Genomic DNA, 72089 nt, shown 5'->3' with positions numbered 1-72089 from the left:
GATGACACCAATTGGCAAGCTAAGCAATAGTGGAGAGACCACCTCGAATGCCCATTCCTGATAATGAACTTGATGTCTGTAACCATCCTGGAGCCTTCATCCAGTGGCTGATGGAAGCAGAGGCAAATACCCACAGTTAAACACTGAGCTGAACCCAAGGAACCCTGCGACAGAGAGAGAGGAGCAATAAGCAAAATGGCAAAGAATGGGCTTGCAAAACCAGCAGAGACAGCTGATCTGAACAGGGGAGAGCTCTTGGACCCCAGACGGACAACCGGGAGGCCAGCATGGGACTGATCCAGACCCCCTGAATGTGAGAGTCAGTGAGGAGGCCTGGGCAACCTATGGGGCCCTGAGCAGTGGATCAGTGTTTATCCCTCCAATACAAACAGACATCGTGTGTCCATAACACAAAGAGGGATGCTCTCTCAGCCTGGACTCTTACGGGAGTGCCTGGACCCTACCCTGAGTGAAATGACAGACTCTAGATATCCCCTATGTGGAAGAAATTGGCAATAGGGTGGGAGGATGGGGGGATGGGAGGAGGGGAGGGAGAGGGAACTGGGATTGACATGTAAACAAGCTATTTAAAATTAAAATAATAAAAAACTTCTAAAAAAAAGATCAGAGTATAGGCAAACCATTGGAGCATTTTGTTAGTGATTGATTGGGAGAGCCCAGCCCATTGTGGGTGGTGCCATGACTTGGCTGATGGTCCTGGGCTCTATAAGAAAGCAGGCTGAAGAAGCCATGAGAGCAAGGCAGTAAGCAGCATCCTCCATGGCTTCTCTTCTGCATCGGCTCCCGCCTCCAGATTCCTACTCTGCCCAAGTTCCTGTCCTGACTTCCTTCAGTGATGCGCAATGATGTGGAAGTGTAAGCCAAATAAAGTTATTTCCGCCCCAAGTAGCTTTTGATCTTGGTATTTGATCATAGCAATGGCTATGTACTAGCTGAGTACTAGCCAGCTTTCTCCTTTTTGCTGCTTCCTCACTGTGGATACAATGTGACCAGCTGCTTCCAACTCCTGCCATCCTGACTCGCCTACTGTGCTGCTGGACTATCCAGCAAACTGCCCGAAACAGCCTTCCTCCCTTTATGTCACTTTGTCAAGGTATTTAATCACAGCAACAGGAAAAGAAACTAACTCACAGTGCCTTAATGAGCAAGCACCAAGCCTTCCTTTTTTGGGGGAAGAAAAAGAGCATAGAATGAAACAACGCCCCCGGGGGGGGGGGAGGGGTGAGCAGGGAGTTGCAGTGCTTGAATAGGATATCACAGCCCTGCTAGTCATCACGATGCCCTTCATTTCTGCAGATTATAAGAGAGAAATCAGAACATCTCCAAAGCAAACCGCCCTTTCAGCCTGGCCCTTGGGGAAGATCTCTGATGTGTTCTCACTTCCGTGATGTGCTGTGCTTCGTTGCAATAGCCTTTCATGGAGCTTACAAGAAGGAACAGGAGCTCAGACTTAAGTCAGCAGTAAGCTGGCTGAGTAAGCCTGGGAGAGGCAGCTGCCTGGGCTCAGACAGGCCAGGGGGACAAGTGTGGTCTCGGAATCGAGAGGAGAGTCTTCTTCAGCCCTCCATCATGGTTTTGTTCCTCAGAGGGACAAGGGTCAGACCCACACTCGTCCACATTTTGCTCACATCACCCTCTGCCCCCTCTAAAATACACAAGGTTCCAACTGACTCGCTGCCATGTTTCTTTACCCTCGGGCAAGTCGTGTCACCTGTAAGAGCTGCTGTTTATTAGGGGAAAATGACAGTCACGGCTGCTCTCTGAAGCGCTCATTTGTGACACATGAGAGTCAAAGCTCAGCATCACTGCCAGGTTTCGGCCGGATGTGAACTCACGTGTGACTCACCGCACTCTCACAGCTGAAAGGGCCCCTTCTTTACAAAGATGGGTGAGGCCAGCCTCCCCAGTGCATGGCATGTACAGAATTACTTATCTAGGACATGGGGATTTATTTGCTGATTTTATTTCTATGAATTTGTGTTCACTTGCAGGAAGTTATGTGTGGGCAGAGCCTGCAGAGGCCAGAGGAGGGTATAAGATCCCCTGGAACTGGAGCTCTGGGAAATTGAGTCACCATGTGAGTCTTCTCCAAGAGCGGTCAATTTCTCCAAGACAGCTCTTCAGAAGCTCCATATTTTCTTTATGTGAAGATTTTATTTGCATGAGTTAGCATATATTTATGAGGGTGAAAGCAGCCACTCTGATTAGATTTCATGCCTTCTCCATAGAAGGGAATCCATGCCCGATACTTAGGCCCTACGGGAGAACTTACTACAGTTGTTTAGCTAAACGAATATGGTGACAAATCGCTTGCTAATTACTTACATTTATAACCACGGGAGAACCCTACCCTTAATCTGAGAAGCTTCTTTGCAATAAATGTCAGTAGATGGAGAGGCTCATGGCTGCTCAATGTGCTGAGAATAAAGAGACCATTGAGTGCTTAGCTCTAAACAAGGCATTTATGCTCCTCTGGCCCCAAACTAGGGAAACACTGTTGAAGAGGGGACAGAAAGAATGTAAGTCAGAAGGTGGGAGAGAGGACTGCAAAATACTATCTGCTGGGCATTACACAGCCATTGCAAACCAGAACTCACAACAGCAAGGGTTGCCTGCACCAGGCCTGTACAAGCCCGGGCTTGTCAGTAGGCAGTCATGGATCTTAGATAAGCTTATAGGATCCTACCTCTCCTTCATGAACTATTGGCTACTTACGGATCCTGGGGCCGTGAGTCGTTGATTACAGTTGTGTATCCACTGGAAACCTATCAGTTCTGTTTGTGTGACCATGGATTTAGAATTATCTAACAGAACTGGTGGGCTCCCAGTGGATACCCAATGAAAAGGGCATGAGCATAGGAGGAGGGGCATTGGTAGGGTTGGGAGGGGGATCTGAGAGATAGGGCGTGAGAGCAATCAGAATGCATCTGACACATGTTTGCAATTGTCAGTGAACAAATTTAGTTTTAGTAGTAATAAAATGCAATCCTAGCCTTGGATACAGCCCTTGGTTGTATAACTGAGAGGAGATTAAGTGTCTAGTCCCTACATTATAAAAGATAAGTCTTTGTTCACTTGGCTCCCATGCTTGCTTTTTTCTCCCTGACTATTCAGAATAATTAGGGAAAAGGTTATCACACGACTGACAGATATATGATATAGATTAGATGATGATTAACAATAACAAGATAGAATTACCTAGCTTGCTTAATAGTTTTAGTTCTTGATTCCTAGCTGTGATCAGTAGATAAATGTTAATTTAATTACAAAGTGAGAATGAAAGAAGATAATTATTATAATGAATGTTTTAAATTCTAAAATAAAATGTGAAAAGAAAAAGAATTTCCATACTTACTAATGTTTGTATTAGTATGTATAAGCATATGTTAGTTATACATAATGGGTTTCGTAATGACATTTTCATACATATGTATACTGTGTTTTGGTCATGCCCCTCAGTACCCTCTCTTGTTCCCCTCCTGCTGATCCTTTTCATCTTCCTACTTCCTAGTCAGTGCCCCTTCTATCTTCACATCTTTTTCAGCAGGGTTTTGTGCACTAGCATAGATGAGAAGTTATTTGCATGACACTTCACCAATGATGACTTGTGCTGTGTAGCAGTTTCCTCCAACTTTAAAGCCTTCTACTTTGTATGTTTATCATGAGGTGAAATAGCAACGAGCCATCTTACTGGCCTTCCAATGTTGTCATCCTCCCCTCTCTCCACCCTTCTTTTCCTCCTCTTCCTCTTCTGGGCAGCGCTTCCATGTGTAACTCTGGATGACTTGGAAGTCTCTGTTCACCAAGCCGTCCTCAAACTCAAAGAGATCCATCTGCCTCTGTCTGCAAAGTGATGGGATCAAAGGCATGTGCCACTTTTGATCCCATCACTAGGTGATTTTTAAAAAGCACTTTCTCTGCTAAAGTCATGGTTGTTGCCTCTTAATACTATTTACAAATATTTGCTGAGATTCCCCAAAAATTCAGGATTAGTGATTAAAAAATGCCATACTAGTGATTAAAATTATACACGAGAGAGAGAGAGAGAGAGAGAGAGAGAGAGAGAGAGAGAGAGAGAGAGAGAGAGAGAGAGAGAGAGAGAGAGAGAGAGCTCTGAGTCTGGGGTTTTATGCAAGGATTGAGTTGAAACTCTTATATGTGATAGATACCAAATTTTGATTTTTGTTTTCACTTTGTTTTTGAAACAGGATCTCACTGTGTATCCCTTGCAACTCACAGAGATCCTCCTGCCTCTGATTCCTCAATACTAGGATTAAAGTCATATGTCACCATGTGACTGCAAAATTATTCTTAGTAATAATATCTAACAGATTTCATCTGGCAAACTTAGCATAACTCATCAACAGATGTTTATGATTATTCAACTAAAGACACACACAAGTAAATACTTAAACCTAGACACCAAAAAGAAGTCTTAGCACAAGTCTAGATAGAAAAACAATGAGTTGGAATAAGGATGACTTTGGCTGCATGTGCTTCTGTTATCTGGCAAGTTACCAACAGTATTATCTACTATGAAAATATGTCTAGAGAGAATGAAGAATCTCCATATTGTAGGTAGATGCATGACAAGAGGCCAACCAGATTCAGGGAATTAGTTCTGCTTATGTTCACGCTTGCTAGAAGTTAGATTTTGTGGAATCCAGGAGTTTGAAGTTGAGGAGTCATTCTTTGGAGTTGGCAGAATCAATCATACTCAGGTTTTAGGTTGTCAAGGACTTGCAATACACACACACACACACACACACACACACACACACACACACACACACATTTTCCTTGCGAATTCTTCTCATCGGTTTCTGTATTTTCCCTCCTCTAGCAATCTACTGGCATCCAAACCACAAACTCTCAGTTGCTCATCCTGTGGAACCAAATGAGATCACCACAAAGTGGCTCCATGGATGAAAGCCCTCTTTCCTCAGAAACTCACTGGAGCACCAGCCAAAGGCACTGTCCAAGGTTTTTCTTAAGAAATACACCCTCTAAAACAGCAATCCAGCCATGTCAAAAGATCACCCAGCTTAGTGAGAATTCTCTGCAAGAAGTATTTTTGGTAGTGTTTTGGCTTTATATATAAAAATAAATTAAAAGACTTTGTGAAAGTTGCCACAGTGTATAGAGAAACTTAAACTGGATCCTGCCTTCAAATACAGATTGAGGTCTTCTGTGAAAATCTCATCTTCATTTTACATTCTGGGAAGCTCTCCAGACTTTGATAAATTGTTGTTAATAATTATTATTATGATTATTATTTTTACATCAGTTCCTTTATTGTTCTTATAAAGAAAATTGAGCTGGAAATTAGAGACAGGAATGCAACAATTTTGAAGCTTTTATGGACCAGGATAGGCGCTTCATTCTCTCTATTGCTTATCTCAAATTTATTGATTCTCCTGAACCGTTGCAACTCTGAGAATATGTTTCTTTGATAGGTCAACCAGAAGGTAACCATGTGGAGATACTAGTGGGTCTCTCACCCTTACCAATGTGAACTACTTCAAGGGACATGGATTGGGGGATAGTGTTTTTCTTTATTTCTTTATTTCTGGCATGAACTCCAATGATGCCTTAATTTGCACAAGGGCAAAGACTTTGGTCCTTAGATTTTAAGTAACAATTACTGCCATTGTTTTCATTACTCCACAAAATCTAATTAGAGTAACAGCATTATAGCTCTGACCTGATAGAATTGTAGCCAAAAGTAAGAGAACTGCTGTTTGAATGGGTCTCTATAGCCTGAGAACAGGTTGTGCAACCAAACATTTGGCATTTCAGGGCTGAAAATAGCTGAAGGCTCCACTGTTCCCATTTGTAGGCTTTAAGCATGTAGAAGAATCATTCCATAGCATGAGTGTTTGCATGTGTGCTCTCTCTCTCTCTCTCTCTCTCTCTCTCTCTCTCTCACACACACACACACACACACACACACACACACACAGAGAGAGAGACAGAGACAGAGACAGAGAGACAGAGAGAGAGAAATTTGAGGTTCAAGCCCCATGGGGCTTGTTAACTGAGAGAGACAGGAAAGCTCTCAGTAGGACTGGAAGCATATAACCTGAATACAGTGCTCATCTCAAATGGCTGTTATGGCATTAAATAAAACAACTGACACACAGGAAAGAAAGTTTTGGAAAAGTGGAGCTTTCTTTGCGACCAATGTGACCACGGAAATCAACTTGTAAAAAATCTTGTAGAGAGCCAAAGATGGTCAATCATTTCCCAGCATGTCAGAGCCCTTGTCACCACACTCACTAAGTGACAATAAATGAAAACTTCCGTTTCCTCTGTATTACATTAAAATTAACCAAATAAGCAAACAGAGGAGTGTGACAAAGGTCAGAATGAATATCTGTCACAGCTTCTCAAAGGGATCACAATACGATCTGTAGGCATTGTTGTTTGTTTTATGGCATTTGCCTAGGAGGGAGGGCTCTTTACCTCTACATGGTCAAAAATATTTGATGGAGGATAGAGAAGGGGAACAAATATCATCTCTGAGGAGCCAAGTAAATGCTTTTGAAAAGGACGCTTCACGCCTTTACGCTGGCGATGGGCAGAGCATAGCTCCTATTGTGCGGTGGCACAGAATACAGACTTTCAGACCAGATACATCCTGACTCAAAGGATACCTTATGCTTATGAATCTGTGATTTGGGCAAGTTATATAGGTTTGTTTTATTTACTAAACAAGGTTAGTAAATGGCATCTTATCATTTCTTCATCTAGCGTGTAGCACAGGTTGACAATTTTTCTGAGACATTGTCCTCCTACTTCAGCTTTCTCTGATTCCTCTGATGTTTTAGGTAAGAATGACAGCACAGGAGCTAAGGTTCATGTGGGCCCAACTGACTAAGGAGGTGGCCATGGTGATTCACATACAAATCGTTACCTGTAAGGCCTTTGTTGCCATATTCTTGAGCTGTGCATGGGCAGGGCAGCGAAAAGAAGAAACCCTTTGTTCAACAGTGTTTAACTGACCACACTTCATGATGACTTGTCTTTATATTAATTGTGTAAACACTGGGAATTGTGGTTGCCTTGGAATTTGTGCCAGACAGGTAACCACATTTTTTAAGATAAATGTGAGGTTAACAGAACCTGGGATTGGAGGGCAAAAGAAGACTTGTTGCTGTACTCAATTATTTCTTAAACAATAAGCCACTCAGACCCCAAGCCCACGTGGGTCTGTGTAGTTGTAGATATTGGAGTCCTGATAGAATGGGTTGCTAATGGTTCCTGCCTAAAGCCTCACTCTACTAAATTCCTTGGATTTAGGTGAGTGGGCATTAGCTGGGATGCATAAGCTGGTAAACTCTTGAGTTTCCAGAGATATGGTGACATCATTTCATCTTCTGGTGTTACATTTACATTAGGGACAAGGGGTTTGAATGGCATGAAATGAAAGGGGCTGAGTCCTAACCTCAGGATGAACCGAGTTCACTAGACCATACTTCCTTTTTCTCCCTGCCTGTTTCTTCCTTTACCTGCCATAAAAAAGTGTGTAGTCCACTGCTTGTGCCTTTTGGTTGTAGTGGCACCCAACTGATCTCAGGAAGGGTACAACCAGGGACCAGTGCAGAATCTGTGTTGGTGAGCATTGTTTACCATGCTGGCTTGACACTCTAGATTATGCTACTCTGTGTGCTCAACTCTATGACTCATCAGAAAGACAACATACTGAGAACAAGGCAGACATGAGTCCAGTTCTGGCTCCATCTCTGACCACAGAATTACCATGGAAAAAATTAATTAACTTCCATGGTTTTAACTTCCTAATGTGTGAAAAGAATGGCAGTGCCTATCCTACGTCACTCGCTCTCAACAATAATCTCCTCCTTGCTAATATCCAGTATACACAAAATCCAGATCAGCCTCACTGACCTTCCAGTATGAGCTTGATGTTACACAGAAAGGACACGGGAGACCTGGAAGGCAGCCTACAGCACCATGGATGAATCTAGCCAGTATATTTGAATGCCCTGAAACCTATTCCTTCTTCAAACCTGCCTCTGTCACATGTGCTATTTATAGACACATTCAAGGTTGTAGCTAGAGATGCAGTTAACATTTTGCAGGGCATCATCACAGAATTCAGTTCATCATTATCCAAGATGTCCCTGAGAGGTAGCTCAAGCTTCCTCCAAATCCCAAGTTGGGTTTAATGTCTGCAGTGGTCTCAATTCCTGCATCTAATTAACCATCAAGGCCACTAAAAATTCAAGTCACAAACTTCACCTGAGGGGATTCACATTGTAGCCGTAAATGATTGACCAAATGAGTATCACACATTACTTTGTTTAGTGTATGGCCCAATCTGCTCCCTAAGTGGAGTTCAGAAGAATCAGGCCTCCCTGCCACTAACCACCTGACTAATAATTGTCAGAGGTGGAAATCATTACAGGTCTATGCAGCAGTGACATGCCACTTCTGCAACTAGTGGAGTTACAATCAGACTAAAGAAGACTGGGCTATATTTGTTAAAAACAGAGTTTCTGGAATGTGTACAATTGAGGGAGTCTCTACCCCATCTTCTTTATTTCTATAAGATATTGTTCTCTTCCAAGAAACAGTTAATATCTTGTTGGATCAGTAGACTATCTTTCCTGGGTAGTAACAAATGAGGCTCTTTGCAAAGCCACAACCTCCTACGCTTGAGGTGAAACTAGGCATCAGGTCTGTGTGTGAGTCTTGATCGAGTTAATGAATCACTGGGCTGATAGGGGCCTTGGGGTGTTTACCACTCCGGAAAGAATCAAGTATTTTAGGTGTTAAAAAGGCCTATGGGCTCTGGTGTCAGACCATACCGTCTATACAACCATGCATGTGTTCTATGGGGTAGGCACTCTGTTAGGCAAGGACTTTGGTGGTCTCGTTTAAGGGTAGGAGACAGCACTGAGTCAGTAAATGATTGACAAGCTGCCCTGGTGACAAGCTTAGGTAAACACACTTGATTCTGCTCCAGGAATTTTCGGCCTTTTTAACCACTTAGGATCCAAAGCAGGATAACACATGTGATTTCCTGAGAAATTCTGTCACTTGGAGATAAAAGCCCTCTGAATGAACAGTATGTCTCTCAGAATTACATGCACCTTCCCTCTGGTATATCTGCAAGTAGAACGAAGCATGGAAGTAAAGTTCTGGAGCAAAGAGCTATGTAGGTGGAACTATCATCAACGAAAACGTGTCAATAATCACAAATACCATATCCTATGATGAAAGACAAAAAACACGTCTCAGCGAAACGTGAAACATGCAATGATCGACAGCTTACAGAGGAGAGAAGAGGGAAGGACATACAGTCGGCTTTACAGAATACGTTAATGGACAAGTAACTGAATTATGCTGTCCCACACTGATATCTATCACCTCTCCTTCAACAGGCCATTGTCCAAGACATCCTAGTCATGAGGTGAGGCAAGCTGTTTGTTCTGTGACCTTGAGACAAGCTGGGTAGTTACCTACCTCCACTGTTGCTTTCCTGTCCAAAGTCTTTCCTGGCTTCTTCACTCAGTTGCAGTCCGGGGCTGGGGCAAGAAGCATCGACACAGGCTTCCACTCTTCCCCAGGCAAGAAAGCGATGCGGCCCTGTTTTCTCCTTCCTTGCTGGTCACAGGTAGCAACTTGCTTACGGTCAGGAGTGTGAACAGATGTGAAGGAAGGAGTCTGTTGGTCTTGGCTGCAGACCTAACCAATCAATACACACCAGACCTACTCAAATTCAACCATAGAGCTGGGTGAGACAGAACCAGAGAGCAGGACCAGGAAGGAGGTGGTGGCAGAAAGCAGACCCTACTAGCTGTTGACTATCCAAGTAATTACCTTGTCACAGAGTCTGTGGACAAGAGGCCTCAAGAAAAATCTCCATGAGAAAGGAAAGCTTCAGGAAGGAATCTGGAGGATCTTTTATTAAACTTCCAAGTTAGTAATAGGATTTCTTCTTTGATTTTTTTTAGAATCATCTTACAGTTCTGTGAAGAAATAGGGCTGTATGTGTTGAAAATGTGGTATATGTTACATATATTACCATATATTTTACCACCATTTTATGGTGAAGGAGCAGAGGCTCAATGGAGCAATGGGCACACAACCAGCAGGCAGTGCTAAAACTGGGATTAGAACCAGATCTGCTCTGAAAGCAAGGCCAGCAGCAATCTTCCCTGAAACCGTCTGAAATAGACTGCTTAATATCTCCTGAGGGTATCCAGGCCTGGTCCCCAGAACCTGTGACTATGTTACCATACATGGTAAAACATAGGCTTTGCCAACTTGATCTTGTTGAGTGTGTTAGGTGTGTGTGTATGTGTGTTGCATGTGTCAATCAATTTAGTTAGAGTTACTTATAGGAACATGGACAACTCACCAGTAGCTGCACCATTGAAGAAAATGTCTTTCATCTCTCAGCAGTCATCAACTGTTTATAGGTCCTTAGTAAAAGGTATGGCCTCATAGATTAAGGATCTTGAGATGGAAGATTATTGTAGTTTATTTAAGTGGAATCTTGTATAATTATAAGAAGTTAAATAAGAGGCTATGTGATGCCAGAGGTAGAGTCAAATACTAAACATGAAATGTTACTAGCTTGGAAGATGGACAAATAGATACTGAATCAAGGAATGTAGACATCTTCTAACTGCTGGAAAGACAACGAAATGGGTCCTCCTTAAGGACCGTGAGAGAGAACATGGTCTCAGTGACTCATTTTAAACCTTTGACTTGAGACCTGCAAGATAACGAATTTGTATTGTTTTGAGTTACCAAGTTAGGTGTAACTTGTGTGGCAAGAGACAATTCAGCGGATGATACACGCCTTGTTTAGTGATAGTCTCTTACAATCCTCTCACCAGGGAATGCTCTTATTCAGCCAGTCTCCATTTTTTTTAAATGGTAAAGCCTGCCCTGGTTAATCCCTGCACCCATGGTGCCAGAGGAGGTAGCTGGCATGGTGAGAAACTACACCAGAAAAAGACACAGAGCCTGGGCTTCAGCTAATCAGGTTTTGCTTGTTTTGTTTTTTTGTGAGAGTCTCGCCTGGCATGAGTGTTCTTTCACCCTCTCTACATCTAAAATCTTAAAACTCTTAAATTTGAAAGTGAAATCTGGGCCAGAGAGATGGCTCAGCAGTTAAGAGAACTGGACTTTCGGAGGATCCAGGTTTGATCCCTAGCATACACAGCTGCTAACAGCCATCTGTAACTCCTGTTTCAGGGGGATTTGCTGCCCTCTTCTGACCTCTACAGGCTCTGTGCATGCACATTTTGTGTAGACATACAGGCAAAAACACCCATACACATAAAATAATTTAAAAAACAACAATCTTAATTCTAAGTCATGTAATAACTTCAGAACATTAGAGATATCCACATCAAGTTTCTATTTTATAGTTCCTTTCCACACTACCCATCTTCTACAACTTCTGGATCCTTCCTTCTAGCTATGCTTCATGGAGAGTTCTGATTTACTCACCTCCTGCGAGGTGATGTCCAAACTGTACAAGGCATCCAAACCTTGCCATATCCTCCAGTGAGCCTGCTTCCTCTCTTGCTACAGTCCATCTAACTATTCCATAAGATCCTTTCAGACTCAGTGTGGTCTTTTTATCTGATTTTTTTTCTGACTTTACCTCCCAAAACAGAATTCCTATACTGAACGACTTAACATGAGTCTTAATTCTTTTCAATAGGGCAGACCAAGCTTTTCTAGTAGTAGTCTGAATTAGCCATACTGATTTGCTTAGCAGAGTATGAGTGGTACTTCATTTGATAGCGACCGAAAGTCAGTGGTTTGTAACTTCTTAGGGTCATATAGATCCTTGTTTTTAAAAGATGTGCTTTGTTGTTTAAGTGCTAGCATATGTGTGTCTGTGTGGAGGTCTGTGCATGTGAGTAGTGGTGCCCACAGAGGCCAGAAGAAGTCAAATTCCCAGGATATGGAGTTACAGGTGCCTCTGAGTCACCCAACATGGATGCTGGAAAGCAAACGTGGATCCTCTGCAAGAGCAGTTACAGGCCCTTAACCACTGAGCCATCTCTCTTGTCCTAGGAATAGATAGTCTTTTGAGAAACTAGTGAAAGCTATGGACACATTTAGCTGAGATTCTTGTACATTATTTTGCCATTTTGCAGCATTTCAGCTCTCCTGAACTAATCTCTATGTGCGGTAGGTCCACATGGCTGGTGACTTTAGCATAAGTTTTCTAACATCTTCTCCCTCTTATGCTTCGCAGAGGGATAAAATAAGGTCTCCTGGGCCTAGACTGAGTGAACACCCAATGAAGATGAAGCAAGAAAGTCTTCAGGGCCCCCAGCATCTGAGTCCCCCGGTTAGAGAAAGATTAGGTTTCAGTGGTCTCCTTATGCAGTAAGAACTTCGCGTCTCAGTACCTTTCTCTCCAGGATAAATCCCACTCTTTGGATGCTTGGTCCTTAAGGCAAAGCCACCTGACTGCCTAAGCCTTCTATCACATGATGCTTGAGGACAGAAGCTCACACTTCTACGTTCCTCCAGGCTCCATGCTACCCCCAAACGTTGGCCAGCTGTGAAAACACTTGTTCGGGCCATCCTGGGTGAGGTCTGAGGCACACAGCCACTGTCGCTAGATTGCAACATCTCACCCTCTGTGAGACTGAAAGTCTTCAAAATAATAACATACCTTTGGTCACAGGGAATAGATTTGCAGAGGGGAAAACAAAAACATGCTGCTGGTTGGAAGAATTCCTTTTGGTGAAACAAATGTTACCCTTGCACTAAAATATCTAGGACTTCCAGGCATCTTAACCTTGGGAATTCACAGGAAGGAAATCATTTCCAAGGGTGAAAGAGTGGGATTTGCTCTCTGCATTCAATAGTTGCCCAATGTGGCCATGGATGGGATTGACACAAAGACCTTTGCTTCCCTCCAGTATGAATTGTTCCAAATGTGGAAGATGGACTTGCACAGAAAACATGAAGTTCCCCTCTGACAAAAAGAAGAGCTGATTTTCTCATATCTCACATAGTAGCCCACATGTGTACTTACTGGGTGAAGAGTATGTAAGAAAGAGCACCGCCTAACTCAGTTCTAGGGTAAAGTGTGTGGTACCACCAGCAGCAGCCCCTGCCCAAAGAAATCTAGAAAGAGTCAGAAATGGAAGTTATTCCTATAGTTTCTCCACAATGTACTCTTTAAACAGCTTGCATCTATTTTGAAAGGGAAATTTCTACCTTCATTGGAAAACCACTTTTACAAAGAAAGGGCAAAATAAATAAATGTAATGCAAGCAAAATGATATTGAACACTAGCTGAATCCTGCGGCGTCTTTCTTTTTAGATGATAAAATGTTTCCTCACTCAGCTGTGACTTCACTCTTAACTGACTGGAGTTACTAAATGGTTAATGGCAATCATTTAAGGACATGGTCACCTTGAATCCACATTACCATGTATGTCTCCAATGGAATGAGTCCCACTGTGTAAACAACACTTATTTGGGGCAGGAATTTCATAACTTTTTAGACAACAATAAAACATATTTTCACTAATTCCTTCTAAGGTATAATCCAAGAAATAATCACCATTTCAGGTGGTTGAATCTAGAAATATAGATGATGACTACTTCCTAGTCATTGTGTCCAGTGTCTTCCTTCACTCTGTTGATTTCCCTCCCCATAATCAGGGTGGGGAAGAATGAGAATGAACTAAATCTAGGCACCTGAGGCCATGCAGACCTTTTGCTGCAAAGCTCCCAGAAGTGGATCACACTGCCTAAAGTTACCACCTTTGTCTCAGTGATGAGTTCCTGACAAGTCATTCAGTCAACATGAGTGTTGTCAGGCATATATATTAAGGCACGATATTGGCTGCTATTTAGAAAGTGGATGTGCAAAGTCATAGCCCCTGGATGTAATATCAGCACTGCATGCTTACTCAGCACCAAAATCTCTACAAAGAGATTCAAATACACACTTTGCCTAAGGTCACACAGCTGGGAGGTGATGGAGTTCATATAGAATCTAGATCTGTGCATGTGCTGTGCTTATAGCCTGGAAGTAAAATGAGAAATTAATCTGTGGTTAGATATTACAGAGTCCATCCATAATGCAAGAGCTTCTTTGTCACAGAAGCAATGTCTCCATCAAAGTACTTGCTCAGAAGTTGAAGAAGGATACAAATATCTCTGCACTCATGCCACACAGATCATACCCACTTTGACTGACTTTGGGCCTGGTCATAGCATACCACATACATGAGGTTACAATGATGAAGTCTGTTATTTTGTACAGCTCATACATTATACATGAATACAAATTTTTAAAAAATAAATGGGAATACCTGACCATGTGCACATGAAAGTTGGTCAGAGCTGGTGTGACAGATTTCCTACAGCAACACCCGAATACAGGCAGAAACATCCCATTTTGGTGCTGTTCTTAAATTGCAGAGGTTGCTTTAGTAGACACATTGGCAATCCTAATTACTTGCTCCAACATTTGACTTTGTTGAGATGCATTACCACTCAAACTAAATTTGACCTCTGACAAAGGATTTTAATAACAAGTCATTATTTTGGAAACATATGGCAAAAAAATGGGCAGTGGGTTTGAAGAAAAGAAGCAGACCTAGGTATCCCACTAAAAAATAATTACAAGAAGACAAATACAGTAATCTCCATTGCAACCGAAACATCAGATTACTCTTGATTTATTCATTGTGTGCATGGCTAGGTCATTGCTGAGTATTTTGGCATCCATAAATTATTCAAATTAGGTGAGCCAGAGATGGTGATCAAGAGGGACTCTGGATGTCACTAAGGTCTGGGCTAACTTTAACAGAAATGATTGAAGTGCTAAGGGTGACACGTGAAGAAGCCTGGTAAACATGGCTGTGCACACATTCCACACACTGTCCATCTTAGGGAGTGCAGATTAAGTTCAGATGAGTCTTCTTGATACAGAATCTTCAGCTCTTCAAAACAAAGTTAGACACAGGTCAGTAAGAAAACGTTCATTCACACCAAAGAAACATGGCTATTAAAGGTTCATTTTTATTACTAAGATTAAACCTTGATAAGTGGCTCAAATCAAATACAAGGAAACACATCATATGATCAGACTTATCAATACTTTTTTCACAGTTAAAATGAGGTATTGTGGCTTCACAATATTTTAGGATGAATCATGTGATTTAATCCAAGTTACAAGAAAGAAGAAAAGAGATATAACTGAACAATTATTTCCTAAAGGGAAAGAAGTTAAGTGAAATGTGTATGAAGGTGACAAGCCACAAAATACATTTCAGAATATCAAGTATCATATATGCACAATTTTATCCCTAACCTTAAATTTGTTAAAATTGATTATTATTTCTTAAGTATAGCAACCACATGCATTGCAATGTAAATCAAGTAACAGAAGATAAAACATAATCTCCATTACAGCATTTATCAGATACATGAGTTATCTGAACTGACCAAGACTTATTTTCACTATGACAGTTTCTGTAATTTTAAATTACTGATCAGGAAGGCTAAGTATTATAGTTGGCATATACATAATACAAATAATGCATAAACAACCTGCATTTAATACTTATGAACACTGGAGTAATAATTAGTAGCAGCAAGTAATGTTGTTTCTAGAATATGATCTAAGATTTATCATCTCGATTCTATAGATCTATAAGTGACTTGTTATTAGTGCTATAAACTTTTAACAAGTGTGACATTGCAACTGTACAGAGCTGCCAAAGGCATGTATATGACTTTCCAAAGTGCTATGTTTCCTAGTGGGCTTAACACTGAGCAAGCCTGTGCTATCTGAATTAAGTATTGGTCCCAATTTCAGGACTCCAATTAAGATAGTTTTAATGACTGGGTGGGAGCATGAGGCAAAAAAATGCATTTAAGAATATGAAAAAAACAACTACCACTACAGTCAAAGAGTATCTTCTGTCAGCATCTTGTGATGCAGTAATTGGCAGATGGTTGGGGATGCTAGGATACAGGAGAAAACAGCACTCCAAGATGACAGAAAATACCTCTATACTGTTGATACAGGGCCTCAACAGCCTACAATTCTGAATTCTCCCAAAGAATGGAGGGGTTATTCAAACCACTTTGTTTTAAAATGGGTTTGATGAATCCTAAGAACAAGTTTGCTGGAGTTGATACTAAAACACAGTATCTAAAGCAGAATATTCTTATCTTAGAATATTTTGACAGTGGCTAAAACTTTGCTAATTTTTAGAATCATTAGCATCATTGTAGGGTTGCTTCTGAGTTAGGTTAGCTCAGACATATGACCATTAGTGCCAGTGTTTGTAGCAGGAAACTTGGGAATCCAAAGGTTGTGGAAATAGGAGTCACTTGGGGCAGTAAAGAGCTGATTAGAACCATCTAGAGTTAAGGGGAAGTTTATATTGTCACTACTTGTCATTCAGTCACTTCACTCTCCTGTGTCCCACGGAGATGCTATTGAGTAATGAAACTGTGGTACCAACTATAAGGAAGCAGCTTTGGAAGAGGGTTAAGATGTACTAGACAGACAGGGAATCCAGAGGGCCATCTATGCTCCTCTGTGTTGTCCCAAATCAGCATCCTGTCAGCCAAGATGTTTGATAACCTCAGTGTCTGTTGTTTCCTCTGGACATATTCAGAAAGCCCACCTCTCAGAGGCCAACATACACTTGGGCATATTTGTTTGAGCCCCACACATTATATAGACTCCAGAAAGTATAATTCATAGTCAAATTCAATCAGCCTGTACTATAGTCTTGGACAATGACTCCAACCATATTCAATGCACATGTGTATAGAAGGAAGAATCACTGTAAAGGTACACTCCCAGAGTGCAAGGGATTCCGGTTGAGCCCTAGGACCTTATATATTGCATGAACCAGTCAACTGAGATTTGCATCCTTGCTAAAGATGAAAGAACCAAGGACAGGTTAACCCAGGATCAGTTGTTCAGCTAAGGGAGGAGATCTTGTGTCTGTGGCCTGTTCATTCTCCTGTTCTGTTTCCCAGAACTTAATAGAATCAAATGCATTATAAAACTTCTGTAATGATGTCACTTTGTAGTCCTTTTGCTTCTCAGATAAAACAGCAGTTTCCTTTCACCTGGATTTCTTTTCCACCTTCTACTGTGTGCTGATGGTGGGTTGTATCATGTCTCTTTGGGATTACTTCCCACTGGTAAGACTGAAAAAAAAAGACCCGTGGATATCCCCACACATCAGAAAGCTCCATTTAACTTCAGAATGCTTCATGCCATTGCTGTGTTGTATAGAAGCATACATTCTCCAATGTGAACATGAAGTTATGAAAGACCTGAGACTCCTAAGGTTTGTCATTATCTCTGCTCAGGTCTTGTGCTTTTCTTTATATGTATATAAAACCCTGGATTTGAACTCTAGATTAAATGTTCTCCAACATGCAGGAGTCTAAACCCAGCGCTAAAGAAAATGGTGAGGATCAAATTTCAAGCAGCAAACATAAGTTTTCTTTTTCTTTTGCATGGCTTCTAAGACTGCCATGATATCAGTCCAAATCCTCAGACACTCACCGCCCCTTCCATCAGCTCTACCCTGAGCTCTCTGTTCAGTCTCTACCCATCACACACTTGGAACTTCTGGTAAGCTCAGTGTTCAAGTTTTGAGACACTGCTTTAACTGACAGAAACCTACAAGTGTCTGGGCCATCAAGGAAATAATGGCTGTGTTGGATAAATTTCCAAGTAGAAATTCTGTGAAACTGAGTTAATAAGCAGCATTTTGCTCTTGAAATTGATTCTGAACAATTTTGGGAGCCTTATTTTGATCTGAGAGACTTATTTTGATTTTCGAGGACATGTCACATGTTTGGGTCAGAATTCTTACTCATAACTATTGCAGAATGAGCTGTGGGGCCTATATTCTCTTGTTATTCTCTCCAACCCCAAGTTTCTGTCTGGTCTTCAAGGAACAGAATTACACGCAGCCTTTACAACATTGGATGTCTTTGTCTTGGGGGCCGAGATTTCAGTAATTTCTGGAGAAAACTGTGAATAATCCTCCCTGCCCCCACCTCTCAGACTCTCAAAATAACAACAAGGCCGAGACCCCAAAGCAGCCTGAAGAGCCAGTACATGCACTCACTACGGGAGCAGGGCTGTACACGTGGCCTTGGAAGTGTCATGCTTCTTGGTGCAGCATGCAGACATCAAGGTGCATGTCATAAGTGTGGTACAACTGTGCATTTAAGAACAAAGGGAAGAGACGAAGTAAACAATTCACGGAACAGTCGGCAGCCTTAAAGGGAAACGGGTATCTAGTGCAGATTCCCGCTGACACCCACAGCCCCATACCCGCTGACACCCACAGCCCCATACCCGCTGACACGCCCAGCCCCATAGCACCAAGCACCTGGATGAAGCTGAGGCTGCAGTAACACACAGCAGAATGGCACTCCTCTTGCCTCCTTATCTCTTTGCCAAGTAACAAAGGGTTGATGGGATGGAAAATGATCTAGTCCCTGGTAACTGATGGAGAATTAAAACCAAAACAAAGCAATGAAACAAACAAACAAACAAAATGAGACAATGAAAACAAAAATAAAACCCTGGGGGTAGGCCAGGGTTTCCAGAATGTCTCTGTAGATCTCAGAATCATATTTGATGGAAAATTATGGCGATGAGGGTACACACACTCGCGCGCAACAAGGAAGCCCTGTGCAGAGAAAGCTCCACCAAGTTTGACAAGATCACTCAGAAGCCTCCTCTGGGAGGGATTAAAATTCAAGAACAAGAGAAGTCAAAGCAGGCTTTCCCAGAGGCGTTTGTGCTCGGCCTCCGTGAACTATGGAGATTAAAAAGTCAAGGCCTAAATTACTTCAGGAAGAAAAAAATAAAGAAGACCAGATGATCAGCACTGTGGGGCATACGAGTGTTTTCAGTAGCTCACCCAAGATATCCCTGCTGCAGTCAACATACACCATCTAACTAGGAAACCCAAGGATAGGAAACTCCTAGGAGAGGGAGTCTCTGCAAATGCCCATTCCTTGGCTCAGGATTGCCTGTTTATAATCCTTTTTAGGAATCTGGAATCTGGCACCTCCCTGGGGATTCTCAGATAGTGCTAAGGGGTATCAGAGCATGCTCATGTCTGTGTTCAGCTGTTATTCCTAGCTGCTGTCTTTGCAAGGCTTGACAGACGTGCCTGTGTAGTTTTTCAAGACCCTTTCACTTCCGTCCCTGGTGTATATGCCTTTGGCAGTGGCTTCCTGGATCTAGATCACATCCGTATCTATATACCACCCTTAGCAGGACTGAGGTGGAGTAGGACATCTATATCAAGGAACGCGGTCACTCACAGCCCTGAGATGCACCATCCAGTGCGTGGGTGGAAGACCACAGCAGCGTCCGTCCTGGATAGGAAAAGTCCAGTAAACATCTGTGTGAGTGCTCTTGAGGCGATCAGCACTGCAGATACTTACTCCATGAATAAATAAGTATAGAAACAAAGCAGAGGAAACAAGAGGGCTCTTATCAATTAAAAAAAACCTTCATGTTATCAATTAAAAATAAATTCCCTCTTGAGTTTCCAAGCCCTCATGTAGTGGTGGTTAGAACAACCCAGAGAAAAAAAGACCAAAAGGAAAAAGAAGCGGAAATGTTCCAGCATTGCTTTTTTTTTTTTCTCACTTGACGATATATAAGTCACCCTAATGTCCCCGAGGTAGTCTTGTTTGCAAGGAGTTACAGACTGGCTCCAAACCCGCTTGGAACTTCCTCCTTTAATGCCATTGCACGTGCCCACGCATCCAGGGTCAGCCTCCATTACGTCACGGACAAGCAGTCATCTACTTAGCATGGGGTCCTACAGCAGACTGGGTCCCAAGCGGACAACCATAAAATGTGACTCCAGAATCAGGCGTGAAGACCTTGCCCCGAAGGAGACTGTGCCAAAATGATGCAGGTGCTTGCTTGATAGTCATTTGGGGAGAAAGCTACAGGATTAAATTAGAATAAAGAATTCTGGCATGCAACAAACATGCATATTTAGGTCTTATTGGGCCCTCACACAAAAGATTCCCCACCACTGTCCCTTTCATTTTAAAGAGGTGGCCCAAAAGGAAATGAAAAGAACCAATACTTCAAGATAGGGCAACACATTTCTGATGCCAAGGGTAGGTATACTGTTTACATGAAGCATTAAGGGGACCACTTCCAGAGCCAGCCTGTGGCTGAGCAGTGTGGTTATAAACACATCTTGCTCTCATAGAGAAGTGGTGATATTGTACAGTTCAAGAGACAACCTGGTGCTTTGCTCCCTAGGAGCCCCTCAGAGTTCTAGGTTGATGGCAGAGACCTCCATGAGGGTGGTCAGAGCTTGCATGTGCCCTTTCCATTGTTCTCACCAGGAATGCCTTTCCAATTTAGTCTTCACACAGGCTCAGACGCCCCCAGAAGACAACAGGAAGCTGGGATGGTTGAGATCCATCTTGCATTTGCCACCATAAACCATTGGGTAGATTCTGGCCTTGACCATATGAAATATGCATTCTTCCCTTAGACTTAAATTTTTTAAAGTCTCATTGGGGGAAATGCAATGAAAGAACTTGGAGTTTTATCCAAATGGCTATGTGAGGAAAGCAGGGAGGCCCCTCTTTCTCTTCCTCACTTCACCATGACTGCCCAGGAGTGAGCCAGCCTAACTGGAACCCTCTAGAACCCTACCTTAGATCCACAATCTCAACATCCAATTAAACAAAGCATTAATTCAACACTTAGTCAGAGCTTGGTCCTCTAGAAGGTCATTCAATTCAATCACAGTCGTGGCAAAGTCCACCAGGTCCACAAAGTCAGATGTGATGATATTGACACCCATGGCTCCAGGCTTTTGGGTCTTCACCCAGTCAAGGATGGCAGGGAGATTCCTACATGGAGAAAGTGTTGGGTGAAAAGAGAAAAGACAGGTGGTTAGAATGACAGGTAGTGGTTAGAATGGGACCTCTAGAAATGGACATAAGACTTTTTCTTACTATAAAAAATATATCAGAAACACAAACCCCTGCTACATAACCCTTATATCCCTTTGGATATGGAGGCAGTATTCCACCAGAGACCTTGCCTTTCCAAGGTTTCTCTTATGCTTATTTGCTTACAGTATCAAAAACAGAGCCATGTTAACAGGACCTCATAACAGCAAGTCCAACAGTCCTTTTATTGCTAGCTTCTTAGGGCTCCTCATGAAAACTTTCAAACATATGGCAACAGCATTTTTATAGTACGTGGATCCATCACCTATCTCTTACTACTAATATGTTACTATTTTGTTTGCCACTTGTCTATTAATGCATCATGATCTTCCTATCAATGATGCTTTTATTTTTGACATATTCCACTTGGAAACATATAAAATCCCTGACATATGACAGCATGCATGTGATTAATTGCATTTTTCTTTTTATAGTACCATACAGTATCCCATTATAAACACAGTTTATCCATTTTCCTATTGTTAGATACATTGATTGTTTTTAATTTTGGGTCATTATGAATAAACCATTATGGGCATTCTTCCATGATCCTTTTTATGGGCATCATTTTATTTATCTTGGATAAAAATCAAGGGACAAAACTGGTCTATGATAGGGTTTATTTATATTTAGTTTTATAAGAAACTGCCAGACCTTTTCTCAAAGGGACCATTTAACTTTGCAGTCCCACCAACAGAGCAGAAAAGCTCTGGACAGTTAATGTTATTCCTAAAAATTGGCCCCACTAGTGTTTTGAAGTCTAGTCATTCTAAACCAAGTGTGGTGACTTATGCCTATAATCCAAGCTCATGGAAGGTTGAAGCAGGAGGACTGATGGGAATGCAGATTGGCCCCTTATGTACCTTACTTGTATAAGTATCCACTCAACTCTTTGACAATTTTTTCCACTTAGTTTTCAAACATTTTTATGTTTTTGTATTTTCATTTGTTTTCTTAGAGTTTCATGCAATGTGTTTAGATAGTATGTCCTTTGTCCTTTTAAATGTTGAGTTTTAGAAATTATTTTTATTTCTTTGATGTTAGCCTTTTGTAAAATATTTTGCAAACATTTCTTCTATACTGTGGATGGAGGTTTCTGTCCCAATCAATTCATAGCCATTCAGTCCCAACTAAACACAAAGAGACTTATATTAATTATAAACTGTTTAGCTGATTGCTAAGGCTCCTTATTGGCTATCTCTCTCTTAGTTATTAGCCAATAACTATTAATCTATGTATTTCCACATGGTCTTATCTTACCAGAGAATGCCTGAGCATCCTACCTTCCCAGTAGCTACATGGTATCTCCCTCTTGACTCACTACGTTCCTCTTCCAAGAATTCTCCTAGTCTGGTAGCCCCACCTATACTTCCTGCCTGTCCATTGGCCAAACAGCTTTATTCATCAACCAATGAAAGAAACATATATTCACAGCATACAGAGGGACCTCCCCCATCGTTGTAGCTTTTCTTTAATTTCCTAAGTAAAATATTTTGATGGGCCTGAACTACTCCTTAATTTTGATGGAGTGTAATTTATCAATTATTTTTCTTTTTCTTATGAGGGTGTGTGTGTGTGTGTGTGTGTGTGTGTGTGTGTGTGTGTGTGTGTGTAGGGGTGTTCACAGAATCTAGAAGATGGAGTTGGATTCTGGAGCTGAAGTTGTAGGCTAACAACTGAAGCTGGGTCCTCTGCTGAGCCACCTTTCCAATAGTTATTCTTAAGCCCTGAGCATCCTCTCCAATCCCCTATCATTTTTTTTATTTCTGTGATTTTCTTAAGAAACTCATCTACTTTCAATTCACTAAGATTTTCTCCCACGTTTTCTGAAAGCTTCAGGGGCTTCACCTGTATTGTATGCTCTGAGTTATTGGCAGTTGTAATTGGCCCCCATAATCTCATCTGAGTAGCACTATTAGGAGGTGTGACTTTGTTGGAGTGTGTGTGGCCTTGTTATAGGAAGTGTATCACTGTGGGGGTGGGTTTTCAGGTTTCCTATGCTCAGGATACGTCCCAGTGCCTCAGTCAACTTCCTGTTGCCTGCAAGGTGTAGAACTCTCTGCTACTACTCCAGCACCACATCTGCCTGCACGTTGCCATGCTCTCTGTCATGATCATAATGGACTGAACCTCTGAAACTGTAAGCAAGTCATCCCTATTAAATGTTTTCCTTTATAAGAGTCGCCATGGCCATGGTGTCTAGTCATAGCAGTAGAAAAATTAAGACATTTTTTGCAAAAGGTATAACATAAGGCTCAGGGTTCACTTCCCACACAGGTTATTATCCCAGTACTCCTTAATAGACTAATACTTAATCAGCTGTCTCTTGAATATAGTTTCTGGGATTATTTTATAAACAGAAGGCTTCCGATATGACAGGGGCTCAGAGCTGATGACATGAACAACACTTTCAACCCAGTGTGCCATAAGTATGAGGAACCATAGAAGAGTGGAAGAGAGCAACCAAGACTACCCGCATCTTGGCTTGCATCATGGTGAACACAGCGGTGCTCACTAAATCCTCATCTAAGGAAGGTGGAAACTGACTTACATTTGATGGCACGACTGGGAATTCTTTGGGTTGGATCCGTTCTAGCTAACATCCATGGCCTGCTCTCCTCTGTTCCTCGTGCTTTCTCTGGCTGCCACTTCCCCCATTTCTATTCTCCTTTCAAGCTGTCCTCCCTTCTGCCACCATGTACCCTGTCTTCTTGCTCTCCTAGAGTGATGTTAATACCTCAGCGGCATTTTCCCACCTCCTCTTTCTTTTTGTCTTATGGTAAGAAGCTAAGTTCTTCTCTCACCCAGGGGATCTACTACTAGTCTACCATGGGCTAAAAAAAATTCTTAAAGATTAATTTACTTTTTTGTTTTGATAGTTGGTCATGACTCACGATTGTCCTTTTGTTTTTAAAAGGGACTCTTAGAGATCTCAATTTACTAAAATTCCTTGTCACTCTGCTCTAGCTTCCTGTGTAACAGGGTGCATCAGAGAGACAGAACAATAGTACATACATACAAAGTGTTCAGAGCAATGCCTGCTTACTGAATGTGTCGTATATCTGGCCAAGAAAAAGGATCATAAACAAACAAGTAAAAAAGTAGAGAGAGAAAGATTTGGGGAGAAGGGGTAAGAAATTCCTTAATATAACCACACAACAAAATGTTGAGAAGAGAAGCTGAAAACACAGAACCCTGTTAGAGACAAAGACCAATAATTCACAGCACTCCAAATGAAGGACTCGGTAGTGGAAGCCTGCTGCATTCATGGTTTCAAAACATCCTTTGTCAGTGCCTATGTTTGGAAATCTTGCGCCGCCATCTCCTGGTCATTCTGGGGAAACGCTTCTTGACAGCCTGGAGGCACCCTACAGTCACCACCACTGCTGGTGGAGCCACATGTTGGAGGATTCCAGGAGTGTGCATGGGGCTTTTGGGAAAAGCTAAGTACCTGTGGTCTCCAGGGACAAAGAGTTCTGTGCCAGCTTTGGGTTACATGTGTCAAGCTTCCTCAAGGCAAGTATCAAGTGAACTGGCTGATGTAAAGGGAAATGTAGAACCCACTGACATTGACCAGGAAAAGAGCTCTTTACAGAAGGCTGGGCTGTGGCACTGGATTTAAATCTTCCCTCTGACCTTGAGGCTGCCACATTTCTTTACCAGTCACAGTGACAGGCATTGTCAGCTTCAGACTCTAGTCCCATGAGGTGTTATTTGCCAGTGGTAAAGAGAAGCAGAACTTGCTCAGTCAGGGTCACCCCATTGCCCAGGGGACTGCGTTAGCTCACCTGGGCTGCTGCAACAACACATACACTAGTGACTTCAAACAACTGAAGTCATTTTCTGTTGTTCTGGAGGCTGCCAGCTGAAGATTAAGATGCTGCTAGCCTGGGCTTTCTCTGAGGTGTTTATTCTTGATTTGATGGTGATTTCCTCCTTCCCACAGTCCCCTGTCCCCACGGTATTTTTTTATGTGCATACACAGATCTCTGTGGTCTCTTTGGTTTTCATTTGTTTGTTTTTGGAAATAGTAGCATACATTCCAAGATGACCTTGAGTGTTTGTTCATCTGTTTACAGGCTTGTGCCACAATGCTTAGCTTCTATTGTCTCTTCTTGGTTTAAATTTCTTTTGGACTTCAGTGTGAGCTCATTAGAGCCCACCCTAAAAGCCTTTCAACTTCATTACCTCTTTAAAAGGCAGTTTCTCCAAACATCCTCACATCCAGAGGCGGTAGGATTGGGTTTTATTCTATTTGATGCTGTAGGATACTTGTTTATGTTGTGTGAAGGTGAGTCACTGTGATTGGTTTAATGAAGTGCTGAATTGCCAATAGTTAGGCAGGAGAGAATAGGCTGGATTTCTGGGGATAGAGCGGAACTCAGGATGAATCTAGGTGCCAGAGAGAAGCCAGGGAGACATGGAGACAGTCAGGCATACAGAATGAGAGGTAAAAAGTCATGTGACAGAATGTAGATTAATAGAAGCAGGTTAATTTAGGTTATAAGAGCTAGCTGGGAACAAGCCTAAACTAAACGCCAAGCTTATTATTAATTAATAATATGCTGTTGTGTATTATTGGTGGATTGCAGCCCCAAAAGAAAGTTCAACAAGAAAACTGGTTACTGTTTGAGACAGAGGCTCACTATAGGCCTAGCTAGGATCAAACTCACAAAGATCTGTCTGCCTCTGCCTCTGGAATACTAGGTCTAAAGGTATGCACAACCACATTGGCTGTATTAGAATTTTAATTCAAGGATTTGGGGAAGGGAGCATAATTTGGTGACCTTAATAGGGATCCTACATGCTTCTACCTTGGGCCCCTTATCTCAGTCCTTGTTCCCTCCCAGAGTTCCAGTGGCCATTAGGTTCTCAGTCTTAGGGAAAACTCACCTTTATTGGATTTCACTATGACTACTATGAATTTGAATTCCATGTTTTCCAGTCTAAACTACAACAGAAATTCAGTTTGAATGGGTTGTATATGATTGTGATTTCTAAGATGATGAAACAAAGTGAAGAGATTGTCATATCCAAAGCTCCTCTGAGAATTGGGGATTAGCTTCCCACTGAGGAATCTACCTCCAGCAGTAGAAAGACACTCCAGTATTCCCTGGGTTTGAGCTACTGATCAGTGCTTGGGATCAGCTAGGCTAGAACCTCTGTGTAGTTAGCCAGTAAGGACAGCCTCTTGGGATGCTGGTCCTCAGGAGGAGAGCCTATGATTACTCAGTGGTAAAATGACAGTCATGTGATTCATTGACATTTGGGAACACATTCCTGGCCAGATCCAGGTTCCTCCTTTCAGTTGATGTATAGGCACAGGAATGTAGGACCATACCCCTAATACTCCCGTGACCAGAAAGGACTAAGATTCCAAGGTAGCTACTCACTATCAGCAAGGAGACCTTTGGGCTCCTGGTATCTTAATTATAACTAAATAGAGAGTCTGGGATTCATGGGCAACCAGACTGAAGACGTGTGAAAGTGTAGTGAGTGGCACTGCGGGTTAATAGGGGTGACCAGTGTGAGCTGATCAGGTCCAGGCACTACTAACTCAATCATGGGATCGGGAACATCAAGGAACAAGGCACAGGCACCATCCCTGCTCATATCCCTGCTCATACTATCTGGGCCAAAGCCTTTCAGTCCAGACAGATGCTTGGCTCTTGGAAGCTCTGTAGATTGCAACACTTAGCTTCCCTGAGTACTGTCTTACATGAGGACAAAGTATAGTAGATAGTGTCCTCTTCTCCCCCTCAAAAGGCTGACCTGGATTTCTGCATCATATACCCAATCATTTGTAAAAGGCATCTTTTATTCATAATGAAGGACTTATCCTTACTCTGAAACAGTCTCTTGGGACCACTGCCCACATGGATTTGCAGTGGCGTGGTCTTCACACACAATAAAATGCTCTGTAGAAATGTTCAGGCTTGCCGGGCAGTGGTGGCGCACGCCTTTATTCCCAGCACTCAGGAGGCAGAGGCAGGTGGATCTCTGTGAGTTCGAGGCCGGGCTGGACGGACATCCTCCAAAACAATACAGAGAAACCCTGTCTCGTAAAAACCAAATAATAATAATAATAATAATAATAATAATAATAATAATAATAATAAATAAAAAGAAATGTTCAAGCTAATTTTTGTTGAAAGACTGTTCATGGTAAAGGCTACAGGACTCAAAAGTGGCTCCATATCTGCCTCTTCCTCAGTACTCTCTGTTTTTCTTGAAATTGCAAATTTTATTGAATAGAAAAATAAATAATGTTAAGCTACAAATTTACCAAAAGCACGAGGAAAATGGAATGGGAACATGAACATCAATACATGAGAAGGGAAGTTTATAATTCTAGGTCATTTAAAAAGATATCACACTTGTTTAAGATTTTTTTTAAGTCAAACATGGTAGCTCACATTTATAATTCCAACACTCTGTGATGGGGGTGTTCTTCTGTATATATGTTTCTCTTATTGGTTGATGAATAAAACACTGTTTGGCCAATAGAGGCAGGAAGACAGGCGGGAATAGGAGATGAGGAGAATTCTGGGAAAGATAGGTAGTGAGGCACCACCAGTAAAAGATACTATGTAGCTGCCAAAGGAGAAACAGGACTAGGCATTCACTGGTAAGCTAAGACCATATGGAAATACGTAAGTTAGTAGAAATGGGTTAATAGTTAAGATAGAGGTAGCCAGTAAGAAGCCCTAGCCATTGGCCAAGAGTTTTATAATTAATATAGAATCTGTGTGCTTATTTGGGGCAAGGCAGATGTGGGACCTGGCAGACAAGAAACTCCAGCAATACTCTTGGAGACTGAGGCAGGAGGGTTGCAGTTGGTCAGCTTGAGGCCAGCCTCAGCTCCAGGGTGAGATACTGTCTCACTCTACTGTACTCTTACATCCCCCCCCACACAAAGATTATTACCATATAGTCTACTCAGGCCTCTCCTAGCTTTGAACTCACAACCCTCTTGCCTCAGATTTCCAAGTGCTGGGAATTGAAGGTGTGCAGCACCATGGCCGCCTGTGGAATTCCTTGTTTCCAGTTAATTTGGTTGTGACTTGGAAGAGCTGCGTAGGAAGGAGGCTCTTGCTCTGTCCGTGGTTAACATTAGCAGGAGGAAGGAAGAGCACAGTTGTTGCTTGCCTTTTAAACTCCTGACAAGGTACATGGCTATTATCTGAAACTCTCCAAACTCAGAACCAAATGAGAGTGACTGAGCATGTTCCTGGCTACGTGACTGGCCAAAGATATCACTATCCAAATTGCAGTCACCACCGAGAACTCAAGAACCAAACAGATGCTGGTTAATATAATTTTTAGAAAACATAAATACATTAGTTTCCAAGGCTTACATCACAAAGTATAGCCTATAGTCAAGTGCACCTATAACATCCCTCGTATACATATACACATATATAATGACATCCTTTATCCATCACTCACTGGTGCCCAGGACAAAGACCATCATCTCATACAAAATGACTAGAACACCCTTGCTTAATGGTATATGAAGCCTAATTCTGTCCCAAGGGAGTATTGGAGACCGTGGCATGGTACTCAAGACTCATGGTCACTACAGAAGAAAAAACAAATTCCTGAAGGAACATCTTTCAATCTCTAGCACAGAGCACGGCAGCTTGTTTAATGCTTAAACAGGGAGTACCTCAGCCAGTTGCATGGACAATAACAGGATCACCACGGGTGTGTGTCACAAAGATAACACACAGTGACATTGTCTCACAGTGCTTGTCATAGTATCAAAATATAGTGAGGCATTTATGGAATAATATTTTAGCATAGTATCCCAGGATTCTTTGGGTACTATCCACGTAATCCTCCTAGAATCCACAGCTTTTCAACAGTATGTTTTATAAGTTGCTTTTTTGTTTGTTTCATTTTGTAATGCTCAAAGTCAGAGTTTTACTGTTGTATATTTGGAATAAAATCAAGATAAATGAGTGTGTGTGTGTGTGTGTGTGTGTGTGTGTGTACATTCAGGTGCACTTATGTTTGAGTGCATGTGTCTATGCCTGTCTGGGATGCCAGAAGACAACCATGGCTGTCTATCTTTAGATACCATCCATTTTGTTTGAGACAGTCTCTTACTGGTTTGGAACTTGCCAATTAAGGTAGGTTTTCCTGGCAGTAAGCCTCAGGCATCCAGCTGTTTCTGCTTCTCCAGTGCTGAGATCCTGGGATCACAGGGATTCATTGTTCTCAGGATTGTTTTTGCACTGGTTCTGGAAATTAAACTCAGATCCTCATGCTTTCAAGACAAGAACTGAGCTATCTACACAACACCCCTCTCCTTTCACCTCGGTGTGTGTGTGTGTGTGTGTGTGTGTGTGTGTTCGTGTGTTTTCAGACTTTTTCTGTGGGTGAGGATAGGTATGAGAACCCGTAAATCCAGTATCAGGAAAGTAAAGGCAGGAAGATTATGAGTTCAAGGTCATCTGGAACTGTCTTAGGAAACCCAAACCAAACAATCAACCAGTCAACTAACCGCACCAACCAATTAACCAACCACCACCAATAAAAGAATAACACAAACCCTGCCTGTGCCATGAAGCCACCTCTTACCTGTGAACTAGTGTGTTCTTGAGGCCCCCCACCAGGCCTCGGGCAATGGTCTTCACTCTTGGGGTGAGGATGGCCTGGGAGACATGGAAGGCCCCACGTGGAGCTCGCTCACTCAGGGTGGTCTCCAAAAAGGGGATCAATTTGTGTACACTTGTGGTGTTTGCCCACGGTGCTGGAATTTTCTTTCCCGGCCACAGAAATGGGTATTGCTTGTAGAAGGGACAGTGGTAGAAAATGAGAACCTAAAATGTTCAGAGCAAAATAAGGAGAGCAATGTTTAAAAGCTGAATACTTGAATGGATGGGGGGGGTGTTAGAGGTGGGGGCGTGAACAAGCATGATCAGAAGTAGTAGAATTGGTCATGTAAACTGAAATTTAAAAAGCCACATCTCTGTGAAAGATTTTACGATGCTGAATGACACATTATAACTTCATGAGTATGGAAAGTTAGAATGTTGAAGTCTAGGGTCGAGTTATCTTGGGAAAGTCTTGATCCTCTCAGTAGTCATTCATTGCTCACTGCTATACCAGGCCTAACATCTTTTTGACTACAGGGTTAAAACCTTTGACCATGTATTTGTAGCAGAACACCATCTTCCAAGCGTAAAACTGTCCATAGTCTGCATCTGAAACCTACAGTAGCTTCGCCCATTATAACTTGCCTACTTGTGTTACCTACCAATGTTGATAAATACGTTGCCTCGTGGCTTTCTTTAGTTTTGAGGCTAATCAAATTTCATGTAACCGTTTCCACAGTGGACATGTTGTCCCAGGCCACCTGAGTCTATGTCCCAAGCCCTTTCTGATTTGGCTCACAAATAAACTACTTCTTATTCTCTTTGAAGTGAGAGCTATGCTTTTTCTTTTTACTAGATGTATTTATTTATTTTTACATGGCAGAGGGATAGGGTGGCAACTTTTGGGAGTTAGTTCTCACCTTCAACCAAATGGGATCTAGGACATTAACTGTGGCATGCCTTACCCACTGAGCCCCCTCATTGTCGCTGTGTATTATTTTTAAAAAATAAAAAAGCAAGGATTTACTGAGAACCTGCTGTCTAATTTAAAGAAGACTTCCTTTTTGACTGTGCATGCAGTAAAAAGCACAGAACACCTTCTCACAGTTGTGTCTTAAATGCACAAAGTGGACAAGATTATAAAGGGAATTGATATGAAATAAAGGAATTATACCTATTCACATAACAAATACATTTGTAGGAAACTAATGTAGAGTCTCATGATAAATGCATAAGATTCTTTTGATAGAGTCTAATAAGATCCATTAACTATGAGTCAATGATGAGCATGAATGGTATTTTAAGTCAATCTGCAGAGACCATGACATGGCCGTATCCCTGAGAAAAATTGACAGGCAAGGCCAATCCTGCCGAAGTAGGATACTATTGCCAGCATACGTGACTGGTGGGCATGTGGACTTCTACACTCAAAGTGAGTAAAAGTGAACATGTCGTTTTTTGTTGTGGTTGTTTTTGTTTGTTTGTTTGTTTTAACTAACCAGACACAGCTATGTTAAATTCTATACCACTCACCCTAGGAAGTCTCTAGATCCCAGGTTGAAGCTGCATATATGGGCCAGAAATCATGTTTCCTGTGCTCATGGAATTGACACTTAGCTCTTGGAGTTTAGATAAACACAGTGAACTCATTTGTGAGGGAATAGATTTTCAATTGTGTGCACTGGTTCTGATGAAATTCCCCTTCCCAGAGGAGGAAACCGATGTGCCACCAGCATCAGGGAAGACTTTACCGAGGCCATGGGCCTCCAGTGGGGCCATTCGAGATGGTGGTAATTTGGAAAATAATTAGTAACCTATATCCACAGCATTAATTAGTTTCTGGGAGGAGCTGAGGGACACAATTGCTCTTCTGATTGTCCCAATTGTGAACGCTGTTCTGTGGCTTTCTAGAAGAGCAGCATTTCTCCCCTTAGGAGCATGGGTGAGGTCTTCCCCAGAGGAATAGCCCACTCATGTTTACACTGGGACTGGAATCCTCAGAGTTGTCCAGCAGGCACTCGGGAGCAGGGGTTCCATATGCTCATCTCATTTCCAGTGTGTTCAGGTGATGACACAGGCGATTGACGTTTTGAAAGCCTGGAGGCAGGGAGTACCAGGCAGGGGGCTGCAAAGAGGGTAATGTCTACCTTCTTGGTTGGTTCCTAATGGTCCTGAGTAATGCTGGGCACGAATGATGACTGTAGTAACCTCGTGTGTTAATGAGGTTAATCACAGGCTCACTGTAAGCAGATTGCTGGGGAGAGCCAAAGATCTCCCCCTGGCATTGTAACTAGCTGGTTTAGAAGGCTGAAGCCCATAAGGAGAGCTGCCGTGGGTGGTGGGCTGGGGGTAGGGGGTGGACAGGAGGCTGGGAAGCCCTGTGACAGGCTCCTCAGGTGGTAGCCAGGACACCTGCCCCTGGGCCTGCATCCTTGCACTAGAAGACAGTAACAACTTTACTCTGCCTCAGAAAATGTGTATTTAGTACAAATTAAACTAAAGGGGCTTTCTGTTCTTCTCATACTCTGGGGAGGGGGCTTCTTGGGCAGTCTGATCTGAGGGTTTTGGGAAATCTCTGCTGATGGGGTGGGGGGTGGCTGGCTGGCTGGCAAACCTACACCCAAGGCCCAGGTTGCAGAACACAGGTGCAGGGACACTCTGTTGAGCTCGATCAGAGAAGCTCAGACAACCTCCCTCCATCTCTCCCTCCCCATCTCCCTGTACTGTTTTTCTTTGAAATGTTTCCCCTCCAGCTCAGCAGTTCATGTTCAGTTTTTCTCTTGAGACTAAAATGGAAAATCTCATTTCTTTTAAGAACAGTCCCTTGGGTGACCTCCTTCTTACTGTGGCGGTTGCTTTCCTGGGAGCCTCTGGGATGCAGATTTCATGGTGTGCTCTGCTTCTCAACCTATTCAAAACCCCTTTCTTTACACCATACAGAATGCCGGACATGATCTTATTCTACAATTGCATACTGATCCTTTTTTGTTTATTATTATCTTGGATTGATAAATTATCTTTAGGAATATTATTATTGGTTAAAGGTGTGTGATGCAATCTTATTGTGCAATTTCATATTGATCCCTTTTGTTTATTATTATCTTGGATTGATAACTTATGTTTAGTACTTACTATTATTACTGTCTGCAGGTGTGTGCATGGTATACATGTGGACATCAGAATATAACGTCTAGGAGTTGGCTCTCTCCTACTATGGGTTTCAGGAGTTGAACTTGGGTCTCCAGATTTTCACAGCAAGTGCTTTTAACCCCTGACCCTGTTGCTGCGCTTTGTGTTTGGGATTTTGAGACAGGTCTTGCTATATTGCCCTCTCTGGGCTGGAACTTGCAATGTAGCTGGAACTCAGAGCTTTTCTCAGCACACGAGCTGGGATTACAGGCGTGCACCTCCATGTCCAGCTTGATTGTTTGGTATTTTACTAGAGTTGTGTATTTCCTCCCTTCTCGTTAAGATCCCAAACACTTCCAAACTGTAGGCTAACTCCTTTAATTCACTGTGCCCTTAAAACCTTATCTACTAAAGTATGCAGATATAATCTGTGAGCTGTGGCATAATTGCATGTTGAGTAAATGAAATGTGACTGGTGGTAGAGCACTTCCTGATATTAAATTCCAGTAATGAAACACCCGGGGCGGGGGGAGGGGTGGTGGTGTGTGCAAGGCAGCTCATTATATGATGAATATTTAAAGCCTGACCACAAGTGTGACACAGCCCCAGCATGGGGACGATGACTGGTGACTGTCTTTGAGTGCTCTTCTTTCTCAGCTGTTAAAAAGAGACATACAGGACAAACAGGAATCAGGGGAAGTCATAGAACTTAAATGGCAACTTTTTCCCTTTTTCTAATATATCATTCCAGTGTCTTTCCCCCATAACCTTAAGAGTATTTGTAGTGGACAATGCAGTTAAATTACCACCCCCTTCTGTCTCTCACTTGTGTGTGTGTGTGTGTGTGTGTGTGTGTGTGTGTGTGTGTGGTGTATGGTATATGTACTCGTTAGTGTGGGTATTTGCTTGTGTGCATGCAGATGAGCATGCCTGAGTGTGCACATGTGTGGAGACTAGAGGTTGACACTGGGTATCTTTCCCTGATAGCCTCTCACCTTTTTTTATGTAGAGGTCAGAGGAGAGCATTAAGAGTTCAGTTTTTTATTTCCATCCTGTGTGGTCCTGGGCTAAAACTCATGTTGTCAAGGTTGGCAGCAAGTTCCTTATGTGCCGAACCTTCTTCTGTTCCCTTATTTTGGGGGACAGAGTTTCTTGGTGAATGGAAAGCTCTATTGATCCAGGCTGGCTGATCAATGACTTTCAAGGACCTTCCTGTTTATATCTGCCAGCCATGTAGAATGTCCTCTGGGTACCAAATTACATGGTGCTATCCAACCTCATACTTAACCTCCTCACCTGATCCCCACATTCAAACACCATCTCCCTTTTCTCAATGGAAACAGTCTGGGGCCCTTTGAGGATAGGTTCCTAATGAAAAGAAAGTGTCTTTCTTTCACAACACAAGAAAGCAGTTGTGAAACCTTCAAGTCCTGTGACCCGGGAGAGCAGCAGGAGCTATGGGAATACCAGAGAGGAACCAGCCCCACACCCCTCACTCACAGTGCTGCCTTGGCCAGTTGCTTCAGTCTCTCCATCCCTCAGTTTTGCCATCTGTAAAGTGGGGATGGGGATGAATAACAAGTGCCTATCTCAGGGTTGGGGGTTAAGCTTAGTGGTAGAGTGTTTGCATAGCAAATACAAGGTCCTGGGTTCGGTCTTCAGCTCTGGGATGGGAGGTGAGGCATACAAAATAGCAAATGCTTATCTCCTAGTGTTGTTGAGGAAGTCAAACAAGTTAATCTACCACATTATGGTATAATAATAAAACTGAGATGATATTTCAAGAGTTCTGGGCAGGCCTAGAGTACACCATAGTGAGACCTCATGACAAATAAATAAACAAAATTAAACCTGTGAATCTAAGAGTATTTAACTTAGGTATGGGAGGACAGATGTAATAAACTTGGTGCTCAACAAAAGTTTATAAACAGATAACTGAGGTTATTTACAACATGAGGTTCCTCTTTGAGTTTACTGTTTCTTTTTAAATTTTTTATTTTGTGTGTGTGTGTGTGTGTGTGTGCGCGTGCGCACGTGTGCACATGCCTATGAGTGCTACGTACATGTGAGCTTTACATGCACACTGAGGCCAGAGGAGAGCAGGAGTCCTCTGTCACTCTTCACCATTCCTTTGAGAGAGAGTCTCTCCCTGAACCTGAGACACACATTTTCTTGCCTAAGCTGGAAGCTCACAAGTTTCAGTAACCCACCTGAACATGGAGCTGGAGTTATAGCCATCTATGGGAACATTTAGCTTCTTATGCCGGTGCTGGGGTCAGAACACCTGTCCTTTTGATTGTAGAACAAGTGCTTTTAACTGCTCAGACATCTCTCTAGCCCCCCCAAAATACTTCTTTAATAAATTTTTCATAAGGTCAGGGATTTGGCACTTGCCTAGTTGTAGAGCAGCTTGTCTAGTATGTACAAAAGATCTGAGGTCCTTCTCCAACATAAAGAAACAAGACATACACACAAATGCTTTTTCTTATTGTACTTAACGGGACTGAAACAACTATGAATGGATGCGTACTTCTTATTTTTCTCAAGGAAAGTTTAAATCAGAGATTGGCCTTTCCTGAAGCTCTTCTTGGCTGCTACCATATTCTGGGAGGAGAATGGACTGCCTCTGAGGCCTATCCTTTTACTGAGTGTGTTCCTCAGGGGTGTAGGTTTGGAGTCTCATCTTTACTGGGGGAACATAGATAGAGGGTATTAAGCAGATGTTAGAAGAGACAGAATAATGCTTTACTGACCAACTGGTTTATTTCACAACTTGGCCTTGGGTTGATAATAGCCAAGTCATTAAAAATAAATTCCGATGTCAAATGGACTGCAGATGAACTTTATTTGACAAGTGTGGTGGTTTGAATGAGAATGCCCCCCCAATGTGCTCATATATTTGAATATTTGGTCCCCAGTTGGTGGAAATGTATGTCCCTGTTCAAGAGGTTTTAGAGGGCAACAATATTAACAACTAGGCTAGAACCCCAGTTGTCATATTATGGCAAGAATGTGGCTGTTTTTGTCTTTGTCTTTGTCTTGTGAATTTTCCTAAAGTTAAACTGGTTAACGAACTAATTTCCTTGGCAGAGGATATTTCAAGACAGCTTAACAGTGACTCTGTCATGTGGTTATCACGCGAATAGAGTTATCATGTTTATACAGGTCTACAATGAAAACGAGCAGGGGGGGCAAAGAGAATTTAAATATAAAATATACAGCTTAAAGAGGAAAAGGAGTACCAGGAGATCGAATGTTAGAGCCAAGACTTGTGCTGAAAGATATAAGAGGATTAAAGAGAGGCTTGATCTGAAATGGGATAAAGGGAGGGGAACCTCCAGGGTGAGATTTCACCCAGATGAGCTTTCAACTTGTTAAAAAGGAATTTTCTGCTCCAAAGTAGCAGCAACAAATCAAAGCTGCTACAAATATGATTCCAGGGTGCTAAGTTGGTAGTCAAACTTGGCAGTGTCATCCCTATGGTTCTAGCTTTACAGTCATGAAAGAAGCAGGAAGAAGGGGTTATGGAATCTTCCTCAGTGGTGAAGTAGAGCCATTAAAGCCAGGCATGAGATGGGGGAGTCTCTGAAGGAAGAAGGCCCTGAGAGGTCAAAGCTGTGAAAGTGAAGCCTGGATTGTGTTAGAGACACAAAAGTGTTAGAGGTGCCAGAGTCATGGGATGTCTGCCAAAGAGGGCTGCATACAAAATGGGGGGGGGGAACCAGCTCACAAGAGAGAAAAGTATATTGCAAGCAGCAAAGCTGCAAGGTCAGAATCATGTAAGCCCTTTGACATTGGACATGAAGCTGTAGGAGTTTTCTCTGCTAGGTTTTAGTCTTGCTTTAGTTCAGTGTTTCTTCACTATGCTTCTTTCCCAACCTCTGTGAATAGCCAAGTACATTCTGTGCCATTGCATGCTGGAAGTATGTAATTTTGCTTCTTGCTTTTGATTTTACAGGGCTATAGTTAAGAAATTGCCTTAAGTCACAGAAGAGACTTCAGACTTTTAAACTGTTGAGACTGTGAAAGAATATGGGAGCTTTTGAATTTGGATCAAATGTATTTTGCACTATGATGTGGCTATAGGCCTCTGAGGACCAGGGAATGGAATGTTGTAGTCAAAATAAGAATGACTCATGTAGGCTCATAGAGTTGAGTTATTGGTCCTCAGTTGGTGGCAATATTTGGGATGATTAGGAGGTGTGAACTTGTTGGAGGAAGCGTTCACTAAAGTTGCACTAAAGCATCATTCTTAGTGCTTTCGTTCTCTCTCTCATGGTTGTGGACCAAGATGTGAGTTCTCAGTTGTTCCTTTGCTTTGCTGTCACTGACCCTAGTCCTTTGAATCCATAAGTCAAGTAAATGCTTTCTTTCATCACTTTCTTGGTCATGGTGTTTTATCACAGCAATACAAAAGTAACTAAGACACCAAACGTTATTCCCATTTCCACCAAGCCCAGTGAATCTCTTGTAGCTATCCCAGAGTCCAGGTACTATTCTACACATGCTCAGTACATCAACCAATCTATCTATCCAGCCCCTAAGCCTTGGGTTGAGCTATTTTACAGGTGGCACCCTAAGGAAAGCAGGGAGTTGAGTTCTTGCTCTCAGAAGCACATTACTCCTTCCCTCTTACCTGGTACTTCTTCTCCCACAGGCTTCGCAGTGTCATGCTCTCCACACTGCAGGCTGGGCACAGCTTGTTCCCAAAGGCCTCCTGGATCCGCAGAACCAGGCATTTGTGGTGGGCCTCATCCATGGCATAGAAGTGGTTGAAATCCAGGAAGATGATCTCTTGAGGGTGCTGACTGAGGAATGCATCAATCTCCATCAATCCATCCCAAACCTTGATGCCAAAGAGCCCGTGGATGAAGTAGATCTCCTGGTCAGTGTCCCCTGGCTTGGAGGACACACGTAGGTCAAAGTAGCGGATCCCAGCCTCCAGCTGCTCCCGGAAGGTCAGGTTCTGAGTTACAGACCATTTCTTCATTAGTTTCTTTACCAAGGAGATACGGGCAAGACGTTTGACAGCTTGGGTTTGGTCAGGCCCCACTGGGGACTTTTCATCTACCCAGTAGCTGAATGAATCATGGGAACCTGAATAAAGCAATAAAGGGAGAAAGTCAGAGTTGAGACTACTCAACTGATAAGACGACAACAGCTAAGAAACTCGAGCACGAATACATTACAAATAAATACTTGCAGAACTTTCTAGCCTGCAGGGAATGAAATCAACAAAAATGAAAGTAATGTAATCTTATTAGCAGCTTGTTAAGCCTAGGGTAATACTACAATTCTCACATATTGCTGGTGTAAGGTAAATTAATAACTCTTTAGAAAGCTACTTAGAAATATGCTTAGAAATCAGAGCTTTAAAATATTCATTACATTTTGATCTAGTAATTTCATTTTAGGGAAGCTATTCAGGAGGAAATAAACTCAAACCTCTGGAAAAAACAAAGATGGCTGCCAGAGGCTATCATAATAAATGTGAACAGAAGGGGGCATAAGTGTCTCTTATAGGATGTTTATCCATTTTATTCATTCCATTGGAATGTGGAAGGGTATAGGGACACTGCGCTGAGCTCAGGAATGTCAGGATAGGTATATCAGTGAAGAATAACAATCACTTCCTGACTCCATCATAATAAAAGCCTGGAAAGACTAGAACTAGCAGAAGCATGTCTCAACACAGTAAAGGCTGCAGACAGCAACCCACAGGCACCATTGTGCTCAATGGAGAACAGCTCGTATTCAGTGTAGCTCCTGAAGTCTTAGTTCAAACACTGTAACTGAGAAGGAAATAAGAGGGATATGAGTATGAAAGGGAACAGTCAAAACAACCTCATCTGTACATGATGGCATTTTGTTCAGACGATCCCCTAAAGGTTCCACCAGAAAATTTTTAGACTGATAGTGTTTTTCTCAGCAAAATGGCATGATACAACATTAATAGATAATATTAATAACAATAAATATTCAGAGAGAGAAATAGGGAAACAATATTATTTATGGTGGCCTCAAAACAAACAAGGAAACAAACATCCTGGAAGTAAACCTGATGAAGTAAGGGATCTCACAATGAAAAATCTAAAATGCTGAAAAACTGAAGAAAATACTAGAAGATAGAACAACCTTTCATGCTCATGGATTGGTAGAATAATGAAATGACAGACAGCTCTCAAAAGATGAAATACAAATGGCCAATAAACTAAAAAGCTTTAAGTACACTAGCCATCAGAGAAATGTAAATTAAAAATACATCATGATTCCATCTCATTCCACCCTGAATGTCAGCCATTAAGAAAACAACAGCAAATGCTAGTAAATACATAGACATAATGGAACCTTTGTACACCAAAGCAATAATGTATAGCCACTATGGTTTCTAAAAACCTTTAAAACACATCTACCAAATGACCCAACTATACCACTCCTGGGTATTTACCTAAAGGTCCCTAAGTCAACACATGACAGAAACACTTTGCACAGTGTACACTGCAAGCACTGTACACAACAGACATCATGAAGTTGACCTAGGTGCCCAACAGCACGGTGATGGTTAAGTAACATGCGGTGGGCATACACAATGGAACTCCTTCAGCCATAAGGAAGAATGAACTTCTGTCATCTGCAGGAAAACAAATCCAACTAGAGATAATCACAGGCAGGTGATTAAGCCAGTCTCCAAAACACAAACAGCACATCCTCTCTCCTTTGTGTTCCTAGATTTTAATCCAACACATAATATGCACACACATGGCATGCGAGTAGAGGCAATACTGAATCGGGGAACAAAGGAGACTAATGTGGGGAGGGCTGAGAAAGAAGGCATAAGGATGCACAAAGTGTGTGTGCTCAACGGTCAGTATATGCTGGTATGAAAATCCCTGTATGTAGCAGTACCGTGTGTAATGAATACACATGGAATTCAACAAAACAGAAAATCTCTTGTACCTTTCTCAATATACAGTGTATCACTGTTTTCTATAATCACCTCAACTATTTTGGTGAAACTAGGAAAATAGGCTTTCCCTTCCTATTTGTTTAAAATATGACAAATAAAATGTAAAGGAATATATCTGTAAATTATATGTGTATATCTTTGACTATACAATGCTATTATGTAATTAATTACATACTAATTTGTAAATGACTGGAACCTTAATTTTGATCTTCCATAATCTGATTGTTCTTAAACACTTGTTTTATTTTAACTTATCTTGATTTCAAAATAAAATTACCTTAACAAATAATTGTACTCACTGTCCCTTGTATTTAACCAGAAGGCACCAGGACTAGGGCAAAACACCAGAACAGAGCACCCACAAACACACAGCATGTAAGTGTGTGTGTGTGTGTGTGTGTTTTGGGGGAGCACATTTGCCTATTTGTGCCCAGAGGTTGGAACCTTGAAACAGACTCTCACTGTCTAGACAGGTGGCCAGTGAGCATCTGTAACCCTCTGGCTGCAGGCCGTCATTCTCACCCTGAGAACCTTTCTCTTCACTATCACACCAGAACCCTATTATTCATACTATTTCATCGTTAACAGCTCTCTACTGGATGGAACTTTCGAGCAAGCATTTCATACATACACACAGAGAGACATAAACACACACAGAGAGAAACATACATATGTATAACAAAATTATATGGAACAGTTGGTCATATTACTTCCTTCTTCTAAGAAGTTATTCTCTACTGACTGTATCCCACTGTCTCAGAAGTAAGAGCGAACAAATGAAAAACCAGTAACAAATGATGCTTTATTGTTAGTAGCCTCCAGAGCATGGAAGAGATTCCGTTAAAGCTTAGGAAACAGTATATTTATTAGTCTTTAGGTGAACTGAATTTCACAAGTGAGAAAATTACCAGCATATTTCAGGTAAAAGCAAAGCTATTACTGATAGAAATGTGGGGCGAGTCCCCCTAGACCTTCAGCATTGGATCCTGTAGCTAATGAGGCTCACTGGCTTCTACCTAATGCTCTGCTTCCTTTGGCTGCACAGGAACAGGGAATTTTTATACCTCCTTATTGAGAGATTTATTACAAATCCCTTAGATATAATGGTGAACAGCCAGTTCTCTCTTTCTTCTAAATTGCATTAATGAGCCAGCTGTTGGGACACAGTATGTAACAGAGTGCACGGCACACACTCAACTTAATTCTTGCCTGGGCACCAGGGAATAGCTGTTAGCCAAGCATGGAGGACAGACAAATCTCTGGAGTGTGCTTGCTGGTGCTGAGCCCAGTTTCAACTCCAAAGGGAGATGTGCTAACAACCTTCAATGCTTTGCTCAACTGAGAACTGTGCAGAAATGTGACAGCCATGGGAATCCAGGGGCCATTTCTGATTGCACAGGACACAAACCATTCCCAGCTCACTCAGAGAAGCCCATCCTACAGGAGTGAGAGTGGGCAGAGTTCCCAAGAACAACTAGTCTCCCTTGGTCTCTTTGTCTTCCTTTCACTCCCAACTTGTCTCCTTGTCTCCCAACTCACCTCAACCTTCCTAGCATCCGATACTCCATTCCCACCCGACCTGTTGTGTGCAGGGTGTGATACTGCTGTAGGGCTGTCTTCTTACCCATCTATGCCCACAGAAGTCAAAGGCAACCATCAGCCAATGAGATGTCTTTTCAATATTTTTGCCCTTTCTTCTTGTCCCTCCCTCCCCACAGAACCTTTGTTTTAAAATAGAGTGAATAAAGTAACAATGAAGACAGCATGAAGTTCAGGTAACTTGTTGGGTAAAGAGAACTGGATGAGGGGGAGGCAAGACTTTAAATCCAGTCCCAAATTGCAAGTCCCCATGTCTGGATCATTTACTGACAGAAGTTCCAGAGTACTATGCTGGGGGCTAACGAATACTTCCTGACATCAACAGTAGGCTTTGGAAGTAAGTCAATACATTGTGTGTCCAGACCACCAGGTGGAACTTTTCCCAGGAAGCTGGAAATATAGAACTCATGCCTATAAATCCGGGGCCCAGGAAGCAGAGACAGGAGGATGGCATGAGTTTTAGGACACCTCGACTACATAATGACTAGGAAGAACTTTAGACATATGAATCCCTCCTTCATGGTCTATACTCCCAGTACTGATTTTAGCCCTTAGAGAGGAGACAGTGGGGCTGGAGAGATGGCTCAGCTCTCAAAAGCTCTTTCTGCTCTTGCAGAAACTCAAGAGTTCCATTCCCAGTGCCCATGCCCATATGGTGGCTCACAGCCACCTGTAGCTCTAGTTCCGAGGGATTGCACATCCTCTTCTGACCTCCATGGACACCTGCACACACACAAATACTCATGCAAGCTCATAGACATATACATAAATAAAAATAAATAAGTCATTTTTAAAAGATGAGGACTTTTTTCTCCAAATTCTAGAAATGTAGCTGCCTGCAATCTTTTTATAGTTATTGTTATATTTGCTTCTTCCTGTTTTTTTTTTTTGTACCACCAATAGCACTTTACAATTCTTTTTTTTTCCCCTTGATGTATGCAAAGCTCTGGAACAAAATATGTGTTGGGAGCTCAGCAGGAACGCCCAGAGAAAGCAGGAATGTTAATCACACGATTGTCTTTCAATGGAAAGACGGAAAACCTGTTCTTCCACCCAGAAAGCTGAAAACTGAGAGTGCTAAACAGCCTGGTGATCTGTGTTATCTGTTGGTCCAGACCATATTAAGCTCTTGCAACCAGGCCTGGAGGTGACTAGTAATCTAAATGACCCTGATAGCCACAGGCTCCCCCAAGTCCCACAACTGGGACCAGCAGTGACTAATAGCTCAAATGACCTCTATGCTCTGTATATCTGAGATCACACCAGACCCTTAGACCCTTAAGCGAGTACCGGTAGTGTATCTCCAGAACCCATCTTCTTGGAAGAAATGTGCCCTGAGTTGAGTTTCAATGTAATTACTTCCTTGTGCAAAGGGGATTGTTTTATACCAGGAAACTATTTTTCCAAATTAAACTGGGTTTAAATACATTGGGAGTAAACTAACTGTTGCTAGACTCCCCAAAGTTTGATCTAGGTTGATGACCTCAGTCTGCACCAGTTTTTCATTATTATCTCTTCAAGTGGTTTGCTTCCCTGTATGATACCTACAGGGACCCTAATATATGTAACAATACTTTGTAATGGAAAGCAGTGATCCTCAGCTTTGGACATGTAGCAGAATTTCAGGAGTGGGGTAGGACTTTGGGAAATACCAGTGCCAGGATTCCACCCCAGACACACTAACTTAGAATTTCTTTGAGGTGGGAGTTGAACCCCACCCACCCAATGATGCCATTAAATTCTCAGGTTTGGCATCTACTGCCAGAAATGCAAGATTAACCTTGCCTAACATTTTTAGACTGCTCCAAGAATGCTTTCAAATTTTGAAGCACTAATCTGGTGGCTAGCTGTCACTGATGCCCCAAGGTCCCCCTTGACCAACCAACTATTTACAGCTTATTAGTGGAGAGGAGGATAGCAGAGGGCTTTGCTTTCCCTATTGCGCCTTCTATGGATGACCAGACAGGTGGCTTAGGCCTTTGGGATGTGCACGTGATTAAGTTCAGGTTCAGAATAAAGACATCGGATCAGCTAAGTTACAGGGGAGAGAGATGGAATGGGGAGGTTAGTAGTGTCTTTGTTCAGAGTTTTGGTTACTCCCTCTTGGACAGTATTGCTGGATAGGATCATCTCAGAGGCCAGGAACAGGAAAATGAGCTGGTCCTGTGAGTTTCCGGGGACAACCAGTTTGTTCTTTATCTAGAACACAAATCTCTGCTCCCTTCTTTGTGCTGATTGTTTCTTGGGGATTCAAGAGCTCAAGTGAACACACAGCAGTTTCTAGTTAAAGCACGGTCGTTCCCTAGACCTCAAAAGCTGGAGTAGTTGTCCTTTTCTGAGCTCAACTGCAAGGAATTCAAAGTCAGTTTCCCAGGAACCTAGCTTCTAAATAACACAAAAATTATCCAGACATCACAGTCTGCCATGACACATCACATTATACCACAGCGGTATTTCAGGACAGTGACATTCCTTTCAGACACAGAAGCAAGAATGGAGGAAGAGGAAGAGGAAGAGGAAGCTATGAGGATGAGGAACTTCAGCATCACACCTCTGGGTCACAGCAGGGAGGTAGGGATGGTGACACCACATCAAAGAGCTCCTGGCCTCACATATTTAGGAACTTTTCTGTTTTCCCCTGCCATAGGTACAGCTCTGCCTTTGGGAGACCTCTAATTCTGAAGCCCAATAGGCCCTCCAGGTGGTTCACTGACCCCACCTTCCCTACTCTGATTTCTTCATTCTTCTTGGGGATGGTGCCTTGACATACCAATATCATAAAAACTGGTTCTTAGAGATGTCGAGAGCAGTCAACAAAAAAATTTTATCCTATGTCAAAACAGAGCTACATGTGTATACATGTATACACTAATCTTAACTTTTTTCATTAAAAAACTATTTTACTTTTATTTATTTGTGTTTGTGTGTATGTATGCCACCTGTGGGCAGTGTTCAAGGATAGCAGAATAGAACACTGGGTCCTCTGGAGCTGGAGAGACAAGAGGCTGTGAGCTGCCCAACATGAGTTCGATGAATTGAATTTTGGTCCTCTGCAAAAGCAATATAAGCTCTTAACCACTGAGCCATCTCTTCAGATCTCCAGTGTGGAAAATTACATGTTCAGAACAGAAATATTAAAAAGGCTCATTATGGGGAGGTTATTATGAGCACGTTAAGAAACACTACTCTAGACTGAGCCCCTGGCTTGTCCAGATGGCACCTTGACTCTCTTATTCTTAATGGGCATATCCCTCAGTCCATTCAGAAACCCTTTCCTACTAGTCGTCCATCAGATGACCTCATATGGGAAATTTTATTCCCATCTCTTGTCCCAGAACAATAATAGGGAAACATTTAACTCTCTCATCTCTATTTTTTCAAGTATTCCCAGGTATCTTTCCCAAGAATAAGTCATTTCTATGTCTATTCATCCCCAAAGGACCCAAGTTTACAAGATATCAATTTATAACATAGATATTTACAAGTGACAAATGACAAAACTAATTTGGAAAACAGCCACAACTTTGAGTAAGTGAAATGTGTCCCCACATGGTACCATGCTGCCTGGTTCATCATCCTGGCCCTACTGCTATTCGCTATATGACAGAAATATAGTGCCTTAGCTTCCTCCTCTGTGAAATGGGAATGACATTAGCAATACTCATTAGTTTGTTATAAAGAGCAAGTGAGCACTTGAGGGGTCCCTGGCAACAAAATAAGCTCAATTTATCATTACTCATTTCTTGCTTTCTCTCTGCCAATTACATCTGAGAACCAAATTATTGAAAGCTCAGCAAATATTTCTAGTTGGGGAACTGTCAAGCTTCTAAATGGTTAACATTTAAAGTTGGGAGTGAGAAAATCAAGTATAAGTGATTTTTTATTACATACAAAATTCAGCATCAAATGTAATTACTTTAGATTACAGTATTACATAATCTAAGTCCAAATTACATTACACTTATAAAACTCAACTAAACTTATTAGTGATCTCCAGTCTACTCTTATATCAACAATTGTCAACACACATAGGGATCACCCAATGTGATAGCATGCCATTGAAAGCCCCAAAGATGTTCTTGAAATTTCTGTGTGTAGCCTGATGGAATTAGACATCGTCAAGTGATTCCATGAAAAAACAAACTTAAAAACTCCTGTTTTTAATCAGACTTTTGTAGTGTTTCATTTGCATATTGATGTGCCAGTTGATATCTAACATCCTCTATTATCTCTATGTCTGTATCTGTGAATAATGTTGGACTCTCAGATTGGTCAGTCCTGAAAAGATGGGAATACAGAACCATTTCTCATTCAAGGAAGGAGAAAACACCTTCCTTTTAGTTGGGAAAATATGTTAAAAGAATTAAAATAAAAATCCATTTCATGGAAATATTTTTACTAACATCAACATAAGAATAAATCCAACAAGCATTCTTTTAAAGCAAAAACTAGTCTAAGTTCTTTTTTGAGTCATTAAACTTCATGAAAATGCTACATTCTTATTGAAATCTGGGCTGGTTACTTTTAACCATCAATCTGCTGCAAATTAGAATTTGGTTGAGGGGCTGTGTAGATCAGAGTAGTTTGTGGACATGTCTGTGAAGGATTCTCTTGATTGTTAACTTACCCAGCCCACTGGGTGGCAGTATTTCAAGGACTGACCCTCAGGGTTGTGTAAGAATAGAAAAAGCTAAGAAACCAAAGCAATCAATCAAGCAAGCGAGTGAGCAAGCAAGCTTCCATTTGTTTCTCTCTGCTCATGACTGTGGATGTGACATGACTAGAAGCTTGGGTTCCTGCTTTGACTTCCCCTAAATGATGGAGGGGATTAAACCCTTTCCTCCCCTAAGTTGTTTTTGGTCAAGACAACAAAAATAAAGCCAGAACAGAACTTGAGCATATCCTTTCTATTGCAACTAAGTATTCCAGTTGCAGTGTTCAGTTGGGGCTTGGCTATATCACCTCAGTCTGAATGTTACATTGTTACTTTCCCCAATTACTAATCTATACTTTGTCATAGGAGACCACAGTAACATAAGCAGCTTGAAAAAAACCCCACATCAAACCATACAAAAAGCCCACTGGTTACATCCAACTTTCTGCTGGAGATGATGGTGCATAAAATTTCACTGAATGTCAAGTGTTTTTATAAATTAATGTGGAATATACAAAATTTATGCCCTGGAAAATTAATAAGATTTTAGCCACAGGGACCTCTTCCTGTTCCAAAGCAATAAAATTAAAAAAATATTAAAAATGCCCAGACCTCATATTTTATCTTAGTTAATCTATGTCAGTTGCATGATATCGATGGCCAGTCAGGGGCTTCTGTGCAGCAGGGAAGTCAAAGCTGGCCTTATGATGCTCTGTGTAAACAGCAAGAGACAAAGCAGTGTCATAATGTGCAGAGACAAGCCATTAGGGTCTAAGCCAAAGAATGACAAGTAATTCACTCATCTCTCTCTCTCCCCCCGTGTGTGTGTGCGTGTGTGTGTGTGTGTGTGTGTGTGTCTCTCTCTCCCTCATCTGTTGGCTATACACAGCTGGCACACCCATTTCTAGCACGAAGGATGAAGGGCTTTTCATGTACCTGAAGTGGTCCTTATCATTGGGTGGGGTATGCATTTATGGAGGGGGCAAGCTGGGAGGACTTCGCCCACTCTGCTGAGAAGGCGAGGAAAGCAGAGAAGTGAAGCTGAGAATGCTGGGAGTTTGGGTTGGACAGGACAGCCTAGAAGGCTGTGGGCTGAGGAGAGAACTTCAGAGGGCAGACTCCCCCAGTGGAGATTTCTCAAGAATTCAGTACAGTTTTGCTTTTCTGAGTCTCACAAAATGAACAATGGTGTGAAAGTGGTCATGGGAATGGGTGTTGGTCATTAATCTGTCCAAAAGCACACATGGGTCTCAGTCCAACTCTGCTTTGGAGCCCTTGTTTATCCTCTGCTCTGTGGGACTGACTGCCCTCTTGGCTGGTTGAATTTGAACCAGGGTTCTCAGGCAGCTGCAGATCTAGCTCAGACACAATGTGGTACCACAGGCAGGGCAGACACGGGTGGAAGTGTGCAAGAGGAAAGATGCTGCTATCCAGACACACTCTTTAAAGACTCCAAGTTTTCTTTTTGGTACCCTGGAATTAAAACTTTAATCATGTAAACACTAGCAGTACAAAGCATTATAATCAATTGATGTAGATTTAGGAGGCATTCTAAGAACAAAAGTGATGTGTAACATAAATGTACAAAGACAAAATGGGAAGTGACAGGGAACTACCACCAACAGCATTGGACCAATACCACTGAAGCAAGCACAACATCAAGAAAATGTATTGTTTGGCTAACTTGCCCAAGTATGAGGCAGGGGACATCTTTGCAGCAATTGACAACAGATTTCTGGCTGGCTCCAGAGAAGTTCCGTCAGAAGCATCTCACTGCTCTGAAGAACACTGAGATAGTGCAGTTGCTTCAGGCTTTTGAGGCCTACGACCAGGAGTTCCACATCCACAGATGCAGCTGATGAGGAACTTCCTATAAATCATAAATGCCTCAGCCTCATGGGCTGTCTTTACTGTATTGAAGGATCACATATTGCCAGAAATGGTGGACAAACCAATGGGGTGAGGAGCTTTCTACCTGATTTCACCAACAATCTATGCATAATCTACACATACCTCCCTGTGATGATGCTATCTAGAGTAAGAATGTACAAGACAGGGGCTGAAGAGATGACTCTGTGGTTAAGAGCACTGGTTGCTCTTCCAGAGGACCCAGGTTCAATTCCCAGAAGCCCACATGGCAGTTCACAACTGTTGCTCCTCTAGTTCCAGAGGAGCCAACACCCTCACATAGATACATGCAGGCAAAAACACCAATGAACACTAAACCAAAAATAATCTTTTAAAAAGGAATGTAGAAGACAGAAGCCAGACCAACACTTCCATCTCTCTTCCCTGGTTATACAAGGAAAAGACGGAGACTCTCTTGAGATGTCTCTTTTACCCCCACCACATTCTCAACTTATACCCTGTTGAACCTCTTCCCTCAATTCTCTGATAAGTATATGGAAGACACAGAAGGGATAGACAGACCCTGTACTATGATGACATTTAAAAGTCAGATCTCATTGTATCACAAATAATGATATTTCCCTTCCACGCATACGAGACCGATAGGTGTGAGGAGTAGAGGAGGGAACCTGTCAAAGCTCATTGGGCCAAGACTTCATTTACTGCAATTTTGCTGAACACTTTAGATGAGAAAGCTTTTGCCACAGATTGAAAAATGAAGCAAAATGATAGACCCACCCAACTATTGTTTTCCCCTGATTTTATTGATCTTAATATGGTTAGCTTCTTAATCAGTAGAGATTTCTCAAAGAACTTTCAGAACTGATCAATGGCAGAAATCAAATCCCGTTTTCAAATACCTTATTTCATAACAGGCCTCTTCTTCTTTTTCATTTTTTGGTGTTATGAAACTCAGGGTCTTGGTCCATGAGACAAGCTCTACCACTAAGCTACAAAGACAGCCCTCCAGGGTCTTTTAGACCACTCAGACCTTACTGCCAGAGATCAGGTACATGCCACCTCTGGAGGCTGCCATCTGCGGAAGGGGCACATGGCTAACTCTACTTATAGTTCCCTATTTAAAGGATGAATTTAACTGGATGATGATGGTACACACCTTTAGTCCTAGTACTCACGAAGCAGAGGCAGGCATATCGCTGTGAGTTCGAGGCCAGCCTGGTCTACAAAGCAAGTTCATAGACAGCCAGGGCTACACAGAGCAATCCCGTCTTGAAAAACCAAAAAAAAAAATAAAATAGAAAATGGACAAAAAGGTAATTTATCTTGGAGAAATAACATATTTGGCCACATGTCTTTTAAAAGCATCTCTTACCCTCACACGCAATACTTGTGGAAGACTTTTACTCAAGACTAGAAAGACATTACACTCCCCCCCCCACACCCAGTGCTCAAACCTCAGGATCCACCAATAGCCTGCCATTGGTCCCTCACCTAGACTCTGGTCTGAAAAAAACTGTTTCAGTTTCTAGTGCGATTCAGTTTCTAGTCTTGGGCATCATTTATTCTTTGTCATAACCCTGAAGGAAGCAGTTACATATGCTTATTATAGATGAAGAACCCAAGGCTGAGGCTCAGACTGACTTTGCCTTGGCTTCCAAGTTGCAAAGTTTGTAAATGGCTGCCTAGGACAGAAATCCAGGTCTTGATAACTGGTGTTCTACAAGGATGCTGTAGGGATAACGCTGTTGTTTCTGTTTCCTTATCATCTAAGCAAGTCTAATGCATTGCTCATTTACTTCTATAATATCCTTCGTCTTGCCTTTATTGCTAAATGCCTAGTCTTTATCACAGTGCAAAAGGATCAATGAAGAGATGAAAGCTTTAGAAATTTTGTAAAGAGCTGATAAATTTCTATGTAGGGACACACGAGGGCACTCTAACCTTCTCTCAGTTAAGCAAACATAGTCTTTGAATTCCACAGGTCACAGCTTTGACACAAATGCTTTTCTTGGAGCTCAGCCTCTCCACTCCTAAACTTAGGAAGGTGAGGAATGAGCTGTAGTGTCTCTTCTTTCTTGTGAGTTGGCTACTTCCACTTACTAGTGGCTCATTCAAGGATTTTATGGCTCTATTCACCATTGCAAAGACATGGTTTTGAGGCTGGAGAGATGGCTCAGTGGTTATGCATTCTTACTGCTCTTGCAGAGGTGCTGGGTTCAGTTCCCGGCACCTACATCCAGCAGTCCACAAACCCCTTGTAACTAAAGTCACAAGGGATCTAATGCCTTCTTCAGGTCTCCATGGACATCTTCACACATGTGGTATGCAAAAGAATGCATAAGTGCACTTGTAAACATAAATAAAAAGCTACATTAATATTAATTTATTTCTAACGATAGGTAAACAGAAAACATGCTTATAGATTTAACTTAACCATATTTGCAAAACACCAAAACATGCCTGAAACTGAGGTTGTGTTTACTTATTTTTGGCTCATTTGAGAATTTTTTAAATTGCTGGAGAAATCTGTTTCCCTCCCACCGATCTACAGTATCTTCATATTGGTTGTCAATGGCCAGGCAGCACATTGAGTGGTACATTCAACTCTTAACATTTGTGGTTGTTCCCCTTCATTCCAAAGACTGTCATTTCATAGCTTTGTGGGGGCATTAATACTCTGGGGGAGATCCAGACCCCAAAATCCCATTCCTAGTCACCTAGTCAGTTGACTTTTCCACAGGGTAGGTAGGGTAAGATTCACTGCATGCAAATCACTTGCTCTGAGGACCTGAGTTTGGTTCCTGGCACCCATATGGGGACATCTCACAACCACCTGTAACTCCAAAAACCCTCTTATAGAGTCTGAGGGCATCTCTATTTATGCATATACATGCCTTGTCCCCAGTATTAAGGTCCAGGGAGGGGAGTGTCTCAGATCTCTTCCAAGACAAGCCAGGGTCTTCTTTGTATTCTGTGAATGAAAGCCTAAGCCAAGTGCTCTGCCAAATGAAGGAGGAGGGAAAAATCCAGTAAGTTTCGTCTAAATTACACAAAATGATAGGATTAGCGAGAATCTGTACACCCGCCTCAGCAGGGAAAGCAAATGCAAACGCAGCTCACCCTGGAAGACTGTCTCTCTAAAGAGCTGGATTGGCTAATGCTTCGTGCTGCTTTCTATCTAGTGCAGAAAGTTTCTCTCTGCAGAAGCCTTGCTGAGTGATCACTACACAGACCACTTAAACCATCAGGCTGCTTTTGTTCTGATTCAATAAAAAACCTCATGGATATCTGGTCTTTGAAAGGGGGAAAAATGTAACTTGTTCAGGTGAGCAGATCAGTGGGTGGTCCTTCATATGTAACCAACGTCATGGTACCATGCAATAGAAGCTTGGCATGGAATCAGACAGTCCCAGATGAAAAGAAAATTAGCTTTTATTACAACTAACAAAAAGAACTGAAGTTTTAGCTCAACTCAGACACCAGCTCCATCACTGCCTTTTATTTAGATGTGATAAAACAAATTTGACAAGAGCCTGTTTTCACAGTTCTACCACTGATATTAAGACTCTTGTTTTTGGCAATCTATTTAGTTTCATTGTGCCTCATTTTTTTAAATCTGCAAATCAGGGAGAAGTGCACCTCCATCACTGAGTTGTTGTAAGGATTTAACTAGGTTTATGTAAGACAAAGAAACCAATACAGGAATCCTAGTTAATCTTACATTAGTATTACTAGATAAACTATCCCTCTGCTCCCACTGGCATTTTCATACCCCTTACAATAAGTTTTGGGCATCATAAGACTTGTAATGCAGTTACGAGCACTTGTCATAACCTGGGCATCAGTACCCACTTTCTGTTTGTCCTCATTTCTCCTTATGACAACTGGAAACACCCATCCCTCATGCCTAAATTCTGTCGACATTTCAAGATTCCGTGTATTCCTCCTCCTCCATCTCTCCTTCCTGCCACCTTTTCCATCAGATGCCTATTTTGAACCAGACACCAAGTATACTGATATGCTGAAACATGGCCACGTGTGGTAGGTCAAGAAATAGCAAACAGTCCAGTAGGTGCATGTGTGGCGGGAATATACAACAAAGTCACTCCTCAACAAAGTCACTCCTGAGCTGTTTCCTGCAGGACGAGTTGGCAGTGGCCAACTGAAGCAGGAGTGTTGGCTCGAAGGGCATTAGGGTGGAGAAAAAGCAAGTCATAGATTGGGTCATACAGTGAGCATACTTACTTCAGGGGTTTTCTTCAGGCCCTAAATTGTTTGACTCCATATAAGACACAAAACAAAGCACTTCTTCAGTCAGGCTGGACTTTGTTTCTACCAGGTTTCCCCCATTTCTTTCATCTGTCACTCTTGTGTTTTACCACGCCAGCCCTTCTAGGTCGCCTGAAGGTGCTGTGTGTCCCTGTTTCTAATTATTCTCCTTTACTTCCTTCTGGGTCCTTCTGGCAGTGCCCTTCTTCCTCACCCGTTCAATTCCTGCTCACAGGTCCCCTCTTCCTCAAAGCTATGCTGTAGCCAACTGCACCGGGAAGCAACCTCCCTTGCTTGTAGAGCGCTAACCCTGCTAGTATTGATTTAGTAGGCGCTGGCCATATTCTGAGTTTGTTGGCCTCATCCCAATTGCTCAATATTGCCTACAAGTATATGAACTGTAGCTCACTCACTTCAACTTTGCTGTAGTATCTATGATGATATTAGGTATGAAATTAGGTAATCAGAAAGGATGGTTAATAGTAGCTATATAAAACATTAGATTTGTTTCACTCTAGGTGGTGTTCTAATTTTACTGTATGTAATTCTTATTTCATCTTTTAGGTTTTTTGAGAGGTGGTCCAGTTAATGCAGTCTTGACTTGCCTACTGCTCACTATACAACTCAAGATGGACTCTGATTTGTGGTACCAGCTCTGCTTCAGTCTCCTGAACGCTGAGATTATAGACATGCATCATCATGTCCTGTTTATCTATTTAATTCCTTATTTTTTCAAGGTAGAGTTTACCCATACCCAACTAGACATGGTAGTATCTATTCACTTAGAATCTGGAAAGTAGAGACAGAGGGGTCAGGAGTTAATGTCCATCTCAAGGCCTATCTCAAACAAATAAAAAACCCCAAATACCAGATTTGGTGATACACATCTGTGATCCCAGAATTCAGGAGGTAGAGGCATGAGGATTGCTATTGCAAGTTTGAGACAATGTGGTCTATATCGTAAGTTCTGGGTCAGCCAAGGCATATAATAAAACCCTGTGCACCTAAAAAACAAACAAACAACAAACAAAAAATTTGGGTTTACTAGAAATCTAGTCTGGACCTTTGTTCCCTTGAGGCTATGTGGCCTCATGGAAAAGTCTAAGGATGTGCCTTAAGGTAGAATTTTGAAAGGGTTAAATATTGAGGTCAGCTGCATGGAGGCCCAGCCACATGTGGACACATGAGGCCAGGTGTCCAGAAATGCTTTGTAAATTGTCATGTATCAATCCTGGTAAGTAATGCTGTCTGTGGCCCCATAGGGAATGAGCAACTGGAAACTACATGTTTGGAACACTCTTATACGGAACCCTAGGTACCATTTCTCTGGGTTGATTGTGATCTATAGACTTGTGTGGAAGCAAACAATAACTGGGAACACACAGCTGTCAGTGAGTTCTACCAGTCTTGGCAAATTATCAGACATAAAAGAATCTTGTGTTATCATAGTAGAAGTGAGTTTCTGGATTGTGTAAATTTGCACAGATATTATGACTAGCTCCATTTAAAGACAGGGAAACTATGGGACAGAAAGCTTAAGCTTTTACTCAAGGTCAAGTAGGTGCTAAGCCTACAGGTGCTAGAATCAGAAGTTAAACTGTGAATGATGGACGTCTATGTACTTCTTTTTAGGCAAATAAAAATGAAGATATAGGCAATGATTGGCTCTGGGTAAAGGGGCTTGACCTAAGTCTGATGCTTGGGATCCATATAAAGGTAGAAGAAGAGAACCAACTCAAAAAAGTGGTTCTCTGACCTCCACATGCTGGTGGAGACCCAAATGGTCCCGTACACACAATATACACATATACACACAAGAACCCACAATCACCACACATACACACACACAGAGACAAATTAACAAAATTGAAACAAAAAACTCCAAAACTCCTAAAGATGGACACATACACAAATGTATCATCATGTGTACAATATCACAGTGTGCCTGGTAAATATGTGCAATAGTTCTATATCAAGTAAAATAATAAGAAAATAGGATAGGACACAAAATATTAAGAACAGATATAAAAATGGGCATATATTCTTAAATGGCCCAGTCTAGGGCAAGCGTTTCTGGTGGGAAACACATCAAAACAAGGTATCATAGTGTCGCCCAGATTGACTTCATACTTGGAAACCTCTTGGTCTAAGTATGTAGTGCTGAGACTAAGACAGATTAAAGAGGGTTTGTTTTTCTGAACAGGGTTTCACTCTGTAGGCTTTGTAAATCAGGAAGACTTCGTACTGTGGCAACCCTGGATGGTTCTGCAGTGTTTACAGAGAAGTATTTTGTCTCACAACCCAGGCATTTCAACTCTACAAATTTGATATGGATAAGTGAAGTTGCATGTTGAACTATTTCAGTGGACTGAGCTGAATATATAGCAATTTACAAAACTTTATGTGAGAAATGAGCCTTATGGTTAGAAAATACAGCAAAAGATTCACTCAGGAAATTCCTCACCATTCTTGGGAGCTATTTTATCTTGCCCAGCCTTTCCATCTTAATTACTTCTATGTGACCCAATTCAAAATCATTAGCTGGAGTCACCTGATGCCAGTCTGCCCCACTAAGTACTTGCCTTCCCTCTGTGCTCTGCAGACACTTAGCACACCCTTGATGAAGTGAGGTCACTGTGTGGGAAGAATCTCCGCATCTGTGTCCATCACTGGACCTAAGGCAGTCATGGCAGGGTCATGTGTAATGCATGTTCATCTTTCGATTCTCATGTACTGAGGACATGTGTACAGAGGATATGCAAACACAACCTGAAGGGACAGACACTTAGAGACCTGCTTAATGCAAGTTAGCTTGGGTCCCTTTATCCTTTTGCAAGCCTCTCTTAGGACCATCCACCTTTCTCTGACAGAGAGAGCTCCCTCTCGCTCCTGTTTTACCCCGAACACCTGTTTACCCCGGCTCCATTTATTGCCATTGGTCCTTCTGGCTTATCTAGGGCAATGAAGAGGAATGTGCCAGAAGACATAGAGGACAAAAATAAACCAGGAAGGATGACTAAAACAGCAGCTATGATAAAAAAATCTGCAGTGAACAATTTAAGAAGAAAAGTCCTAGAGACTAGATTTCCTGAGTTAGTTTCTCATATCATCTCCTAGGGCCTTCCACGTCACACACCCATTAGGTCCCTGAAGAACTGTAGCATTTGTAGAGAAAATGACTTCCTGTTAACAAGTGCACAAAGTTAGGCATCCTCAGGATAGTCAGAGATAACCACCCGAGCCAAGATTCAGGATCAGGGGAACCATTTAGGAGTCTCCCAAACCAAGAACAACATCATTATACCTCATTGCCAATCCAAGGGGATCAATGTCAACTCTCAGGCTTGATTATTTTTCATGAGCCATGTGGGAGAGTGTTAATAATAACTATCAAACTGCCAGCAAAATCTGAGAGAGCCATGTGGTTAACTTAATTTTTAATCAGTTGCCTATTGAATTCATAATTAGTCACAATACGCCAAAGCAATGTGGAAAGCTGAAACCTGGAAGCAGAGGACCTTAATCATATTGCTTTTATGTGCAGAGAAACCAAGAAGACCCCTACTGTCTGAGGAGCAAGCGACATAATCCAGGGACCTGGTCTACCAATGCCTGACTAGAAGGAAGGAGTGGTTTCGTTTTTGTGGGTGCTTTCCAGATCTAAGTGATTTTCAAATGAAATATTTATTTGTAAAACACATATAAGAAGAGTTTCTCTGGCCACAGGCACTACTCCACAGGCTAGTCTTCCCCTGAGCTGTCCTAAGAAACAGAAAGATTGCACCAACCCTCCCTTCCCCAAGGCTCTGGAGAGCACACAAGTATGCCATTACCTCACACGATCTCCAATCCAGCCCCTATGTCCTAATTATCACAAGTTTAAGGGGTTTAAATGCCATGCCTGAGAGGTATTGTAAAGCGCTATCCATAAGTGTGGGTGTCTATTGTCTTTCAAAAGATTTTCTTGGCTTTCAAATGTCCAGTGAACTCTGATCCCCATTCACAAATAGACACCGTCTAAACCAATGGTTTTCAACCTTCCTAATGCTGTGACCCCTTAATACAGTTCCTCATGTTGTAGTGACCCCCAGACATAAAATTATTTCATTGCTACTTCATAACTAATTCTGTTACTGTTATGAATTGTGCTATAAATGTCTGATATGCAGGATATTTGATATTTGACTCCCATGAAAGGGCTGTTCACCCCCATGCTCCCCCAAGGGTTGTGAGCCATAGGTTGAAAACTGCTAGATAGCTCACTTAAAAGAAATTCCTTCTCTGTTCTCTCACTGATGTTCCACTGTGTCTCCCAGCAGAGGGAACGAACTTTATGGGAGTCAGCCCTCATGGAGGAGAGCCTTCTCAACTCAGAGATAATCCTGTTTTCCTTAACTTTTTAACATGAAAGAGACAAATAATAGTGGGAATATTAGGCAAATGTTTACAGTAGGAGCAAAGTTATATTAAGTTAAATATTCTGCTACAAAATCCCTCAGCTTTTACTGAGCCCCTTGGTGAAACCTCAGATGTTAGTGTGTGAGGAAAAGTGGTATCTGACGATTGTGGTAAAGCAAGTCCAGTTTTCACTTCACAGAAAGCACGTGTGGTGCACAGGACCAACTGTCACCCCACCCCCACCCCCACCCCCAGTGTTGCAAAAGAAGTGGTTAGGGAAAGAGTTCAACAGGAAACGACTTGATCCAAGAAAAACAGGTAGAAGACTCAATCAGCACACAAAAGAACAGACCCTCTGAGACTTGATGTCCAGGACTTATTTTTTAAAATAGGTAAAAATCTTAGTTGAAATCTAAACAAAGTTATACTTTAAAGGAGGGGCCACTGAGAGTATGTAGCAACATTTGCATAACATTCCTGGAGTTCAGGGTTTGATTCCCAGCTCCGGCTGCACAAAACTAAGCATGGCGGCACACACTACTCAAGAGCTGGAGCCAGAGGGATCATCCCTGACTATATATTGAGTTCAAGGCCAGCCTGGAATGCATAGGAATTTGTTTCAAAAGCAAAATAAAAATAGGAACGCCAGTTTAAAACTTGAAGCATCTGATATTGCATATAATAGCCATACCCCAAGCCTGCGATGGTCCCCATGCACCTGAAGCTCAGCCAGTCTAGACTAAGCCGATCTGTTTCTCATCGATGCTCGCACCTGCTGGCTTCCAGTCCAGGTATTCTGGGAATGTCTCCTCCTCCTTGATACACAAGTCACTTTTGCACCTGTTTCTCTTTCTGTTTAATCACGAAGTCCAGTTGACATTTCCTCCTAAGTGTCTCCAGCTTCTGTCCCCTCTCTGAGGTTCACATTGTCACTGGGCCTCGGGTAAGGTTGCTTCCTTGGATGACCCCGTGACATATGCCTTGGTTGCAGCTGTTACTTGTCCCCATACATTCTGTACTGTAGCCAGAGGGACCTTTCAACCACAATGCTGACATTTTCCTTCACCCGTTTAAAACACCTCCTCACCCCACTGTTATTTTTCTTTGAGACAGTCTCATGTAGCCCCAGCTGGCCCCATCGTCACTATAGAGACCAGGGTGACCTCCTCCTAAGTGCTGGGATTACAGGTTTGCACCATTCTGCCCTGTTTTCCAGCTACACTAGGACTTCGAATGTGCTTTTCACAACTAAGCTCCACCCCCAGGATCCCTTCATACTCTTGTTAAGGAGAAGTTAAGCCCCTAACACAGATTATTGGATGGCTAAGTACTTTATGACCTTACCCCCTATGCTTTCCCCTAGTCTACTGAGACACATCTATAATGAATTTTTTCAGTGCATTAATGGGCCTCTCTGGGCTCCAGGGTCTGGTTAGGACACCCCTGCCATATGCTCTTTCAGATGCAGCCTGAACCTCCCCTATTATCTGACGTTGAGTATTATGCTGTAACAGGCTGATTAAACAACTAGCTTTTTGAAGGCAGGGACCATGTTCTTATCAACAGTCTTTGAATTACTAGTGCCCAGGAGATAACCTGCTGCACAGAAGGTAATCGACACATGGGTTGAACACAGTAAATGAAACAAAGCCAAAGCTGCTTTTCTTGTTTTGTTTTGCTTTTTGCTTTTTGCCCCTAGCTAGCTCTAATGGCTGATAGGTCATTTTTGATTCATTTTGCTCTAAGGCAGTGGTCTTTCATCAACGACTGAACAAAGTTTCCAGTGGCTGCCTTGAGCATAGACCTCCATTTCGGCATGCAGTACGGAGCTCTTTGGGGTCCTGCTCCTCCCTGCTTTCCCAGCCGCATCTTCGTCCCTTTATTTAGAAGAAATCTATTCTGATCACAGCAGATTGTCTGGGTTTCTTCAAGGTCACCACTGTCTTCTATACCTCAGTTCCTCTTGCACACGACTCTCCTCCTTCTCTCTCCAACAGCTCCTAGCTTATTATGAGTCTACTCAAAGGTCACCTTGAAGTCAGGTAATAAGAAAAGGAAGATTGAGGGGACTCAGGAAGAGAAGGAACACTTCCAACAAGAGTCTGGCTGAAGTTTCCTAGGAGCTGAGGGTTAAGAGTTTCAGCATAATTACTATTTGATGGAAAAGGCACCTCCACAATGTTTCTTTTATATGTAGATCTTTTTAAATGAACAGTTAAAATAGACTCCAAAGATACTTATGCATATATGACTTCTCCTTTTCCAGATGTAAACATGTAATTTTGAATGTTCTTTCACAAACAAGACTGTAAACTAAACTGTCTTTATAGCAATAACATGTCTTAATTACCCTGTGAAACCCTTTGACTTACAGTTGTGATGATATATTTCTTATGATCTAATAAAGCCAAGCTGAATATCAGAAAAGCAAAGCAGCTAGCCAGTAGCTCTTACCTCTACCAAGGAAGAAATGGAGAGCCTGTCTTCCCTGTGACTGGAAACCAAATCTCACATGAGACCCTTTGCTTATATACCTCTCTAGTGCTGGGATTAAAGGCGTGAGCTCTGTTACTCCTTTAGACTGATTCACTCTCATGTAGCCCAAGTGGCCTTGAACTCATAGAGATCTGTTTGCCTCTGTCTCCTGAGTTCTGAGATTAAAAGTGTATGTCATCACTGGCCAGCTTCTTCAGCTGTCTAGTGTGGGTGGCTTTTCATTCTGATCTTCAGTGACTTTATTAGATCATAAACAATATATCATCACATACTGTTTTACCCTTTCAACTGTAATTTCAGCCAATACACCCCAGGCACTACACTATGATGTTTTAATTTCCTTGAAACATTTTGAGATGTACCCCCAGGGAGCTTCCAAACCTTGTATATGCCCATTGTGAAGACTTCTAAGTGTGTGACTTTCCTTGTGTCACCCGAAATCAAGAATATATTCACTCCTTTCTGAAGCATTTCGCTATGAACCCACATACTCTATGTTAAAAGTCTATAATCTTCAGATGGGCATGCTGGCATATTCCTGGCACCCTCCTTTAATCACAGCACTTAGGAGACAGAAGCAGGAAGATCAGCAACTCAGGGCTAGCCTCAACTAAATACCGAGTTCACAGTCTGTCCCAACTCCCACCCCAAATAAGAAAAAAGTAAACCTCGAGTCTATTTCATACTGACTGATCTGACATTCTGCGGCAAAGCCAGGAATTCTGGCTTTGAGTGAGCAGAGTTTTCTTTTCTGGAAGGAACTACTCTGCGGTGTGTCATGGTTCCTGACCCCTGCTCCACTTGTCATGGACGTGCTCCTGCTTTGGCTTCCTTCTGGGAACAGGACTGGGAGTCAATTTCCTGGGTGACACAGATTCTATGCATTCTTCTCTGCCATGTTTGAATTTTAATCTTTTCTAAGATCATCATCATTCCATGAACAGTAGGGAGAAGAATATTTCACATAAGCTGATACAATATGTGGCACAAAAATAAGTATTGCGAATTCATGATTTTCTTTTAAATGAGTTATTATGACCTTTATACATAGACAATGAACACCAGAAAAGGCAAAAGGTTAAAAAAACACTTATACTTAAGTCAAATTAATACTGCCTGTTCATTAATTCCCAAGAGGCTGTACATGGACTCTTCGTGCTTGATCTAAACTCAACTCTAGGAAAGGCTGAAACGGTCCCCACTTTCACCTGTCTGTTTGGCATTCTTCCCCATCTGTTTTCAATTGCACTTTAAGAATATTGCTTTTAGAGCATAAGACTTCAAGTAATACATGTTCATAAAGTATTCATCTAGGTCTGACAGAGTCCTGAATATTTGAGTTCCTCCATTACTGTTGACTATGAGTGTACTCCAAAACACTTATGGGGTACAAATGGCTCCTTCATTCTCTCTTTCTTTCATCCTTCCTGGCTTGGAACTCACTGTGTAGCCCGGGCTGTCCTCAAATCTGCAACAATCCAACTCATCAGACTTCTAAGTGGTGTGAAACACCATTCTTGGCTTTTTCTTTTATCTTAATATTGTTAAATCTGTTTAGAAAAATACGGATAGACTATAGAAAGTGTATAAACACACACAGACACACACACACACAAATTCTAGAGTAAGCAGAAATTGTAAACAAACAGTTATACTTTTAGAAATTTTCTGTTCCTGGAAGACAATGTATCCACAAAGGAGGGGCTCTATCTTAACAGCTGACATGACTTCGATGTCCCACTTGAAGAGCACTGGTGGCCTCCATAACCCAGGCTGTTTCCTCGTGGAGACACTTGGAGATCTGCAAATGTATTCCTCATATAATATTTGATTCTCAGGGTTGCTCAGCAATATAATCTAAAGTCTTGAAACTTTTTTTTCCAAGACAGGGTTTCTCTGTGAAACAGTCCTGTCTGTCCTGGAACTCATTCTGTAGTCTAGGCTAGCCTCGAACTAACAGAGATCTACCTTCCTCTGCCTCCCAAGTGCTGGGATTAAAGGCATGGGGTACCACTGCCTGGAAAGACATGAAACTTTAACATCACAATTGAGACATTGCTGTCCTCCTACTTAGCCATACACATAAACACACAGAACTAGTGATGGATTCCTACCGCCTAAGTGTTTTTCTTAATGCATGTTCAAGTTCACACCCACTTTTAAAATGTCTATAACTAATCTCTGGGAGCCTAGTGTGAAGCCGTAATTCAGTTGGCATCTGTAGAGTTGAGATCTTTCCCAAAGGCAAAGTTCTAAGAAGCTAAAGCACATGACCTCTCCTACTTTCAGTGTGCCTTTGCTCTGAAGCTCCTTGGGGCTGGAGAGAGATGTGGAGGTAGGTGATCTGTTACACCTGGCAGAGATCAGGTCAGGCCATGTGTTAGAAACCAAACCTCTGGCTTCAGAAGGATGTCTGGCAGAGGAGCATGCAGGAAAGGACTGTCGGTGGGAAGGGTGGCAGAATGCTTATGAGGGGTGAGTGTCAAGAGAAGCCTTCCCGCCAGCCTGGTTCCAGAGCCGCATCAGTCCCAAATAAACACACAGGAGGCTATATTAATTATGAAGCTGTTGGCCTTGCTTGTTTCTTACTGGCTAGCTCTGAATTAAGTATCTATCCCATAATTGTTAATCTAAGTATTTCTCTTACCGGAGAATTTTCCGGGCTTCCTACCCCATGGCGGTTACATCTCGACTCTCTGTGTTTCTCCTTCCCAGAGTCCTCATGGACTCCTAGTCCCACCTATCTTGGTTCCCTATTGGCCAACAGTGCTTTATTGACATATACACAGGACTTCCCCCATTAGGTGAGCAATAAGAGACATCAAAACTTGAACTCTCTTAGGGGGAGGCCAAGACCATAGCAATTGTATGGTAACTGTGTGGGAGTTCATGTGTGTTGGTGTGTGGAGGCTGATGCAAGGATGGTGAGTATACTCCTATAGTCACAGGGTAGGGGCTGTAAGATATATATATATATATATATATATATATATATATAGAGAGAGAGAGAGAGAGAGAGACAAGATCATAGGAAAGCATTCTGTAATACCTCATTCTAGGACAGGAAACAAAATGATCTGGTCAAGGAGGGCGAGTACTAAGGGCATGAGAGCAGAAGCTCCAAAAACATGGCCTGGGATGAGGTCTGGCAGCTGAGTTAGGGGTAGGTAGACAAGACAGAGTCAATAACTAAAGAAGATTTTTATAAACCAGCTGTTTATATTGCATTTAAGACTCCTTTGGTGTTCACAGCTAGTCAAGCATTGGTTACTATCCTGCCCCTAACTCTAACCCTCCTGGGGGTGTGGCCTGTCAAATTATGGTAATCTGATCAGAGGGAACTCTCAGGGCTTAATTGGATAGTGGGCTCCTTAATTAGACTGTAAATTACCTGAGGGTATAGATTGCACCTCAGGCCTCTTTTCTTGATCCATCTAGGTTCAGGCTTTGGATCTTTACTTTAGATTGGCTTTAAAAAGACACATGATAATAATAATTGCATGGCACTTATTTTGGACCAGAAAGCATGCTATATCAATTAGTTCTCACAGTAAGAAAATAAGGTGGGATACTTTATCCATACTTGGGTGAATCCAGGCGGTGAAGCAGAGCACTTATATTCTTAACCAATTCACAATCCTGCCTGAATTCATTTATTTACTTTTATTTATTTTGTGGTGCTATTGGGAATGAAACCTGGGACCTGGTGCATACTAGGCAGGTAAGTGCTCAACCAGAGCACTTTTGGTGTTTTGGTCTTGCTACATAGCCTGGGATGGCCCTCAGCCTAAGAGTTTCCCATCTCAGCCTCTCTAACACTGAGATTACAGGTCTTCACCACCGTGGCTAATCCAGGATCCCGCATCTAACAGATACAGGAGTGTCCTGAATTCTTGCTCTTTTTCTATGATGTTGCGACAGGCGTTCAGGAAGTGAAGAGCCCTCTCAGCAGAGAGGACTGTTCATGGGAGTGCCGATCTGTCTTCACCGTGACTACTCAAAGTGAAAGCAAGGCTGGACTAGTGCACGGGTTTGTGACACTAGCTACTCAAGTGGGTGAGCAAGAAGATAGTGAGTCTAAGCACAGTCTGCCTGGGCAATCTACTAAGACCCATTCTCAACACAAAAAGTGAAAAGATGGCTGGGGATACAGGTTGGTGGCAAAGTGCTTACTCAGCATGTGTGAGGCCCTGGGTTTACTCTCCAGCATTGCAAAAACAAACAAAGCAAAATGAAAAGCATCCCTGCTGAAGAAATCACTTGGTGTCTTGTGGTAAGTTTTAACTATGCAGTCAGCATTATTCGGTTTAGCTTTGCACTTGCTTTCCACAGCCTCAAGTCCAGCAGAAGAATGGATTGGTTCTGGGTTCAACTCAGAAACTCTGTGCCCATTCAACACTGTTTCACAGTCTGCTTTGTTCACCTTAAAAAGGATCGCTGAATTTCTTTTAGATTCACCACCCTTGGTGTGACTTCCAAATCTGAGCAATGGCCTCTTCATCCTGGTCCCTCTCACCCCCAGTGACTTCATCTCCATATCACCCAGATGAGAAGAAAGTGTGTATCCACAGGGAGGAGAGGCGCATAAATCACTGAGTGGTCGTTAGTTCAACTTCATAGAAAATGACAGGACCCCAGAAGAGTAGGAAGGAGGGGGGGGGACTAAATGCCCACAACCTAAGAAGACAGAGTCATCTGGGAACTGGAGCTGTGACAGTCATCCAAGACAGGCCCTGAAGAAGGTGTGTAAGGCAGGGGCAGGCCAGTTCAGGGGGAGAAAGGTGAAAAGGGAAAGGAGAAACAAGAGCAGGGAGAGAATGCAGCAGGGGTGGTGATAGGCTCTGAGCTGGCAAGGGAAGAAGGATGCTGGACTAAAAGCCTGTGTCTTTTCTAACTCTCCCAACCCATCTTTTGACCTAGAATTTTCATTTCTAGGGTGCTTGTGACGGGGCCTGTCTAGAGATTCAGGAATATAGTGTATATCAACAAGGAATGGATTTAAAAGTTTTCACATGGCCTCATGTGACTTTTTAACAAAGGTGAACCTTGGCAGTCTATTCAGTTTAGCTCTGAGCATATTGGAGAAGGAGCTGGATGCAGGAGACTGAGGCAGGAGACTGAGGCTTCACATGGGAGCCAGACTTGGCTATATAGTGAGCTCAAGTTTGGCATGGGCTACAGTGTGAGTGCTTATCTCAAAACACTAAAAATTAAAACAAGCAACACAACACAACAGAAAATGATGACTATTGGACCCTGACATTCTTACTCTGCTGCCTTTTGAATTATTCACACAACAGTCACCAGCGTCTGAGCTTCTACCGCTTACTCTAGAATTGGGGTCATAAAGAGATACAGAGATACTTTAAGCAACCAGTTAACAGACCAGAGAAGAACAGTGGGTTGAGAATGTCACAACAAAAGGATTGACAAGGGTCATGAGTGGTCGTTAGTTCAAGAAGTGCTTCCCTCTACTTCCCTCATCATTTGGCTCAACTGGACTGTTTCATGGGAACTTGCCCCTTCCCAACCTTATTCTTCAAATAATATTCTCACAGTCCTGATCTACACCTTCGCACTCCCTCCCTCCCTCCCTCCCTCCCTCTCTCTTTCTCTCTCTTTCTCTCTCTGTCTCTCTCTCTCTCTGTCTCTCTCTCTCTCTCTCTCTCTCTCTTTCTCTCACTCACTCACTCACACACACACACACAGTCTCATGTAGTCATGTAGCCCAGGCTATCTTAGAATTCCCTCTGTGGCCCAGATTGGCCTCGTATCCATAGAGACCCTCCTGGTGCCCCAGCCTCTCGAGTGCTGGAGTCAGAGGCTCCCGGGCTACCTGACCCCAGCTCCAAGCATTACTCAAAACTAGATCAAATGTCATTTACCCGGCAAAGCTGAGGATGCCAGATGGAATTGCTCTGCCCAACTTGGGTTATAAGCATCTTTAGAGGTGGGGTTTTCTTCAAATGCACGCAGGGTATGATGAGGAGAAAATTAGGAGGCTATAGTGGATCCTGATTCATTTCACACAATCATGTCCTTGTTGAAACCAAAATGAAATTCTTGTTTAAAAGGGACATAAAAAATGTTCTTCAGACCTAAATAAACTCAGCAATCCTTTCCAATATTTCTATTAACAAGAAACAAGATTTATGGTTTTTAAAAACATGAGTCAAGCTGGATAGTGGTGGTGCACACCTTTAATCCCAGCACTTGGGAGGCAGCTTTTTTTGAGTTCCAGGTCAGTCTTGTCTACAAAGCAAGTTTCAAACAGCCAGGGCTGTTACACAGAAAAATCCTGTCTTGAAAAACAACAATACCATCAACCAACCAACCAACTAACCAAAGAAATAAACAAAAGCCCAAGCCCTAAATTAATCTTCAATTTGACAAAGATTAAGAATTTTTTGAACTCAGCATATTTTTTAACATGCTTACTTTTTGAGATGAGTCTCATTCTATAGCCCAGGTGACCTAAAACTTACTATGTAGCTCAGGATGGTTTAGAACTTGAAACAATTCACCTGTTTCAACTTCCCAAGCACTGGGATTATAAATGTGATCCACCATGTCCAGCTCTTAATCAGTATCTTAATCTCAAGTAGAAATGCTGCTACTTAATACCACAACCAGAATCAACTGCATGACCCAAGACCTTTAAACTCAAGAAGGCTCTTCCCAATAGACCAAATGTCTATCTTTAATAAAAGAGAAAAAAATTGTTGAACAATATAACAAACAAAAAAGGAGAAAAGGGCAGGGTAGTAACATATACAGAGAAGATGAATTCACTCAAAATCAGTATACAGCCAAGTATTCAAACTATAGTCCCTACAAGCTACTTGGAAGGCAGAAGATGGAGGATTTTGGTTTAGTTCCAGGCCAGAGTGAAACCATGTTTTTAAAAAAGGGGACAGAAAGGAAAATAGAATACATTATATAGTAAAAAAGAAAAGAAAAACTCAGAAAATGTTATTAGCATCAAGGAAAGTATTAGTATAATAAACTTTATTTTTAAAAAGTAACAATAATTTCAAGATCTTTTACCTTGTAATGATCAAATGACTAGACACAGTTGGGAATGAGAATAACTTTGAGTTTCTCCTACAAGATACTTCAATGTATTCGAGTGACCAAGGAGCTTAACAGGTGGGGTTAACAGTTGCGGAAGCAAAGTAATCCACCAGGGCTCCGTTGAGAGTACACATCCACATGTGTTGTCTCCCATCAATGGCTAGGCACATGCAGCAGGTGCTCCTACATCTGACATAACTAACTACATCCAGATCGATGATTGCCAGATCCCTCACCCTTTCTCCAATGTCACTGCTGCCGTAGCTCCCCTTCTGATGGATCTGCCTCAGCATATGGACACACGGGAATCAAAGCATCAATGTGAATTTCAGACTTAATGGTTCTAGTTCTAACAAGTCTGTCTGTCTGTCTATCTATCTATCTATCTATCTATCTATCTATTTATCTATGTATCTATCTATCCAACTATCTTTCTATCTATATCGATCTGTCTGTCTATATCTATCTGTCTGTCTGTCTTGCCTGCCTGTACATTTATCTAGCATATATCTTTTATATATGCTTATATATATGTACCTGTTATCATTCACATATCTACTATGTATATGTCTCTCTAGACAGCTTTTCCTCTGATTCTAGTCAATGTTCAAACTGATATATAATTCCTCAGATGAAAACCAGGGGTTCAGGGTTGGTGTGGCGGAATAGGCCTGCAACCCCTGGCATGTGAGAAGTAGGGACAGAAGGATCAGGAGTCCCAGGTCAGCCAAGGTTAATGAGACTCTGACACAGACAAATGAATAACAACAACAAAAACTCCCCAGTTTTTAGCACTTCTTTCACATACTGCAGAATTCTGTGTGGGAAATCTGCCTTTCGGCCAGGAACCATCTCTGCTGCTTTCTGCTTCCCAAGGCCCCTCAAGGGCACTGAGGCAGTGAGTGAGTGTTTTTGTTACATAAGCATTTAAATACTAGCTCTGCCACTCAGCATATGTGTAATTTTGAGAACACAATATACATTTTCTGGATGATAATTTCCTTATTTCTTTTTAGATGGATATCAAATTTACTATGCAACAGAGGGTGACCTTGAACTCCCAATCTTCCTGCTTGTACTCTGCCTCACGTATATGATGCTGGGGATCAGACTAAGGACCTCATACATGCTAGGCAAGTACTGTATCAACAGAGTTACACCTCAACTCCTAATTTCTTTTTCAAAAATGAAGGTATTAATATGTATTGATTTCAAGGAAAACATAAGTACTTGAGGTAATATATGCCAGTGGGTATATCAGGGAGGATAGTTACCACCAGGCATGGTGGCCCGTAGCTGCAAATCTGAAAGGCTGAGCAGGAGACTCTTAAGGTTGAACCCAAGCTAGGCTACATAGGAGTAGGTGTTTCCCAAAGAAAGGCAGGGGAAAGTGTGTGTGTGTGTTGGGGGTGGTGGTGGTTATGATGAAACTATGAATAATGCAGAGGAAGGGGCAGATGATGGAGCCCCTTCAGAAATACTTTGCATATATTGTAATTTCTCATCAAGGCTAGGCTGAACCTGACTGTAAGTCTCTTTTGGGAACCTATTAAAAGTTGGGGCACAGTAAAGATAACCAGCAATGAGGAGTGGGGATGTATATGGATACTTCATGTTTGAGTCTCCGGTTCTGTGGGACATACCTGTGTGTGACTCTTCCATTGCTGGAAAAAGACATCTCATAGTAGGAGATGTAATGTGTTTGGGGAAGTCAGGACACAATTCTCCTTTTCCACTCACACTCACAAAGCAGGGACAACAAACCCGTGTGCTTCAAAGAGCTAATATTCAGTTCCCAGTATGGTGGTGGTTCTCAAGAATTTTGTTTCCTCTGGCAATTCTAGTAACTAAAATAAACTCTAGACCAAGAAAAATGCCCAGATTCTTTGTAGAGTCAATCAGAATTCACAGTCAAGCCCAGTAGAGCTACAGTTTGAACTGTCCAAAGTACAAGGAAGAAGGAAGCCCAGCCTACCCGGACATGCCCCGAATGACACGATCATTTAGGACCTGCCTAAGATGCCATTCTGTTTGCAAACATAAACTACCCGCCATATCACTCAGCCAAATAATTCCACCGAAGAACCCGAAGGCAAATGACTCATGTTAAAAGTGTCCCATGTATCCTGTTGGAGATGACTCCATAGGCATCAATTAAACATGGAAAAGGTATGTTCTAAAGTATGGCCATCTGGCATTTCCCATGGAACTGTAGTTAAGGGCCAGTAAAACAGAAGGGATCGTAACTGTAACAAGATTTTGCAACCTTTCCCTTGTTCAGCAGCAGTAAGGGCCCATGAGGACAATGATCCTGGAAGAGCTCCAAAAGAAGAGGTTAGCCAGGCAAAACCTGCATCCGAAGCCAACATCCTTCTTCCCCATGCATAGAAAGCAGATGGAAGTGGCATGAGGTCATCTTTTAAGGCAGAAAAAAAACAGATAGGTCCAGGGAATACTCGGGAGTTTATCTGATAGTCTAAAGGTGAACTTTAATTGCTACTTGTCCAAGAAAGAGAAAGGAATGGTCCACCCTTTGCTCCCTGGGTGATTCCTAAGTCCCAGCATCATAGAACGACGCTCACCTTACCAAGTCAAGCTCAGAGTGGTCTCAAAATCCTTCCCAGGACAACTGCGTTTTAACAATGCTTTTGGTGGAAAGATTAACTAATTACACGAGAGTGATGTCAAGCTTGAAATCCTCTGTCAGGGAATGCAGCAGAGGCAGAGGTGCTTTTCAAGGCTACAGTTCTAGATCAGCCAGGCAGACACCTGCATATATATAGACAAAGCTTCCAACACCATCACTTCATCACGCCTAATGACTGCCTGTGAGAACAGCTTGCATCCTCTGTTTCTGGCTTTTGTCAACAACAAAACTATGCACCTTCATATCCAGCCTCGAGTATGAACCGATTTTCTAACGTTTATCTGATGTTTTTTCACACAAGGTCAGATAACCGAGAGAAAATTTTTTTCAGCTTTAATTCTGATTCAGAGCTAAGATTGTTAACGACTTTTTAATCCATTATCCTTGATCCCTCCTGCTTTTCCTTAAATGACTCAAGTCAATGAGCCCTTCACATACTCGGAACTCAATATTAAGAAGGCCAACATTCTCAGATTGAGACTGTTTGGTATAAACAGAATGAAAACAACAAAACAACAGTGCTGTGACTTCCATTCTTTCGCTGCCCCATTTGCCAGTGATGCAGTCTGCTCGAATCTCTTTAAAGCAGCTACCCGCCTATTAAGTTTTTTTTTAATTTGGAAATAAAAGAGATGACTGACAATTATTGTTTTTTCAACACAATAACAAACAACCCAGCCCATTGACAAACAGTAAAAATGGCAGAATTAAATACAGTGTGAACAAGTAGTTATAGACGAATACCTGGGATTGCCAGATTGGAAAGGGGGACGTTGTGGAGGTGAGGGGGGAGCGAGGCCATCCAGTCGGCATTGCAGACCTCCGAGGCAGCCTTTGTCCCGCTGGGATTGGGAGAGCAGATGGTCCCCATCCTGAGTTTCCTCCTGGCCTTTCTAAATGCTAACATCCCTCTTGTCCACGAACTGGATAGGCTCAGCCCAGAGCCACTCACTCTGTGATCATCACCGCTCGGGGCTCTCTAGACATTTCCGAGCCACATGGGTCACACCAGCCTTTTCAAGACGCTTTTCTGGCTGGGAGATGGTTTAAATAGGTGCTTCCCTGCCCCTGCCCGCTGCGCCCGCAGTCCCCACCCTCTCCGCCTAGCCTCTGAGATCCACTCCTTTAATCTCCTCAGTGTCCCTCTCAGTTAAACTTCTTAGTTCCCCTCTGGAGACGGGGGAGGCAGGCCCGAAGACACAAACCTCACCGACACCCACAGCATCCAGAAACAGCCACACCCGCAGCTACTCACACGACAGGTGCCCACAGGGCATAGAGACATGCCAGCGGGCTGCACACACGTGCGCGCCCCGGTTGCACCATCTCTACTTCATGGGTGCTTCCGTGGGTGTCCCTGGGCTAGTACACAGGTCGGGCCTGCCTGCCACCCGCCCCCAGGCTTCTCTGCCCCCTGCCCTGTGCTTTCCTGAAAGGCTCTCAGAAGAGTAACCGGCGGCCCCGGGACTCTGGCGGCCCCGCCCCGCACTGCCGGGCAGATTTGCCAGGCTAGGCGAGCTGTGATTGGTCGCTGCCTGGGTACTCTCTGATTGGTTGACGCTCGGGGGCCCGCCCCGTCTCCCTCTCCCACGCCTCCCCTACCACTTAGCTCCTCCCTGCTCCACTCCAGCCTCTGCCTGTGAACAGGCTGCTGCTCCCGAAGGGGAAATGTGCTCTGTGGCCAGCTGTCTTCAGATTGATCTTTCCACCTAGGTCTTCGACGCGACCACAAATTGTTATCCCCCTTTCCTCCGCCTTGCACTCACTGTGGTGCAAATTACCCAGAAAGCACTCCATTTTCCCAAACCACGGAAGCAGCTGGAACAGGAGAGCTAGAGAGGCCGAGAGGTGCTGCGGCTCATATTTGGATGGGAATACGGTTTGTGTTTGAAACTGACAGTTCCCCTATACAGCCCGCTGCCGCCGGTCGGTGTCATTATTTCCACTTTACAGAGGAGGAAATACTGGCACTTTACCTTCGTATTGCTGTTGTTTGGAACCTTCTGAATTATTTGTCCCAGCTGCTTTTCACAGCATTACCACAATGCAGAAAGAGTTACTGGTACACTTCCTTTTAATGGATGAAACAAGCCTGAGGCAGGTCACATGGGGCAGCCTTTGCAAACCTCATTTTGAAATAAGGTTCCCTAACCTGATCTGTAGAACGCAGACCCACTCTCTGATGCCTGAAATGTTCCCACTCCAAATAGAGCTTACATGTAGTAGAGAATTTTATGGCCTGATATGATTGCTTAGAATTCTTACTACATTTACATATCGTATATGTTTATCTGCGAGCATGCACGTGTGGAGTTCAGAGGCCCGAGTTCTCCAGTTCACTCCTTCCACAATATGGATCCCAGGGATCAGGTCATTAAAAAATTCACATTGGTATTTTGACAAACAGGTAAATTTATTTTAAAATGAGGTGGACTTTTTATGGTAGGAAGGGCCCTAGGAGCTCAGGAGGGCCTTAGGGTAAAAGAAAACAGTGGCCAGGACTCAGACATCTAGAACACAAGAGGCTTGTGTCCAGAACCCTAGGCCAGCTCTCATTGAATCACCAAATGACACAACTTCATCTCTGCACCCCCAAGTCGCCTCTCCACAGCCATAGCTGCTGATGCACAAAGGTGCTTCTTGACGGAACACTTCTTCTGCTCGCCTATTCTTAACGTTCATTTAAACTAGCTTTACTGTTTAAAATTACCAAGTCTCCATGGAGGAGTGCTGTTTGACGGCTTGTTAAAAGAAAGTGTATAATATTTATCTTGTATCTTCTGGTGTTTAAAGGGCATGGCAGCATATACTGTTCTTTTAACGATATCACAAGATCTTAGCAATATGTCATCTTGCTGTTAGACTCACCAAAATCTCCCCACAGGACAAAAAGCCCCTCAGTGGAGTGGTATCTCAAGATTTGTTTTGGAAATTCCACCTTTCTGGTCTTCCTTTGAATATGTATGTATGTATGTATGTATGTATGTATGTATGTATTTAATTCCCAAACAGAAACAGTTTTCTGGAAGCTAAGACAAACAAAATGTGTGCTTTAAACTCAGCTGTGAGATGTTCTTTGCAATGCCTCTTCTTCTGTAGTTTTTCTTCTTAATGAAGTGACAGGAGTTCTGTTCGGAAGCCCTCCTTAGGTGAAGCAGGGATCCTTGACTTACCCTGCAGAAAATAACTTCAGGACAAGTCTTCATGAAGCAAAACTGGAATTTAATAAGATTGGAACAGGGCTGGCATTTAGCTCAGTTGGGAGAGTGCTAGCCTAGCATGGACCAGGTCTTGGATTCCAACCCGAGCACCACATAAACCAGGCATGATAGTGCATGTCTATGATC

General features: G+C 42.4%; 1 protein-coding gene and 1 long non-coding RNA gene across 2 annotated transcripts in view; one reads left to right on the top strand and one right to left on the bottom strand.

Moving 5' to 3' along the window:
* The window catches only part of LOC121141939, an 18938-nt gene extending 13832 nt beyond the window's left edge, over window positions 1–5106 (top strand). The window contains exon 3 of the long non-coding RNA XR_005878913.1: window positions 4865–5106. This is a non-coding gene — a long non-coding RNA (uncharacterized LOC121141939). The remainder of the gene's footprint in view (window positions 1–4864) is intronic.
* A 9941-nt stretch (window positions 5107–15047) lies between these two features.
* Plcxd2 (phosphatidylinositol specific phospholipase C X domain containing 2) lies at window positions 15048–70223 on the bottom strand. Its single transcript, XM_005074768.4, has 4 exons — window positions 69487–70223; window positions 37406–37866; window positions 29624–29865; window positions 15048–20935 (listed from the first exon to the last, which is right to left on the bottom strand). Exons 1-4 carry the CDS (start codon window positions 69647–69649, stop codon window positions 20779–20781), a joined length of 1023 nt encoding a protein of 340 aa, XP_005074825.1. The 5' UTR covers window positions 69650–70223; the 3' UTR covers window positions 15048–20778.
* Window positions 70224–72089: the final 1866 nt, after the last annotated feature.

This window comes from Mesocricetus auratus, unplaced genomic scaffold, assembly GCF_017639785.1.
Source record: "Mesocricetus auratus isolate SY011 unplaced genomic scaffold, BCM_Maur_2.0 Super-Scaffold_100008, whole genome shotgun sequence".
NCBI classification, from domain to species: domain Eukaryota; kingdom Metazoa; phylum Chordata; class Mammalia; order Rodentia; family Cricetidae; genus Mesocricetus; species Mesocricetus auratus.
Note: the sequence above shows the minus strand (reverse complement) of the source record. Positions and strands in the feature narration are given on the sequence as shown.

Coding starts and splice junctions, on each gene's coding strand:
- Plcxd2 (XM_005074768.4), bottom strand. CDS start 69,649: ATGTTAGCATTTAGAAAGGCCAGGAGGAAACTCAGGATGGGGACCATC. Junction 29,866..37,405: donor TGTGGGAGAAGAAGTACCAG/GTAAGAGGGAAG, acceptor TGAACATTTTAG/GTTCTCATTTTCTACCACTG. Junction 20,936..29,623: donor AAGAACACACTAGTTCACAG/GTAAGAGGTGGC, acceptor TTCTCCATGTAG/GAATCTCCCTGCCATCCTTG.